The 71,773-nt window shown below is 49.1% G+C and overlaps 4 protein-coding genes across 4 annotated transcripts; 3 read left to right on the top strand and 1 right to left on the bottom strand.

Annotated features, from left to right (window-relative positions):
* Window positions 1-37,399: 37,399 nt before the first annotated feature.
* On the top strand, window positions 37,400-44,962 carry LOC135815094 (uncharacterized). The gene is made up of 4 exons (XM_065328339.1): window positions 37,400-38,597; window positions 40,406-41,044; window positions 41,852-42,481; window positions 44,278-44,962. Exons 1-4 carry the CDS (start codon window positions 37,659-37,661, stop codon window positions 44,422-44,424), a joined length of 2,355 nt encoding a protein of 784 aa, XP_065184411.1. The 5' UTR covers window positions 37,400-37,658; the 3' UTR covers window positions 44,425-44,962.
* Window positions 44,963-46,160: 1,198 nt separating this feature from the next.
* Window positions 46,161-52,886, bottom strand: LOC135815086 (probable tubulin polyglutamylase TTLL2). Its single transcript, XM_065328326.1, has 2 exons — window positions 52,398-52,886; window positions 46,161-48,611 (listed from the first exon to the last, which is right to left on the bottom strand). The coding sequence occupies exons 1-2, from the start codon at window positions 52,409-52,411 to the stop codon at window positions 46,520-46,522; spliced, it is 2,106 nt and encodes a 701-aa protein (XP_065184398.1). The 5' UTR covers window positions 52,412-52,886; the 3' UTR covers window positions 46,161-46,519.
* Window positions 52,887-57,184: 4,298 nt separating this feature from the next.
* Window positions 57,185-63,140, top strand: LOC135815076 (uncharacterized). The gene is made up of 3 exons (XM_065328315.1): window positions 57,185-59,222; window positions 60,301-60,989; window positions 61,637-63,140. The coding sequence occupies exons 1-3, from the start codon at window positions 57,700-57,702 to the stop codon at window positions 62,350-62,352; spliced, it is 2,928 nt and encodes a 975-aa protein (XP_065184387.1). The 5' UTR covers window positions 57,185-57,699; the 3' UTR covers window positions 62,353-63,140.
* A 5,106-nt stretch (window positions 63,141-68,246) lies between these two features.
* On the top strand, window positions 68,247-69,713 carry LOC135817116 (prenylcysteine oxidase 1-like). The gene has a single exon (XM_065330273.1). It carries the CDS (start codon window positions 68,247-68,249, stop codon window positions 69,711-69,713), a length of 1,467 nt encoding a protein of 488 aa, XP_065186345.1.
* The last annotated feature ends 2,060 nt before the right edge of the window (window positions 69,714-71,773 follow it).

The following is a 71,773-nucleotide window of genomic DNA, read 5'->3' as shown; positions in this document are numbered from 1 at the left end:
AGAGCACTGTTTGAAGTGTTTGTCTCACTGTGATTACTCCAGATTATTGAATGGTGTACTTGTATGATCTACTCCATATTTTCCACAATGGTTTTTCCTGATTTAAGGGATCTCTTCTTTTGCTGTTTGAGTGTTTATAGGAAGTGGCTGTCTGGTATAACTGCACCAGATCCTGAGGAAATTCAGTCTGATGCAGGGGGCAGGGTCGTCCAGTGATGCAACACTGCCGTTCTGTGTGCAACGTCACCGCTAATTCCCCCGGCGAAACACACAAAAAGACAAACACGTGACAAGACAAGTATTGACCGCTCTGCTAATAAATGCATGACTGCTCGGACAGTCGATCATCGAAACACAGAGCACCAGCATGATGTTTTCATATTGGGAACCACACAGCAGCTCAACTCTCAAGCCCAAAAATTGAGGAATACAAAACACAGAGCTACGCAACAAGAGATCATCCGGCAACCAAACCAAGCTGGGTCTAATGCACTGAATAGTCCTGAAACACGCAGGCCAGACAAAGCAGTGCAAGCACATAATGTTACAAGGTACAATGTACATGCGTTGCAGAACAAAGTGTAACCAAAGATACACAGGGTTATAGCTGCACACACACACTAGTGCATGTGCTCGCTCAACCCAAGAACACGCATGAAGATAGAAACAATCCGGGGGAAACACGCTTACACCAAAGTAAACATCAATCAACACGTATATAGTGCAGCTCTGAAAAAGTAAAAAATTACATTGACATGTACATTGGTGTGCCGAGTAGTATCATCCTTGATTACTCATCCAACCAAGACTTTATCAGGTCCCAGACGCTGAGATCGCACGCCGAATGTGAAGTACATCTAGCCTTGAACCTGTCGCACAAGGCACACACATAATATGTCACATAATATGTGTGTGCCTTGTGCGACAGGTTCAAGGCTATTATGGCAAAATGACATCCACTCTGATTATTTCCAGAAGCCAATCATGACGGAACACAGAAATGAAACCACGGGATCAACCAAGTTAACACTAAGGAAGTTAGTCAAAATAATCCATGCAGCGTTCTTTTAATTGCAGCGCTGACTACAGTGCGGCGTCGTAGCCATATACCCACTGAGCACAGACCCAGACTCCGTGCCACAGGGGCAAGACATACTCTTTTGGAATAAAGTCATAAAGTACAGCATTCCAATGACATGATGTTGTTGGTCTGTTGTTGTTGTCGCTGTCGCTGTTGTTGTTGCCGTTGCTGTTGTTGTTGTTGTTGGTCATTTTGTAAGAGCTTGGACAGTTCACTTGTCCAGGAAATAAAGCAGACTCTAACTCTCTCTCTCTCTCTCTCTCTCTCTCTCTCTCTCTCTCTCTCTCTCTTTCTCTCTCTATCTATATCTATCTCTCCTCTCTCATCATGCATGCGTCACACTCTCATGGAAATTTTATTTTTATTTTTTACTTTATAAGATTGCATGCTTCACACTCTCATGTAATATTTCTTTCCTTTCTTCGTCTTTTTGTGAGAGCTTGGACAATCCACTTGTCCAGGCAAGAAGGCAGCAATGCCTGTTCATTCTGGCGAAGTAAAATAAAATATACCAACCAACCAACCAACATGACGGACACCTCGTACAAATGCATGGTCTGTTCATCTGGCCGACTCGGCCACGCACGAAAGTGTGTGCATGTACATGTACGTGCGCACACAAGGGTGCACGTGCACACACACACACACACACACACACACACCATGTATTCGGTGCGTATGGCGTACCAGTTGCGGGGCAACGAAGATGGAATCATTATCATGATGTTACATGTACATGTACAGTGTATGTTTGAGTGTAAAGAAAATTTTATTTTATTGCACATTTCTTCGACACAACTTTCTTCACATCTTCGCATTTCTCATGATCGGTCCACCTACACTCCGTATCACTTGAGAACAAATTCTCCCAGGTATACACTAGTCACCATAGCCGCGGGGACATGATGTGATGAGTTTGGGATGGGCCCCAAGCACGATTGCACTCTCCTATCCAGTTACAATATGTCATGTAATTGCCCAGATTATCTGTGAAGACAAAATGCAATGTATAGCGGCAATCGATGGATGAAGAGAGAGTTTGTAAATACACATATATTTCCACTTGTTGATGAGCTTATCTTTTGGAGTTCACATCGTCTACACGATCTGTCATGCTGTCTTGCACCTTGGCTTTGTTGACCATCGATACCCCATCCCAGGAAACATTCCACAGGAGCTACTAATGCAGAGCGTTTTTCATGCTCGATCTCGGCGATCTACCTTGTCACGCCAATAAAATCCTCCGTGACACTGGCTACAGTCACAAGAGACGTCTCAGTAAGGTAATGAGCAGGACAACACCGTCGAGATCTCAGTAAGGTAATGAGCAGGACAACACCGTCGAGATCAAGGACAAAGAGAAAACAAGACACTCACTGAAAACAGCAAAGAAGAAACGAAGACAAGTACAGGATTCCTATATGTTGCCACTGACAATTGGTTCGGTGGCGACGACGCTACTTTTGTTTGTCCCCAGTGGGATCGTTGCTATGCGTATCGAAGGAACTGTGACGTCATCACTTACCAGCCCCATACTCCGGTGCATAGTACTTTTCCCCCCGGGTCCTAGCGCGAGTGTGTGTGTGGGGGGGGGGGATAGTACTATGTGACACCGGCTCGACTTGTACAATATACATAGAGGGGAGCACGAGAACAAAGGTGCGGCAGAAGTCTAAGCAAGAAAGCAATCTGATCACGTGAGTCAAGGTTACATGCACCTGGGCACCCTGCACGAGCAGTCGGGCACACACGAGTATAGCCCGGCATCGGCCAAATCTCAAAATCGAAAGTGGTGATGCACTGAGCTTCCAAGTAAACGCGGTTATACCTCACTCCATATACCCTCACAGTCTTAGGCATGCCCTCCCTTAGTGGTGCACATGTATTTATCTCGATATACACTCGCGGTACCTTGTTATAAAGGTTTTGTCCGACCCGCTCTGGAACACGCCACCTCGGCCTGGTCCTATGCCATCACCAAAGCTGAGCTGGAGCGTTTAAATATTTTACAAGCCAGAGTAGCTAGGAAGTATTTGCTACGTAAAAAAGTCAATGTAGATAGATGCGAAACGAAATCCCAGTAAGTTAAATGCCCTTTGTGACTTAGAGTCCTTGCACTTTCGCAGACAAGTATCAGCTCTTGTTACTCTATTTAAACTTATACATATATCTCCAGAACACCTCCAACATTTTCACCTTTCATTGTCTTCAAGTCCAAGAAGACCAAACAAACTTAGCATCAATTATCACGGTGTGCGTTTTTCGTCCCTTTTTTTCCAACAAAGCTGCAATGCTATGGAATTGCCTACCGCCTTCTCTTACCGCTATAAACTGCCTCCCCGAATTCAAGCATTCTCTCTATCAGCATTTTCGCCGATATATTCATTACACTGACGGTATCCCAACTCCTTAATTACCAGATTTTGTATGCCTCGATCTATTTCCTTAGCCTGTCCTCGATTAACTGCTCCCTCTACATAATGTCATTTCATCCTTCTTGCAGGAGATCCCCTCGACAGGCCCAAAGCCTTTGGGAAATCCTTAAATATAATACAATACAAAAATAATCTATACCTATACCCAGCATGTAGAGAATATACGGGCGTAGTAATTGTTATACCCCATGTACTGATTGAACAACCACTGACATAGGTGTTGCTGTACCTCTCCACTCTACTGTTTGCTACAGGTGTGCAGAGATATTCCTGGTCAATGCGCCAAGAGTCAAGTACCACCGACGGTGCCTCCAAATGTTTCCATCCCCGACCCATATCCCGGCCCGGCCTGGCGGAATTAGCAGCGTTGGTCGGCATTAGGTGTAAGCGGATTATGCCGGCATAATTTTTGGCATAATCAGGTCCTTTTTGAGAAGGAGCATAAAATGGCATCCGAAAAACAAGGCCAGATGCCCAATGGGGCTGTTATACACACCTGCTAATGAAGGCATATTTGAAGGCATATTGTTTGGCATAATCAGGCGCCTTTTGAGAGGGAGTATAAAATGGCATCCGAAAAACAAGGGCAGATTCCCGATGAGGCTGTTGTATACACCGGCTATTGAAGGACTATACAATAGCGCTTCTTGTCGATTTGGAATAATACTTTAGTAGACACTTTAGGACATCTCCCAAACGTTCAGCGTTTACTTGTGAATTTGGTATTCCTTATTGACACAAGGGAATGGTCTCAAACTGCGGAGAGTGCTCAATGCAAGCGAGGCAGAGCTTCATCACACACAAGCGGAAAAGCCGTCAGAGATCAAATTCCATTACACAGTGTTTCACCGTTCAAGCAACGGATCATCAGATGGCTGATCAAACAAAGTATGATACACTGGTTATATACTCAGAAGGTGTGAACTCCGTCATTATGGAGTGTGAATATTATCATTATGTCGGGCCCCGGATGTGACAAGTCCATTTTTCATGATGCATTGTACAGAGTGCCTAGGTGCTAGATGAGGGTGATGATATTGCGGGGTGTGACCAGCCCATTTTTCATGATGCATTGCACAGAGTGCCTAGGGAAAGGTGATAGCGCAGAGTGGTGCCATGCCAGGTAACAGATATAGAGGCGCTACCAAGGCCATAGAATAATCACTGTCCTTATGTGATGGGCACAAAATTTGATAGGACATACTTGCTTTCGTGCCTGCATTTTGACACAATCTCATTTCGCTTGTTCAGCCTAGTGCGGGCGTCGGTTTCGAGGATGTGATACTTCTCGGTAGTGCAGAGGCCACATCTCTTGGACGTGTTATCGAACGAGGTGGCCCTGTCGCGGATCTTCCAGTCAATGACGTACTGTCTGTTGTCCCGCTTCATCGACCAAACATGCTTTGACAACTCGGTGGAATTCTCATAGCGGTCATGCCTGAGCGTAGTCAAATGGTTGGAGTAGCGAGCTTTGAAAGGCGGCGCAGACATGCCGGTATAGACCTTGGCGTTACGAGTGTCGTCCGACACTATGGCCTGGTAGATAACGTTGTCCGCCTGGCAATTTCCTTCGAGTGGACACGAGTTCTTGATCCTGCAGTTGCAGTCCTTGTCCGGTGTTGGTGGGTGCAACACTCTCTTGTTGTGGGCCTTAATGAGTCGGGCCATATTCGGCATGCAGCTATATGCGATCTTCACAGTGTTCCTGTTGAATAATTTGTGCATCTTGCTGCCCTTAGGTAGGGATCTCAGCGCGTGCAGTGCGCAGGGTGTTTGCGCATACATTGCGTCATCGAGTTTTGAGTGCAGCTCGCGGACACAGCAGAAAAATGGCGACGGTCGATTTTCGACACTAGGGGACGCGGTGGACACTAGCGGAATCGTCATCTTCATCGTCGTTCGAACATACTTTGTAATTCCCGCCGAAGGACAGCGTGGCCAAGGCGATATTGCCCCGGTCGATTTTCCTATAATTTTCCATGCGGCAAGAACCCACTTCAGAGAGGATTCAGTCAAAAATTCAGACGTTTTCTCCGGTTAGATTTTCCTGACTTCGATTTTCAGTGCATCAGCCATCGCGAACATCGCCGCCATTATCACTCGGAGAGAAGACATCGCGCTCAGTAGAAGAGGTGTTCACGCTGCGTCCAAGAGTGAAAGATTGAGCTCTTTGACCCTCCATAGTTCCTCTGAGAGAGTGTCTGGGAGATAGGTAGCTTGGAGATGAGCGTAGAACGTGCTTTCCTGGACGCAATATTCAGCCATTTCTACTGTCTTCTTCAACTTGATTTATTTCGAAAAAAATGTTCTTTTCCACGATTTCTGCACTGGACGCGTTTGGGATCGAAAATCTCACCTGCGCAGACTGGCTGCGCAGTTCACGCGCTGAGATCCCTACCTTAGGGAAATGCTTTTGGATGAGGCTTAGGAACCGTGCACCGATGCCTGTGGCCACACTCGCACTATATGGCGGGTTGAACCAGATAACCCTGCGATCACGATTTCTCTTCTTGGGATGACTGCCCGCTGCCGGTGCCGGTTGGTCTTCATCAGGGAACGACAGTTCACTTGCGTGACCGCTTGCGCTTAGGGCATCGGCATAAAGCGGCCGCGCTTGCTCGAAGACCTCCTTGGTGCATGAGATTGATACGAGCCGCTTGTTGACGCCAACAGGTATGCTCTCGATCACGCTAGGCGGGTGGTTGGACTTTGTGTTGACATATAGTGGCGTGTCGTTAGGCTTCCTGTAGGGCTTGTAGATGCCGGTTGCGATGTTCATGGTAATGTCGAGGAAGTTCACGGCTTTCATGTTGGTATCTATTGTTATTCTCAGGCCAAGCTTCCTAAATGCCTCAATAACATCCTTACGGACCCGGTCCGCGCGGTGGCCATTAGCGTTTCGGAGTATGGCCAAGCCATCATCCCTGTAGAGACCCACGTTTTCTTTCCCGAAGATCGGCACTAGCTTACTGAGGATGAAAGCGCCAACCAACTCGCAGGCTTCCGCCCCATCATGCGATCCCATGGTAACATCAAAAATCTCGTCTTTGTCCTTTTTCATCCATGCTCGACCACCCGCGAAAAGCAGTGATTTTCTGGCGTGCATCACGATATCGACGTTGCTCTTTCGGGTGAGAGCATTACTACTTGCATGCTCCAGGGCACTTTTCAGCAGTTCCTCGGAGATGGACGGGTATAATTCTACTATGTCGAACACGACGAACGTACACTCCCTTGGGTTCTGGATACCATTAAACCAATCAATGACGGCGTGCGTGTTCTTCCATAGATTGACGTGGCTCCGCAGAGGCTCAGTGACGGACTCCAAAATTTCCTTGCTCACAACGCCTAGCTGGGGTTTGGCGGGGTGTATGAGGCGGCATGGGAGTTTCTTTTCAAAGTTTTCTTTGTGGTCTTTTAATGTGATGAATGCTTCCGACTTCGCCAAGACGTTTACTCGGTCATCAATCTCCAACCGCTCAACGATAACTTTTGCTTCACTATTGATTTCGTTGTCGGCGCTATCAGTTGCATGCTTATACGTTTTTGTGACATTTTCGGTGAGCAATGCGTTGTACTTGTTGGCAGACATGCGGTACAGGTTTCTCGTTTTATCAGCAGGAACAATAATGTCACTCGAAGTCCTTACCGACCGTAGGTCATCCTTCATGCGCTGCTGGAGGTCGTTGTCGGCATTACGGAAGCTCACGGTCTCGATCATGGTGTACATATCCTCTTCGAAAGCCTTCAACTCCGCGACCTTCTGGGGGCAGTTCTTCGTTCTGAATCCGTATGTGTTCTTTTCTTGGCTGTCCTGGCCATTCAGGAAGAAGATGGCCTTCAACCTCATGCGGCGGATAACGTCCTCGACTTTCTCGATAAGCTTCTTCTTGTACTCCTTTGGCGATGGCAATTACGGAATGTTCTTCAATGAGTATCCCAGGTTCATACGTGACGGTTCATCCATGGTTGCAGATTTCGACGAAAGTGCTCAACTCAATAAGAGGAGCTAATTCACACAAGGGAATGGTCTCAAACTGCGGAGAGTGCTCAATGCAAGCGAGGCAGAGCTTCATCACACACAAGCGGAAAAACCGTCAGAGATCAAATTCCATTACACAGTGTTTCACCGTTCAAGCAACGGATCATCAGATGGATGATCAAACAAAGTATGATACACTGGTTATAGAGCCTAGGTGCTAGATGAGGGTGATGATATTGCGGGGTGTGACCAGCCCATTTTTCATGATGCATTGCACAGAGTGCCTAGGGAAAGGTGATCGCAGAGTGGTGCAGAGAAATCGTGATCGCAGGGTTATCTGGTTCAACCCGCCATATAGTGCGAGTGTGGCCACAGGCATCGGTGCACGGTTCCTAAGCCTCATCCAAAAGCATTTCCCTAAGGGCAGCAAGATGCACAAATTATTCAACAGGAACACTGTGAAGATCGCATATAGCTGCATGCCGAATATGGCCCGACTCATTAAGGCCCACAACAAGAGAGTGTTGCACCCACCAACACCGGACAAGGACTGCAACTGCAGGATCAAGAACTCGTGTCCACTCGAAGGAAAGTGCCAGGCGGACAACGTCATCTACCAGGCCATGGTGTCGGACGACACTCGTAACGCCAAGGTCTATACCGGCATGTCTGCGCCGCCTTTCAAAGCTCGCTACTCCAACCATTTGACTACGCTCAGGCATGACCGCTATGAGAATTCCACCGAGTTGTCAAAGCATGTTTGGTCGATGAAGCGGGACAACAGACAGTACGTCATTGACTGGAAGATCCGCGACAGGGCCACTTCGTTCGATAACACGTCCAAGAGATGTGGCCTCTGCACTACCGAGAAGTATCACATCCCCGAAACCGACGCGCGCACTAGGCTGAACAAGCGAAATGAGATTGTGTCAAAATGCAGGCACGAATGCAAGTATGTCCTATCAAATTTTGTGCCCATCACATAAGGACAGTGATTATTCTATGGCCCTGGTAGTGCCTCTATATCTGTTACCTGGCATGGCACCACTCTGCGCTATCACCTTTCCCTAGGCACTCTGTGCAATGCATCATGAAAAATGGGCTGGTCACACCCCGCAATATCATCATCCTCATCTAGCACCTAGGCACTCTGTACAATGCATCATGAAAAATGGACTTGTCACATCCGGGGCCCGACATAATGACAATTTTCACACTCCATAATGACGGAGTTCACACCTTCTGAGTATATAACCAGTGTATCATACTTTGTTTGATCATCCATCTGATGATCCGTTGCTTGAACGGTGAAACACTGTGTAATGGAATTTGATCTCTGACGGTTTTTCCGCTTGTGTGTATTCCTTATTGATATTATTGTCTTGTACTTCCACAAAGCTCCCAGTCCACATCATGACAATGGTCGGAGTCCTTTTTTCATGACCATTATCTGTTAGTCGGCATACAATCATCCGCTGCAGAATTGTGTCATTTTCAGTTGTCTTCTTGTATTCAGGAAGTGAAAGAAGTACTGTGTTCAATGCTGTTAGTGCCGTGAACTGTTTATTAGTAGTCCTCTCCGTTGTGTACTGGGACGTGACATCGACAGGGGAAAGCTGGATTGCGGAGACGTTAGCTGGCAAGCGAAAATCGTGACGAACCAAGTGCTGAAATCTTGGTTGGGACAAATCAAACGTTCAGCATTTACCTCAACCAAGGACCATGCCGTTTGCTCTTTCCACTTCCTGAAGATGGATGCGCTGCCTGCTGGAGACTCTCCTATCTCTCGTAACATCTTCTGAAGCCAGGTTAGACGACGAGTAGCGGAGATTAGCGAACGAAATAATGTCGTATGTTTTGAAATTTTTGCTGAACATTTCTCAGGAGAGATGGCGAATACCAAGCATCTTCTCCTAGTCTAGAGAAACCATTTCGTAGGCTACATTCCGCCTAGGGAAATGGCTGGGGAGGACACACTTGGAGGAGACCGAAGTAAGTGATCTTGTTTATGTTGTTCTTTGGTATTGCAATCTTATGTTTGACGAACATACAGCATGGTGCATAGTTGGTCGTTGAGTGCCTGCATGTGCATGTATAAGTGTGTGCTGATAAACACTTCCTATGCAAGAATCTGACACTCATGCTCTCTTTCTTTCTTGCAATATGTGCGCGCGCGCGCGTGTGTGTGTGCGTGTGTGTGTGTGTGTGTGTGTGAGAGAGAGAGAGAGAGAGAGAGAGAGAGAGAGTGTGTGTGTGTGTGTGTGCAGGAGCAGCGTGGGGCATGCCAGTGTGATCGCTGTGGCTGTTGCTTTCTTAGCTGTGGCGTTCTTGCCCGTCACAAGTGTGTGGCTCAGCCCCCAACGACAGTGGAGCCGTGTTGTGGTGAATACTGCGTGTCCTGCGACCGCTGCTTCCGTTCAGTCCAGGGCAGGAATAGACACCGCTGCTGAAGCTCTCCTCGGCCGTATGTCAGTCTCGTGGCAGATGACCCGAACTCTCATTTTGTGTGTGTGTGTGTGTGTGTGTGTGTGTGTGTGTGTGTGTGTGTGTGTGTGTGTGTGTGTGTGTGTGTGTGTGGTGTATGTATATGTATGTGTGTTGCTCCCTACGTAGCCGGACAAACTCTTGTTTTTGTGTCCCGGGCGACATGGGGCGGCGTTCTCCCATTCTCTCTCCACTGCCCCTCCGGGCCCACGTGGCTGTGACTCGACAGGGCAGGGCAAGTGTGTGTATGGTGCATGGTGTGTGCTGGCATGTCTGTATAAATATGTTGGACAGGAATTTGTTCACCCACAACGGTGACGGAAAACCATGCTAGGTGTTGCTGGAATGTATGGAGTCTGCGAGCAGTTACAATAACTTACGTCATGTCACAACAAAGAACGGTGCAGTGTTTGACCCTCATGTAAACATGATGGTGATGGTACCTCACCTAAGCTACCCATGAAGCTAGAAAGAACATCAGGTCAACAGAATTGTACCAGAGGAAAGCATCTATTGCCCGAACTTCTTCATATGAAATGAACAATACCCTTCTCCATAGAGACAACATGCAGATGAAGTGTATGGACAAATAATATAATTATAAATAGGCCATTCACTGAGGGCATGGAATGATCTCTACGTGTAGATTGGATAGACACATGCACGTCTGCAAGGAAAGCATTTGTTCATGGGTTAGTTCATGGGCTGTTTGAGTTCACATGGACTAAGTTCATGCCATCTCTCCTGAGCAGCAAAATTTCAAAACATACGACATTATTTCGTTCGCTAATCTCCGCTACTCGTCGTCTCACCTGGCTTCAGAAGATGTTACGAGAGATAGGAGAGTCTCCAGCAGGCAGCGCATCCATCTTCAGGAAGTGGAAAGAGCAAACGGCATGGTCCTTGCAGGCGCGTCGGAACGACTTTGGAAGTGGGGCGGCCATGGAAGGGGGGTCCGGGGGTCGTCCCCCGGGAAAAAATTTCAAAAATTAAAGCCAATTGCAAGCATTTCCGGGCATTTGGTGCCATTTCAGTGTACGGTAACTACAATGAAAGAAAGACTTTTTGATTCTGCAAAAAACCAAGAAGATGCTACGATCGGGGACAAACATTACCCTCCCCCGGGAAAAAAATTCAAAAATTGAAGCCAATTGCAAGCATTCCCAGGCATTGCCATGATTTGGTGCCATTTCAGTGTCCATGGACTTTTGATTCTGCAACAAACCACGATCGGGGACAAGGATTTGCCACGTTTGCGCTGAGATCATCGCGCTTTGTTGCAGTGTGCTACAAAAAAAAAAAAAAAAAAAAAAAAAAAAAACAGCCGAAAATGTGGGGCGGCCATGGCCACCCCGGCCGGTGCGGTTCCGACGCCCTTGCCTTGGTTGAGGTAAATGCTGAACGTTTGATTTGTCCCAACCAAGATTTCAGCACTTGGTTCGTCACGATTTTCGCTTGCCAGCTAACGTCTCCGCACTCCAGCTTTCCCCTGTCGGTGTCACGTCCCAGTACACAACGGAGAGGACTACTAATAAACAGTTCACGGCACTAACAGCATTGAACACAGTACTTCTTTCACTTCCTGAATACAAGAAGACAACTGAATGACACAAGTCTGCAGTGATCGACCTTCTCTCTCACGGAGCTAAGCAGAATGTGCGTCATCACCTGCAGTCGCCATGGAAACGGGATCAGGAAATCGGCGATATGGCAAGTTTCCCTTGCCGTACGCAAGCGAGAGATATACCATCGGAACCGATATCCAATTGTCTTTCATCTGAGCCCTACTTGAAAAATCGATGCACTTCCCCTTTAACTAGTTGCAGCTCTCCACCACTCTGCCGCAGACAGTGCTTTTAGCAAGAACTCCTTCAGACACTCCGTGCATGTAGTAATACTAATAGTGTTATCTTGGATGTGTGTGTGTACCTGTTGTGTACTGCATGGTTTCATTGACACATTACACTGTCTCTTCTCTATAATTTTTATCCTAGAACAAGTCAAATTTGCATGCATCCGCGCAATAAATACATGCAGTCCAGACGACACTTCACATTCGTTGATTGTGTGCATGCATGCGAACTAATACTTGACTCGTTCTAGAACCTTTTTTTGCCTCCAACTTCCGTTGCAATCTTCTCGATATCTCTATTATATTACCTGGTGTATTGTATCCGGTCTCTTCTCTATGTCTGGACATTACCATCCATTATTACACCTCTTTTGTAGTAATTTTCATACAAGTAGTCTGGGTGCCGACAAGCCCTTCAATTGGTCTCCCCGCTTTCATTCCTCTTTCACCGTCTTTCATCCCTCAAGCATTACCTACTCGTAAGTTTTGGATAGTCGCTACGTGGAATCTTAATTCTTTTTCGTCTAGTTTACTGTGAAACTTTGCTCGGTTGATGTTTGTGCTGTTTTAGAAATCTACTTCGAAGTAAACTTAAAATGACTATTGACGAATGCACCTTGTGTCTATTGTTCGGCGATGTAGCATGGTGTTGCTTTCATTACACACAGACCACACAGGATACGGTGGACTGGGCGTGGCTATTGGCCCTCGTCTACTGCACCACTTGCCGCGCGCGAGAGAGAGAGACAGCGAGAGAGAGAGACAGAGATTGAGAGAGAGAGAGAGAGAGAGAGAGAGAGAGAGAGAGAGAGAGAGAGAGAGAGAGAGAGAGAGAGAGAGAGAGAGAGAGAGAGAGAGAGAGAGAGAGAGATGAGAGAGAGAGAGAGAGAGAGAGAGAGAGAGAGAGAGAGAGAGAGAGAGAGAGAGAGAGAGAGAGAGAGAGAGAGAGAGAGAGAGAGAGAGAGAGAGAGAGAGAAGGGGAGAGGGAGAGAACTCCGGTTGTTGGATAGGAGTGTGCCAGGCTATGACTCACTACTAAGTCTAACCAGTAAGAGAATAGTATACGTTCTCATGGGAAGCGATTTCAAATCAGTCTAACTTGTCACCCGTACTGGACACACACTTGGCATGAACAGTGAGAATCTCCAGTCAGGTCGGATCACTTATACGTGCAACATCAGCTGTGCAATTGCCACACCACATGCTCATAATCACCCTGCCTTCCACAACAACACATTCACGGTTCGAGTGAGACTCAGCGGGAGTCTTTCCCAAGAATGACAGTAATCTATGCAGTAGTAGGACACCGATGACAATTGGTACGAAATAACCACCCAGTACAATCTATGCATTAATACATTGGTGAAAACTGTCAGGAAAATTACCACCCTGAATAGATATACTGTAATTATGCAAAAAGCAGGGGTGGAGGGGTACTAGCCTATACATATACCTGTTACTTTGAGTAGTACTGTAGTGCACTCATTGATGTATTACATAACAGATCAAATCACTGGGAAACACACGTATAGGAAGTCAAAACACTGCTTGATCATAATTATAGCCAAGGTAATCTGAAGTGTTCACCACCCGTTCCCCTACACCAGAGTGATTTTGTCACTCGCGTCCCCGAGTGTAGCAATCCAGTACAGGTTACCTGTGACGTTCGGGATGGTTTTTGCGACACCAAATCTCTCATGTCTGCCAGTGAGAGTGTGACGATCATGATCAACAGTGAGGTGAATGACGTCACCAGTTTGCCAGGGCTGACCAAGGGCTGTGCCGGTGTGGTAGTTACTAGCACTATGGCCATACCAACCAAAACACTGTGCCTTGTTTTGTTGGTAGGTGCCCGTCAGGTATGGGTTACTGGATGAACAGGCAGAGAGCCAGATTTTACCACATATGGTATAGTCAATCCTCACCTTCAGTGTACTGCTACCAGTACCAGTGACCATGGGTGTGGTACATGCTGATGTATAACCATAACTAGTACAACTCAGTGAGCGACCATCATTGGTGATACTCAAAGTACTGCTACAGCGATTTCCATCAAAACCTGGAATCGCGGACACCACCAGCTTCTGTGGACTACCTTTCAGGGGGACACAGCCGATCTTTGCTGAGACGCTGTAGCAACCAGCTTGTAACGGAATATGTTCAGCCTGTATACGTCCAGAGACAGGTGTAAGCGGCGTACACACGTTGCTTGTGTCCTCGTCAAGACCGGATACTAATATCTCCAGTCCAATGTTGTCCAGTTGTTCTTGCCCCACGCTGCTTGCGACAATACTGTCCGGTAGCTCTATGGAGATGGTGAAATGATCACTGACACGGGCTTGGCCAGGGCACTTCAATGTACCATCAGCAACATCCAGCACTGCTCCCGTTTTGCTGATGTCATTGAGTAGTGATGTGGTGTCCGTCGTGCCAAACACGATGCCACTTTTGACAATTGGCTCTTTCTCGTCCTCAGCAGTTTTCATGGCCTGCATGATAGACGCATCCACCCAGGACCACACATGGAGAAGCTCAATGTCATCCTCGAACGAGTGCAGAATGTTGGCAGCACTCTCTCCTTTCGACACACACTCCTGAAGTTGGTGTAGTTGCTTCTCGAGAGGTCCCAGCTTCCTCAACCTCAGCTCATCCAGCTCGGTTAGAAGAGAGTCCTCCCGTTTCTTCACAGCCTCCGCCAGGGGCTTGAAGAAATCAGATACCTTCTCCGAAGCGAGCTCTGTTTGACTGTGTACCATTCGAATGTTCTTCTCCACGGTCTCTATGGCACTGCTGACAACACCATCACATTCTGCTGTGCAACTGCTCAGCTTACTGGAAAGTGCATCACGAGTGTTTTGTGCAGCGCTGGCAATATCCATCACCTTGTGTTCAGCATGTCTGTGTGCTCCAGTTTGTACGCACTGTGTACACAATAGCTGATTGCAATCCAAGCAAAACTGTTTCAGCACTTCAGTCGTGTGTAGAGCGCATCTATGCTGAACCACTCTGCCACTGCTGATTGCTGACTCGATCCTGGAGGCAGACAGCCTCTTGATCGTGTGGCCTTTACCTGATCTAGACATAAGATGGGCAGTACCGTGGTGCTCACAGAATTTGCTGTTGCAGTTCTCACAAACCGCTGTAGCTGGCTTCCCATCCCAGCACTCGTCACAGGTTTGAATGACATGATCCCGGCCTGCAGCCGCTCCAGTCAACTCAGTATCGCTTGCTTGAACGACGTTCGGTAGCGATCGCATTGGATCCAGGCTAACAGGCAATTGCGTAGCGGACAAGCATCGCGGACATTTTATGCAGCCATCAGATCCCAAGCTGTTATGCAGGCACGGCACACACAGTGCGTGCAAACACGAAACAAACTTCAGAGCGGTCGTGGACGACCCACAACCACCGCACTGCACCACGGAGGACATTATCTTGCACGCCTGGCGTGAAAGACCTCAATTTTCGGACAGTCTGAATCAAGGAGTCACGCATTGCTTTCACGAATTCCTGGCTGAGAATTAGAAGTGCAGTAAATTTATAAAGGACCAGTAGATCTACGTAGCTGCAACGTACACCCGTACATCTACCACCACTGTTGTTCTTTTACTGACTCCCTGATGTAGATCTACTGTACATGACTATCGTTGCTAAAACAAATCCGGGCCATTATCCGGCCAATGCTGTTATGCTGCACATGGTACTCGTAGTCGACTACAGTGTGCCATGATTATGACTGTTCAGCATTGGCCGGATTTTGTTTTGGCGGGACGAAAGTCTACAGTTGATAGTAGTCTGGTGTAGCGCGCATAACCATGATAACATGCGCATGCGCGCGAAGAACCACAAAGTAAAATCTGATCGCGTGAGTCAAGTTTACATGCGGCCGGGCCGCCTGGCGCCCTGCACGAGCAGTCGAGCACGCGCGCGCGAGTAAGATTCCTACAGCCTTTAGTACAGGCTGCACATGGTCATAGGTGCTTTGTTTGTGTAGTGTGTGCTACATTATACCTGGTAATACAATTGACCACTCTCTTAGTATTGACTCCCATTGATTTTCACTACATGTAGACCTACAAGCAGTCAAATGTCTGCATATTTCACTCCTTAGGGCTATATTGACTGCTTATATTTGACTGCATGCTTATGGGTTGCGCAGTTGAACGGGTGCCTAGTGCAGCATGTTCACTGTATGAGTAGGTGATGGTGCAACGGTTGTGCAATCATAAAACCGGGATTCACGAGGTTATTATTATCGTTCTGGAATTTGAAATACGGACTGTTTGTCGAGATAAATCTAATATTGACTTCGTACTTGGTCAGTATAGTACAGTAGTAGTAATTATTCCCGTAGCTATGCAGAAGACGTTACTTCAGTAACGTCTGGCGCTAGCCAGGGTCCACACAGCTTTAATTTGGTATTTGTGTGTGTGTGTTTGTTTGTTTGTGTCACGCCTGGCGCTATCCCGTATCTGTCCCGTATCTGTCCCGTATCTGTACAAAGGCTCTACAGGATTGTACATAACAGCTGTCCACAATATTTGCGGGCTCCTGTATCTGTCCCGTACCGTACCAATATTCGTCGTATTATGCATACGACTCCCTGATGTAGAGGGGGATTTGGAAAGAAATAGGGAGACGAGGAGGAAATTAAATTAGAATAGACGCCGATTAGGTGATAGGATGCGTCAGCATAAACATACTTTGGAAGAGAGATCCCGTCGTCTCCAAAATAAGCGTGAACGAGCGATTCAGTGCCGGTCACAGGAAACGTCGGAAGAGAGATCCCTTCGACTCCAGAGCGCCCGTGATCGGTAGAGTCCGGCGGTACCAGGCAACGTCAGGACAGACATCCCGTTGAGTCCAGAACGCCCGTGATCGGCAGAGTCTAAGCCGGTCCCAGGAAACGTCAGGACAGACATCCCGTCGAGTCCAGAACGCCCGTGATCGGCAGAGTCAGCGCCGGTCCCAGTAAACGTCAGGACAGACATCCCGTCGACGCACAGAAAAACTAAATCTGCAGCCTCTTTTGCCGTCGAACAGGATACGTATTTATATAGGAGACTGTAAAGTTATGTAATGTCCAAATTTCGACGTGAGCAGCAGGTCACTCGCGTTGATTTTTTCGACGTGCGAGCCAAATAACGCGAGCTGAACTTTCGCGTCGCAGACATCCCGTCGACGCGCAGAAAAACTAAATCTGCAGCCTCTTTTGCCGTCGGACAGGATACGTATTTTAGGAGACTGTAAAGTTATGTAATGTGCTCCAAAGGCAACCATGCATTCGGCGTCGTCATTGGCTCAACAGGTCAATGATTATGTACATGTATTACTACAAAAAGGCCAGAAAATCCGATTCCTGTATTAAAATCAACTAATTTTCGCTGGCGATTTAATTTCGCTGATTTCGCCGCTTGGTACCAACCGGCCAAAGTAAATCGCAGGCCAACGTTTGTCATGATTAGGCCTTGGCGGATAATGCTCGAAAAGGTGGCAGATTCTGCTGTTTTTGCACCGAAATTGGCAGAACCATACAAACCTTATGGCGGGCAATTCCTCGAATTCTGCTCCATTTCTTTATCCACATACCAAACATGCATGAAACTTACCAGAAAAAGTACCGAATTCTGCCAATTTTTCTGCTGGCATTATCCGCCAAGCCCTAGTCATGATGCATGTGAGAGCAAACTACCGATCGATTTCAAATTTGACGTGAAACTGCGCGTCACGTCGGAAATAACGTGCATCTTAACCTCTCTAATCGAGAGGTTTCTATTTCTCATCGGCCAAAATTTGTTGATTTACAATATAAGGAGATAAAAATTAAAGAAGGAGCAAAACAAAAGTAGATGATTATTAGAGAAATAACAATCCGCAATAAATTCTGCAAATACTTTTGCCTAACTCATAATATTCAAACCGATTGAAACGTTTTTGCAATACAGTGATGTGGCCAATCAACGGAAAAAGACAATTCCATCAGTTCTTATAACATGTACGATGAGCTAGGCAAAAACGCATAAAAGCATAGCGTAGGGACCCGAGCTTCCAAGCTCTCTCGTTTAACATCGAACAACTCAACAGTGTTGACACACAAATTCAAAGAGCGCCGATCAGTTTGAGCCGACAAAGTGCCAGGGATAGGCACCGGCGGATTATGCCGGCATAATTATTGGCATAATAACGAAAATGTGTACGAACTTTCGCTCTACGTCACGAAGTGAGAAACTTCGCACGAACTTTCGTAACTTTGGACGCGAAACTTGCAGGGAACGCGAAATAAACTTTCGTAGGAAATTTCGTGAGATTGGGTCATGGCGTACAATTTGGTGGTTGAAACTTTGGAGCATAATTTGGCATCCTTTCGGAGGTAGGAGCATAACCACATGATTTCTTGATTTTGCGAAGGCCTTCGATAAAGTGCCGCATGACGTGCTTCTCCAGCAACTCGGGACTATCTGCGATGCTCCGGCTACGAGTTGGTTTAAGAACTACCTCTATACGCGTACATTCAGCGTCCGCGTCCAACACCATCTGTCCTCCCCACGTCCCGTCAAGTCTGGAGTACCCCAGGGTTCCCACCTCGGGCCATTGCTTTTCCTGGTACATATCAACAGCCTACCCAGTGCCTCGAAACGCAACCAGCACGCTGATGTTTACCTGTTCGCGGATGATACCGCGGTCGGCCAAGCACGAACCAAAGGTACGAGCCCAATGGAGACTGCCCTGCAGGACACATTTGCCTGGGCCGGCCGAGTAGGCGGAACCTTCAACCCATCGAAAACCGTTGTTATCTCATTCGCTGAGGAAGGAGCTGCAGAGACCATCCGCGGTATCCAGTCGTCAACCAGTCACCTGTTTATATTCACACCCAGAAGCCCTGGACCAGGACCAGGTGTGTGTGTGTGCGTGTGTGTGTGTGTGTGTGTGTGCGTGCGTGTGTGTGCATGTGTGCGTGTGTGTGTGTGTGTGTGTGTGTGTGCGTGTGTGTGCATGTGTGCGTGTGTGTGTGTGTGTGTGTGTGTGTGTTTGCCATGTGCCGTCCTTCGTACCATGTATGCTGGCCTTGCCACTACACACCTGTAGTACAGTATAGCTGTATTTTCTGCCACCATGACTGAGCTGGTGTGTTCATTCTCTCTCACCTACCAGAAGTAGTCACTGCTGAATTCTGGAGAAAACCTTTCTGTCAAAACGAATCGGTGTCCGTTTGTTGTCGATTGGTTGTGTTTCTATCAATAATTGCTATCGTGTCCCCGACAAGAATAATTATTGTTCAAGTGTTCAGTAGTAATCCTAGAGTGTGGTGGCGTTCCCACCGCGGATGCGGAAAACTCGGCTTTCAGCCGAGTCTCACGCGAACCGTGAAATTTATTTTTTATTCAGTAGTATTGTAGGGAAAATCTGAAGAGAACCGACTGTCATCACCAGGGCTAACACCAGGGCTAACACCAGGGCTAACACCAGGGATATTTGCTAAGCACACGTACTTCTAGTCAAGTAAAACATTCCCAGTAGTCATTCATCTACTTGTACTCCATGGACTGTACTGCATTTTACCGAGTATACTACAGCTATAGGAAACCGGCGCACCTTTAAAAGAAATCAAGGTTGGTAAATGGGATAAATGTCTGTATTTAGGGACAACACATCTGGGTGCGACTTTAGTTATACTCCAGTGCGGCTTATACTCCGTAAAATACGGTCCTATGAACAACCACTGACACTGACTGTATCGCTGTGCCTCTCAACTGTACTGCTTGCTACAGGTGTGCAGAGATATTTCTGGTCCATGTGCCAAGAGTCAAGTGCCACCAACTATTCCTCCGGAGGTTCCCATCCCCGACCCACTACCCAAGCCCAACGCGCTTGATGCAATAGTGTTGGGCGTCGGACGGGTCACCAAGGCACAGTGCGGACTTCTCCGACTCACACCAGTGTTCTCATCGTTCTCACCGTAATCGCAACGTTCCGCATCTGCAACATATTGGCTTTGGAGAGGAAGCTGAGTTTACTGGATGCCAGCACCATGAAGGCTGGCCGGCGGGCAATTCCATCCCTGACTGAGGGATAGCAACTCCCAGGCATGTTACCTAATGTTATTTGATGACATCACCACTACAATAATGGCGTCTTTTCTCCAGTTTCAGGCGCTTCTTTTGGATGGAGTCAACGTACTCTGCCAGCACGGATAGCTCCAGTCATCTACTTCCATGCTCTGCCGCGTTGAGCAATATTTTAAAAATACTTGGTATAATTATTATTGGCGAAGTCGACCATTGGTCACATCGCATACAATAAATTGCTTTGAATTCTTCTGATCGGTTACGAAAATCTTGATCATCGCTTTATATTTACCCAAACCGTCCATTGCCAGTGTGTACCAGGGAATACTAAAAATATATTATTTTAGTACTCCCCGCTAGGTGTGAACCTTCACCAACGTAGATACCGGAGCTTGCTGCTTCCATGCACCATGCATGGCATCAAGAGAACATAACCCACTGTACTGGGTGTTATGTTCTCTTGATGCCATTAGCACTAGTAGCACTAATCTTCTTTTTTGTTTTGTTCCCACCTTCCAACCCGGCAAATATTTAGATTAGATTTACACACACAACAGAGGCGAAAGGCTGTGTTTGCTGTAACTTAAAGTTTCACGCATCGGAGCGATCATCAGACAGCAGCATTCACTATCGAATTCTCTACGAGCAGGCCTAGATATTTGATGCTAGTGTGGAAGTTAGTGCATATGTGCGAAGTGAAGACGTGGCATTGGGACACTGGTATTGAGTTGTTTTGTGAGAGTTAACGGATAAAGATTAGATTTATTTATTTAAAAAGGCGACGTGGAGACAATATTCTTAATAATGCAATGAATATAACTAAATGCGCACTCACATCACAACCATGGGGACGAATAATGTATTCCAGAACGTTTTGTTGTCACAATTGTCAATGGAATTCGTGACTAAAGAGAATGATGAAACTACAATAGGATTTATACACTTGGAGTGAAACAGCGAGGATACAAGCATAGTAAGACAAATAGCACAAACCTAGGAACAATTTGCACAGGTAATAAACTATAGGTGAGGTGAGAAATGATAGGAAATTCAGCAAGTGCAGTGTGACAATGGACATGCATGTGCAAGTGTGTGTGAGTGTGAATTTACTGGAAGAGCGTAAGTGCGGTGACATTTTCTTTTTGTTTACAAAGACCAACGCATATGGCCGATTGGTTTGCAGGCCTGCCTGCGAATCATGAGGTCCCGAGTTCGAGACCCGCGCTGGTAGCAGGGAGCGTGTAAAGACTTTTTACGTGAGTAAAGACTCTTTATGCGTGGCGAACTGCGCCGACACCCACGGTCAACTGGGTACTCACAGCTCGGAGTGAGGGTAACAAGGATGCAGTTTACAGGGTTATGGGCCGTTACACGCCCGATTGGTTGAGAGACTCAAATAAATATACCCTGACTCACTTGTGAGGTCTGCATTCGCCACTCAGGTGTGCAAGGCATAGGCATAGTGGTGGCCTGCGGAAGCGAAGGCTAGTTTGTGTGTTTCTGAACATTCAAGCGATGCCAACGCGAATCCCGCGAATTATTATTATTATTATTATTATTATTATTAAACTCGGATGTTGAGCCATAAATAAATGTAGAAGAGAAAAGGACATATGGATACGAGTTAAGAGTAACTCTCCATCACTGTAACATGATACTTTATACAGTCAGAAAGTGCAATAACTAGGCACAAAACTGACAGAGTACTGAAACATTCGACGTCCTGACACCTAGCTTCAACACATCTCCGTAGCGCTAACCGACAGCCTTCCAACTTGGAAGGTTCAAGGTTATGGAAGGACCAAAGAGGGGAAGGCAAGCGCAACGAAAACGAGCAAAAGCTACATTCCCAAAGGAACAAAGAATGTCGATTGTTACTGGACGATGACGAGACCAGTACGATATTTGACAAAGCGGTCTAACTACAATTCGAAGCAGCAAAGCAGCACACCACCCAACTTGGGTGGGTCATACATATCAAAGATAAGTAAAGAAAGGGAGGCTTTGCGAAAACGAATTGTACAAGCCGAAAGCCAAACTCCTACAGTACTCCTCATGCATGACATTGTGATGGACTAGTTGACTACAAAACAAGTTGTTTCACACGACGTACGTTTCGCCGTATGGTTCGTGACGGCTCATCAGGTGTGCAATATAAAACTCGGATGTTGAGCCATAAATAAATGTAGAAGAGAAAAGGACATATGGATACGAGTTAAGAGTAACTCTCCATCACTATAACATGATACTTTATACAGTCAGAAAGTGCAATAACTAGGCACAAAACTGACAGAGTACTGAAACATTCGACGTCCTGACACCTAGCTTCAACACATCTCCGTAGCGCTAACCGACAGCCTTCCAACTTGGAAGGTTCAAGGTTATGGAAAGACCAAAGAGGGGAAGGACATTCTTTGTTCCGTTGGGAATGTAGCTTTTGCTCGTTTTCGTTGCGCTTGCCTTCCCCTCTTTGGTCCTTCCATAACCTTGAACCTTCCAAGTTGGAAGGCTGTCGGTTAGCGCTACGGAGATGTGTTGAAGCTAGGTGTCAGGACGTCGAATGTTTCAGTACTCTGTCAGTTTTGTGCCTAGTTATTGCACTTTCTGACTGTATAAAGTATCATGTTACAGTGATGGAGAGTTACTCTTAACTCGTATCCATATGTCCTTTTCTCTTCTACAATTATTATTATTATTATTATTATTATTATTATTATTACAAAGATTTGGATCACGAATGCGAATGTAGACTGCTTCTAGAACTTTGAACTGCTTGAAACTACTTGCAGAACGAAGAACACTGAACCAAGAATCATCATAACTTTCACGACACACGGGGTTAGACAACAAATGCAATTTAATTGCCGATGTATTCTTCTTCTTCTCACCGCCTCCGCCTTCACTGGGTTTCTGACCGCCACCGTCCTTCACACGATCTGCACCATCATCGTCATCGTCCTCTTCATCATCGCTGCCACCTTCACCTGTCGTCAGCTCTCCCAGCAACTGACCACCAGGTTCATCATCGTCACTGCACACGTCGCTTCCACGCTCCTCCTCCAGCTGCCGTCGCGTTCTCTTCCTGACCGGTCTTCCCTTGCCATTGCCGAACACCTGACAGTCGTCAACTCTTCCGCTGGCATCATCCATATCCGGAGAGTTTCGATGCATCTTTCCAGTCACCTCTGCAAACCGAGCTGCCGCCAGCCGTTTGCTCTTTCTCAGCTTTGGTGAGTTGCGTTTGTCTGCGTCCGGCGTACCGGTACTCGCTGATAATGAAGATAAGACACAGTGTTCGTCGTCGTTTACATTAATGTTTGTTCCCGATTTCTGCGTGCTGTGTTGGTTTTTCCGGGACACCGTTTGTGGAGCAGAAGCCTCTGCCGGAACGGACAGTGGAGTCGGGTGCTTACGTGGTCGGCCACGCTTTGGTCGGGAGGACCTAGCCGCCTGTGACAATAGTGAGAGCGGCACGTGTTGTTTGATACGTTCGGACAGATGTTGAAGGGTCCAACCAACATACCGACTACCACATTGTCGGCATTCAAAGTTGTAAATGAAGTGACTCAATTGTAGGGTTGGTAGAACATCCTTCAACATCGTGAACGAACGGATCGTAGTGAACACGGTAACCACATTGGTGGCAAAGTAGGTTTTCTCCACTAGGGATTTCACCACACGGGCCGTGTCCTTCGATTCTTTCCCTTTCCAGGGCAAGCAAAGAAATACGCGGCACGGCAACGGTCCGATAGCTCGTTCCTTAACAACAGGTGTAGTTGTTAGAAGTTTGTCGAGGAGCTGCTGCGGGTAGCCATTCTTCACAAATACGGAGCGTAGAAAATCGAGTTCCTGTGATAGCTTTGTTGGTGAACAAATGCGTTGTGCCCTATTTACAAGGTTACGAACTAAGTTTGACTTGTACTGGGAAGAGCAGAACGAGTCAAACATCATGTACTGCCCGGTGAAAAAACACCAGCCCTGGGAGCTCCCTCGAGCAACATTTGACGGCACACCGGTCAGTGAAGAGAGTCGGCTGAAACTCCTGGGAGTCACCTTTGACGACACCCTGAGCTGCTCCTTCCACCTCCGCTCCCTAGCTTCCCGTGCTAACCAGCGGATTGGCTTTCTGAAGCGAGCGTCTCCCATTCTGGACGCCGAGAGCCGCCAACGCGTCTACAACGGCTTTGTGCGACCCACACTCGAGTATTGCCCCTTAGTGTGGATGGGCTCACCCTCGTCCCATCTTAAGAAGCTGGACCAGATCCAGCGAAGGGCCCTCCACATCATCGGAGCAGGTACTTGGCTCCCTAGCCTGGCACTCCGTTGCCTGGTAGCTGCACTTGCCTATACCTACAAGCTATGCTATCTAGATGCATCCAGCCCTCTGAAGCAGATGCTGCCTAAACCAGCCACTCACCGTGCCCCCGAGACAAGACCTACCCGTCAGTCTCTCCAGCTGCAGGATTCCCATCCATACCAGATGACAACTGGCCTGCCTGCCAACACCCGGAATAGCTGTCTCCAAGGATTCCCTGCTTGCACCGTTGCAACATGGAATGCCCTGCCACCAGACCTGTTCCACCACCCACCCGCCCAGCCCCACATGCAAAGCTTTAAGAAAAAGGTGTACCGTCACCTTCTTGCTCAGGACTGGCTCTCTGCTACTGATGCACTTTGAATCTGCTCGCCAACGCTTTCCCTGTTCTTATGAGTGTTCAGCTGCTTACCTTATAACCCTGCTGCCATCATCACCAATATTCTGATTCTCGTGCACATATCCCAGAACCTGCTATCCTTCGCAGCCCCCATCACCAAGAGCACTGTGCTCTTCTATCTCCCAGCTCTCTCTCTCTCTCTCTTTCTCTCTCTCTCTCTCTCTCTCTCTCTCTCTCTCTCTCTCTCTCTCTCTCTCTCTCTCTCTCTCTCTCTCTCTCTCTCTCTCTCTCTCTCTCTCCTCGCTCGCTCTCTCGCTCTCTCTCTCTCTTTCTCTCTCTCTCTCTCTCTCTCTCTCTCTCTCTCTCTCTCTCTCTCTCTCGCGCTCTCTCTCGCTCTCTCTCGCTCTCTCTCGCTCTCTCTCGCTCTCGCTCTCTCTCGCTCTCTCTCTCTCTCTCTCTCTCTCTCTCTCTCTCTCTCTCTCTCTCTCTCTCTCTCGCTCTCTCTCGCTCTCTCTCGCTCTCTCTCTCTCTCTCTCTCTCTCTCTCTCTCTCTCTCTCTCTCTCTCTCTCTCTCTCTCTCTCTCTCTCTCTCTCTCTCTCTCTCTTTCTTCTCTTCTTCTTCCCCCCCCCCCCTCATCTCCCGATAATTATTAGCCCCCGTTTTCTTTCGACGCGTTTGCTGTGCAGTGAAGCCGAGACCCTAGGTCGGTGGAGCACATCAGACCCCGTCACCACGTCCACGATTCATGCCTGCGATGCTGCACCGCTGCTTTGCATGTCATGATTGGAAGCTGTGGCCTTAGTAAAAAAAAAAAAAAAAAAAAAAAAAGTGGGTTTACGGTATACTGTAGTCAATACACCAGTCTGGGTCTTTTCGACTAACACATCCAGAAACGATAGCTTATCAGACTCTTCATATTCACACGTAAATCTCAGTGCAGGATGGATTGTATTCAGTTTCAGCAGAAAGTCGTCAGCGTCTGCTCTCGAATCAAAGTACGTGAAGGAGTCATCCACAAACCTGACGGGCTCCCGTAAGAAGACCATAGGTCTGTGGGAAACACCCTAGTAAAATAAAAGTTAATAATAATAAAATAATCTTCACTAGTTTGAGGGAAAGAATAAATAATAATAATATTTCGGGTCTTTGCGATGTGAGCGCACCGCTCAGGGGTCGGATTTCAGTTTCCAGCACTGTAGTAGTAGTCATGGTAGTTCAAGTAATAGTAAATTAATTAAAGGGGAAGTGCATCGATTTTTCAAGTAGGGCTCAGATGAAAGACAATTGGATATCGGTTCCGATGGTATTATCTCTCGCGTGCGTACGGCAAGGGAAACTTGCCATATCGCCGATTTCCTGATCCCGTTTCCATGGCGACTACAGGTGATGACGCACATTCTGCTTAGTTCCGTGAGAGAGAAGGTCGATCACTGCAGAATTGTGTCATTTTCAGTTGTCTTCTTGTATTCACGAAGTGAAAGAAGTACTGTGTTCAATGCTGTTAGTGCCGTGAACTGTTTATCAGTAGTCCTCTCCGTTGTGTACTGGGACGTGACACCGACAGGGGAAAGCTGGAGTGCGGAGACGTTAGCTGGCAAGCGAAAATCGTGACGAACCAAGTGCTGAAATCTTGGTTGGGACAAATCAAACGTTCAGCATTTACCTCAACCAAGGACCATGCCGTTTGCTCTTTCCACTTCCTGAAGATGGATGCGCTGCCTGCTGGAGACTCTCCTATCTCTCGTAACATCTTCTGAAGCCAGGTGAGACGACGAGTAGCGGAGATTAGCGAACGAAATAATGTCGTATGTTTTGAAATTTTTGCTGAACATATCTCAGGAGAGATGGTATGTATGAACTTAGTCCATGTGAACTCAATCAGCCCATGAACTAACCCATGAACAAATGCTTTCCTTTCAGACGTGCATGAGTCTATCCAATCTACACGTAGAGATCATTCCATGCCCTCTGTGAATGGCCCATTTATATATTATTTGTCCATACACTTCATCTGCATGTTGTCTCTATGGAAAAGGGTATTGTTCATTTCATATGAAGAAGTTCGGGCAATAGATGCTTTCCTCTGGTACAATTTTGTCGACCTGATGTTCTTTCTAGCTTCATGGGTAGCTTAGGTGAGGTACCATCACCATCATGTTTACATGAGGGTCAAACACTGCACTGTTCTTTTTTGTGACATGACGTAAGTTATTGTAAGTGCTCGCAGACTCCATACGTTCCAGCAACACCTAGCATGGTTTCCCGTGAACGTTGTGGGTGAACAAATTCCTGTCCAACATATTTATGCAGACATGCCAGCACACACCATGCACCATACACCATACACACACTTGCCCTGCCCTGTCGAGTCACTGCCACGTGGGCCCGGAGGGGCAGTGGAGAAAGAATGGGAGAACGCTGCCCCATGGCACCCGGGACACAAAAACAAGAGTTTGTCTATGTAGGGAGCAACACACATACATACATACACCACACACCTTTGACCTTGACCTTTGACGCCGATCGCCGGAGGCGATGATAGCAATGCTACGGCAGAAGCCATAGCAACTTGTGCTGGGATTACACCATTCAACAGCTTGCAAGGCTGAAGAATTGACCGTCACTATTCAGCCTGGTCTACACCATACAGCTATTTGGAGTGACATTTTCTGGCCAGTGAATCCCTATTTTTGGTCTTTTCACACACACACACACACACACACACACACACACACACACACACACACACACACACACACACTACTACTACTACTATAGCATGACTGCCCATTGGGCAATGTCACCCCCGGAGGGGGCCAGAGTTTGGAGTGCACCGTCATTGGCAGGACTTCTGGTGCCTCGTCAAATCTTGCTGTCGTCGGAAACGTTTCGGGCAATGCATGCAGATCAGCGGCAGTGATTCCCTATCGGCTGCAGCAAGACGTTTTCCACGGTTGCAGTTATGGCGGTTAAAACCAGCCCGGGACTTGAAGCAGCGATTGCAGCGTTGACAATGCTGGAAGCAGCAACTAGCGAGAGACGCCGTCAATGCCGTATCTGCATGTTCAGGGAGTGCAGGCTGGCAGCGATGAACTGCAAGCCCACCCTTACTACGGAACCATCGGCAGCAACTGACGCACTGTGCTGAACCACGCTGTTGGTGGACGGGAAGTTGGCGCTCAGCCAAACACTTGTGCCGTGCCTTGTCTTGAGGACGAGAGAAAGCCCGGTTGCAAGATGAGCAGAGTACGGATTTCTCTACTGCCCGAGGAGGCTGAAAAACCAGAACCTGCTCTCGCCAAGCTGACCGGTCTTGTGCGCAATCAAACCAGTTTGGAATGGACTTCGTGTCAGTAGCCACAACGTCTCTCCACCTACGCCTGGGACCGCAGAAGGGGCGCGCAGCCAACAAACGACCAAACAACAGCTGCAATGGGACACGGTCCTCCGACATCCGAGCCACATGACCAAGCCACTCTAAACGACGATGGCGCATCTTAACAGAGAGTGGCACTGGGTCACCCCAGTGACGACGTAACTGCGCAGACGTGATGCGATCGGATTGCTGCTGACTGCGAGGGATGGCTAATATTGTGCGGATGCAGCGATGATGAAAGGCATCCAAACTTCTACTATCAGCTTTCAAGGGCGTCCAGCACTCACGGCCGTACAGCAAAATGGACAAGACACAGGCCACGTATAGCTTTCGCTTACTGACTAATGACAGCGAGCGATCCGACAAGACTGGAAGAAGAGCTCCAAAGGCTTTGGAAGCCTCAGCTATGCGGCGACTGACGTCAGTAGAGGAGCGGGCATCCGGTGTCACGACGGACCCCAGATAAATGAAGGATGGAACGTGCTCCACAGTATCACCGTTGACGTTCATATCGGCTCTATCAGGCATGTTGACTTGGCTACCTGCCACGAGAAATTTCGTTTTAGCAGCGTTGACGCAGAGGCCAACGCTGCTCACACACACACACACACACACACACACACACACACACACACACACACACACACACACACACACGCGCGCGCGCGCGTGCGCACATACTGCAAGAAAGAAAGAGAGCATGAGTGTCAGATTCTTGCATAGGAAGTGTTTATCAGCACACACTTATACATGCACATGCAGGCACTCAACGACCAACTATGCACCATGCCGTATGTTCGTCAAACATAAGATTGCAATACCAAAGAACGCCATAAACAAGATCACTTACTTCGTTCTCCTCCAAGTGTGTCCTCCCCAGCCAGGCCGTCTCCTGCATTTCCCTAGGCGGAATGTAGCCTACGAAATGGTTTCTCTAGACTAGGAGAAGATGCTTGGTATTCGCCATCTCTCCTGAGATATGTTCAGCAAAAATTTCAAAACATACGACATTATTTCGTTCGCTAATCTCCGCTACTCGTCGTCTCACCTGGCTTCAGAAGATGTTACGAGAGATAGGAGAGTCTCCAGCAGGCAGCGCATCCATCTTCAGGAAGTGGAAAGAGCAAACGGCATGGTCCTTGGTTGAGGTAAATGCTGAACGTTTGATTTGTTCCAACCAAGATTTCAGCACTTGGTTCGTCACGATTTTCGCTTGCCAGCTAACGTCTCCGCACTCCAGCTTTCCCCTGTCGGTGTCACGTCCCAGTACACAACGGAGAGGACTACTGATAAACAGTTCACGGCACTAACAGCATTGAACACAGTACTTCTTTCACTTCGTGAATACAAGAAGACAACTGACGAGCTAAGCAGAATGTGCGTCATCACCTGTAGTCGCCATGGAAACGGGATCGGGAAATCGGCGATATGGCAAGTTTCCCTTGCCGTACGCAAGCGAGAGATATACCATCGGAACTTTAAAAAGGACATAAGGATACGAGTTTTAAAAAGAGTAACTCTCCATCACTGTAACTGGATTCTACTGGATTCAGTCACTGTAACTGGATACTAGATACAGAGATGTGTTGAAGCTAGGTGTCAGGACGTCGAATGTCTCAGTACTCTTGTCAGTAAAGCGTGATGGCGGAAGCAAGTGAGTGCATAGCGCGCCTCCAGGGCATGGCCGTGGACCAATGCCCCATATGTCTTCCGGTTTGCTAAGCGGGCTCTTTTGTTGGCGGAAGACGGCATTGTACTACCAGTACTTGATGTGCAGTAGTAGCAGCTTGACACAGGATCGACGGGAAATCTGGTCATTTTGCAAGGTTATGAAGTAATGGCAGCATCTATCCTATGGAATGAGCGGTCGCTGGGTATGGCCGGGTCTTCTTCAAGAGGGAACGAACGACAATCCTCGCTTGTGCGTTCGTTGTATTGAATTTGCAGATGATTCATTTCTACCATTCTCTGTGACCATTTGAGAGGAATGGATGAAGTGTGCAGAAACATCATGACCAAACATTTGTCTTCAGCCGCCAAAACCATTTTGATCTTCTCAGGCGATCCTGGTCGGCATGGTAAGGAGATCTGCATGCAGACCTACGTGTAAGCATAGCTAGGCATCAATGCTTGTGTGCCTCACGAAATGAAAATGGTGCATTATTAGCAGCAAGGACTTTAGCTGCGTGCAAATCAATTAATTATTTGCACGCAAGCAAGCATGAACGGCCGCCATAGCATGCAATGCAGCCGGTCATCCACAACAGCGTGTTGTTGGTGTGTTGACGACGTACAATGTGTGCTGTGATATGGTGCACTGCATGGCTTCCCCAGGCCAGGGACTCCTGACTGTGTAGTCGAGGTGTGAAGTAGCCAGATTGAGTGAAATATTCAAAGTCATTTTGTGGCTTCCTTCCCTTACTACTTGTTCCAGTACAAGTCTAAGCAACATTGGCTGAGCAGTAACACACTTTTATCACTCCCTTAGTATTGACTCACATAGATTTTTGCCATACCTAAGCAGTCAAATATTCCTGCATATTTCACTCCTTAGGGCTATATTGACTGCTTATATTTGACTGCTTAGGGGTTGCGCAGTTGAACGGTGCCTAGTGCAGTCACTGCATGGGTAAGTGGTGGTGCAACGGTTGTGCAATCATAAAACCGGGATTCATGAGGTTATCGTTTTGGAATTTGAAATACGGACTGTTTGTCGTGATAAATCTAATATTGACTTCGTACTTGGTCAGTATAGGAAATAAAAACCTCGTAAAAGACCTCGGCTTCGCCTCGGTCTTTTACTCGGCTTTTATTTCCTATATTGACCTCGTACTCAGTCAATATTAGATACATAGTTATATACATAGCCGATGTGAATCTCCTTCATTCTGGTTAGGTCACCCTTCAGACCTTCACACGGAACTCTCCAGCACTGAGTTTTGTGTACGTGTGCAGCCTGTTTGGTTTGCCATGTCTCTGTGGGAACTCAGAGCGTGCCTGGGGATAGACCGGGGAAGCTGGTCACAACAACAGAGGTTGTTCATCCTGCTCACCCTGCTGTTTTTTCAGGCTTACGAGGGTGGAGTGGTAATTGCTTGCACATAATTGCACAGAGCACTGAGATCAGACCAGAAAGATAAAAAATCATTGTGGGTGCTTGCCTCAGGTCTCAGAGCTGCTGCATTCAGACTCTAAGCACCATGCAGCCTGAGAACTCTGCAACACTCTTCTGTCGCTTGCTTGGCCGTCTCTACCTAACTAAAAAAAGCAAATCGAACAAAAATGTTTGAAAGTACACAATTTTAATTTATATAATACTTCTTAGCCACAGTTATTATGATTTATGTGTGACACAAAGTCGTTTGCATGGACGGAGTGCGTGTGTTAAATGCCACATTCGTCCCGCCTGCCATGTTGCCTGTCAAGCCTGTTCTGAATGACAATGTGCCCGTCTGAATGCGCCCCAAGTAGCTCAAGCAGCGGACTTGTACTGCTTTGAACAGACCTATTATCTGTCCAGTTAGAATTTCTCTTCTCAGTGGACTTGTGCAAGCCTGTGCCGAGCCTTAGCTTGTGTGCTTGGTGTATGCTTTGGAATTTCCAGGACATTCTCCAGGATCGTTTTGGAGAAATGAATCAAAATGTTGAAACACATGACCGTGAATGGCCAGCCGTCAAAATCAATCGAAATCAAGGTGACAACAGCCTGCTATCAAGAGCATGGTGAGTAGATCTACGTGTATGGGGCATGGGTAATGCTTGGTGGCTCGATGACATGGTGCTAAAGGATGGTTGGGGTCTGACAGAACAATGTACAGACAACTGAACTGGCCCAAGAAGGCAGTGCTCATACCAAACTGACTTTCACTGGAGCATGTATGAGCAGCCATATCAATGCTGGTCATGTATCACAGAACATCACGAGTGTGTTGACGATGTACAATGTGTGCTGTGACAGCATGGAGAACTTCCCTGGCTTCCCCAGGGACTAGTCACAGTAGACGTGTGAAGTGGCCAGAAGTGAAGTGTTCAGAGTCTTTGGTGGCTTCCTTCCCTAAGTAATTGTAGTACATCATGTCTAAGCCAGATTGGCCGCACAGTAACACATGACACTCAAGTCACGTTTGCACTGGTCAGCTTTCTACACTCAACTTCCAAGTAGTGGTATGTGCGTGTGCAAACTGTTTGCCATCCACACATATTTAGCATCGCTATGGAAACTCAGCCGTGACTGTGGAGAGAGAGAGGCCCATACTCCAAGTAGTTGTCCAGAGCTCGTTCACCATGCCCAGTTTGCTAGGATTTTTAGCCTAGGGCCGGTGAAGTGGTTGTCGCTTTAACAAGTGAGGTGTTGAGCGTGCTAGCTAAAAGCGGAGAATAAAGGAGCAGAGGCTAGCTTGTGCTTGAATCAGCTCAACAGAGCTGACAAATTCAAACTGCACAGATATTTACGATCCCTGGTTCGTGTCTTTCCCTGGTGGTGAGAGTCCATTGTTTCTTTAGACCTCTTTTCCCTTTTCCATTCCAACTAACGTTAATGAACAGATATTTATTAGACTAAAAGCAGCTGTTTTCTTGCACTACTGCACTACTTGACCTGTGCTCGCATACATAGCACGGAGCAGGCAAGACAAGATGAACTCCCAAATAGTGGTATGTGCGCGTGCAAACTGTTTGCCATCCACACATATTCAACGTCGCTAGGGGAAATCAGCCGTGACTGTGGAGAGAGAGAGAGGCCCATACTCCCAAGTAGTTGTCCAGAGCTCGTTCACCATGCCCAGTTCGCTAGGATTATAAGCCTAGGGCCGGTGAAGTGGTTGTCGCTTTAACAAGTGAGGTATTGAACGTGCTAGATAAAAGCGGAGAATGGAGGAGCAGAGGCTAGCTTGTGCTTGCATCAGTTCAACAGAGCTGACAAATTCCAACTGCACAGATATTTAAGATCCCTGGTTCGTGTCTTTGCCTGGTGGTGACAGTCCATTGTTTATTTAAATTTTTTTCCCCTTTCCATTCCAACTAATGAACAGATATTATTTTATTAGACTAAAAGCAGCTGTTTTCTTGCACTACTGAACTACAGTGAAACCTGGTTAGGAAGAACACTGATAAGACAAATGTTTGCTTAAGAAGAACTAGTATTCGTAACTGTTTTGAGTAAAACCCCGTGTATTCACTGGGTAAAACAGTCATATGGATAAGAAGAACTCCCGTTATTGCGAACAAATATCATCGGTCCCTTGATGTTCGTCCTAAAGAGGTTTGACTGTACTTGACCTGTGCTCGCATACATAGCACGGAGCAGGCAAGACAAGATGAACTCCCAAGTAGTGGTATGTGCACGTGCAAACTGTTTCAAGTGTTTGCCATCCACACATATTCAACGTCGCTATGGGAACTCAGCCGTGACTGTGGAGAGAGAGAGGCCCATACTCCAAGTAGTTGTCCAGACCTCGTTCACCATGCCCAGTTCGCTAGGGCTTGAAAGTGATGACGTCAAAACGGCCAGGGAGTAGTAAGTTGACTTCAGATTTCTATTTTTGGATCCATTAAGGTGTGACTTTGCCATTGCCTAAGTATGTGGGTGCATAGCAACCCACTCATGTCGCATGCAGGTGTGACTTTTATTTCGCCACCAGTTGTAACCCCGCCCCCAGTAGCCAAATCAGTCAGTTTCACTGGCTACATCACCATGCGGTGGGTAAGATCGCTTGAAATGTGCTTGGATCCATACAAAAACTGGATCCAAGTGGATCCAGTTTTTGAATTTTTGAAATTGTTGCTATGCTGTGACGTAGCACTTTCAAGCCTTGCATAGGGCCGGTGAAGTGGTTGTCGCTCTAACAAGTGAGGTGTTGAACGTGCTAGCTAAAAGCGGAGAATGGAGGGGCAGAGGCTAGCTTGTGCTTGCATCAGATTGTTCTGTGATACCTCACCACCTTCTCCCTGGTTGAGCAGGTCAACTTCACTACACTCTTGCGCCGGGAAGCAGGTTGTCGGCCCCTCCGACGACGACGGAGGCTGGCTCGTGGTTTCGGACGGTCCGCTGTAGCCATGCCAGGGCCGGGCGAATTTGCTTGCCCCATATTCTGCATGCTACCTTCATCGGATGAGTCGCTGCCGGTATCACTGCCGCTGTCACTACTATCTGATCCAGCACCAGCAGCAGCTGCATTGGCCGGAGCTGGAGTGCTGTCGCTACCAGCCTGTCCCATGTTCTGTGCCGGCATATTGCCTGCACCACCGCCTGCTTGCATGGCCGCTTCCTCGCTGCTATCGCTGCTGTCGTCGCTGATGCTGCGTGCGGACAGGTGCACCTCGCGACTCGCTTCAAGGAAGTCGCCCAGTACGCCGGCATGGACCACGGCGGCAGTCATGGCCCAAGCGAAGGTGAGCAACACCAATGCCTTCATCTTGTCTTGCCTGCTTCGTGCTATGTATGCGAGCACAGGTCAAGTAGAGCAGTAGTGCAAGAAAACGAATGCTTTTAGTCTAATAAATATCTGTTCGTTAGTTGGAATGGAAAAGGGAAAAAAGGTCTAAAAAAACAATGGACTGTCACCACCAGGCCAAGACACGAAACAGGGATCCTCCATATCTGTGCAGTTGGAATTTGTCAGCTCTGTTGAACATTAGTGTGTTGACGATGTACAATGTGTGCTGTGATAGCATGGAGAACTTCCCTGGCTTCCCCAGGGACTAGTCACAGTAGACGTGTGAAGTTGCCAGAAGTGAAGTGTTCAGAGTCTTTTGGTGGCTTCCTTCCCTAAGTAATTGTACTACATCATGTCTAAGCCAGATTGGCCGCACAGTAACACATGACACTCAAGTCATGTTTGCACTGGTGGCAGCTTTCTACACTCAACTTCCAAATAGTGGTATGTGCGCGTGCAAACTGTTTGCCATCCACACATATTCAACGTCGCTATGGGAACTCAGCCGTGACTGTGATGAGAGAGAGACGCCCATACTCCAAGTAGTTGTCCAGAGCTCGTTCACCATGCCCAGTTCGCTAGGATTTTTAGCCTAGGGCCGGTGAAGTGGTTGTCGCTTTAACAAGTGAGGTGTTGAGCATGCTAGCTAAAAGCGGAGAATAAAGGAGCAGAGGCTACCTTGTGCTTGCATCAGCTCAACAGAGCTGACAAATTCCAACTGCACAGATATTTAAGATCCCTGGTTCGTGTCTTTGCCTGGTTGTGACAGTCCATTGTTTCTTTAGACCTCTTTTCCCTTTTCCATTCCAACTAATGAACAGATATTTATTAGACTAAAAGCAGCTGTTTTCTTGCACTACTGCACTACTTGACCTGTGCTCGCATACATAGCACGGAGCAGGCAAGACAAGATGAACTCCCAAATAGTGGTATGTGCGGGTGCGAACTGTTTGCCATCCACACATATTCAACGTCGCTATGGGAACTCAGCCGTGACTGTGGAGAGGGAGAGGCCCATACTCCAAGTAGTTGTCCAGAGCTCGTTCACCATGCCCAGTTCGCTAGGATTATAAGTCTAGGGCCGGTGAAGTGGTTGTCGCTTTAACAAGTGAGGTATTGAACGTGCTAGATAAAAGCGGAGAATGGAGGAGCAGAGGCTAGCTTGTGCTTGCATCAGTTCAACAGAGCTGACAAATTCCAACTGCACAGATATTTAAGATCCCTGGTTCGTGTCTTTGCCTGGTGGTGACAGTCCATTGTTTATTTAAATTTTTTTCCCCTTTCCATTCCAACTAATGAACAGATATTATTTTATTAGACTAAAAGCAGCTGTTTTCTTGCACTACTGAACTACAGTGAAACCTGGTTAGGAAGAACACTGATAAGACAAATGTTTGCTTAAGAAGAACTAGTATTCGTAACTGTATTGAATAAAACCCCGTGTTTTCACTGGGTAAAACAGTCATATGGATAAGAAGAACTCCCGTTATTGCGAACAAATATCATCGGTCCCTTGATGTTCGTCCTAAAGAGGTTTGACTGTACTTGACCTGTGCTCGCATACATAGCACGGAGCAGGCAAGACAAGATGAACTCCCAAGTAGTGGTATGTGCGCGTGTTTGCCATCCACACATATTCAACGTCGCTATGGGAACTCAGCCGTGACTGTGGAGAGAGAGAGAGAGGCCCATACTCCAAGTAGTTGTCCAGAGCTCGTTCACCATGCCCAGTTCGCTAGGATTATAGCATAGGGCCGGTGAAGTGGTTGTCGCTCTAACAAGTGAGGTGTTGAACGTGCTAGCTAAAAGCGGAGAATTGAGGAGCAGAGGCTAGCTTGTGCTTGCATCAGTTTGTTCTGTGATACATGACCAGCATTGATATGGCTGCTCACCACCTCCTCCTTGGTTGAGCAGGTCAACTTCACTGCACTCTTGCGCCGGGAAGCAGGTTGTCAGCCCCTCCGACGACGACGGAGGCTGGCTCATGGCTTCGGACGGTCCGCTGCTAGCCATGCCAGGGCCGGACGAATTTGCTTGCCCCATATTCTGCATGCTACCTTCATCGGATGAGTCGCTGCCGCTATCACTGTCGCTGTCACTACTATCTGATCCAGCACCAGCAGCAGCTGCATTGGCCGGAGCTGGAGTGCTGTCGCTACCAGCCTGTCCCATGTTCTGTGCCGGCATATTGCCTGCACCGGCGCCACCGCCTGCTTGCATGGCCGCTTCCTCGCTGCTGTCGCTGCTGTCGTCGCTGCTGCTGCGTGCGGACAGGTGCACCTCGCGACTCGCTTCAAGGAAGTCGCCCAGTACGCCGGCATGGACCACGGCGGCAGTCATGGCCCAAGGGAAGGCGAGCACCACTAATGCCTTCATCTTGTCTTGCCTGCTTCGTGCTATGTATGTGAGCAAAGGTCAAGTAGAGCAGTAGTGCAAGAAAACAAATACTTTTAGTCTAATAAACATCTGTTCATTAGTTGGAATGGAAAAGGGAAAAAAGGTCTAAAGAAATAATGGACTCTCACCACCAGGCCAAGACACGAACCAGGGATCTTCCATATCTGCGCAGTTGGAATTTGTCAGCTCTGTTGAACATCAGTGTGTTGACGATGTACAATGTGTGCTGTGATAGCATGGAGAACTTCCCTGGCTTTCCCAGGGAATAGTCACAGTATACGTGTGAAGTGGCCAGAAGTGAAGTGTTCAGAGTCATTTGGTGGCTTCCTTCCCTAAGTAATTGTAGTACATCATGTCTACGCCAGATTGGCCGCACAGTAACACATGACACTCACGTCACGTTTGTACTGGTCAACTTTCTACACTCAACTCCCAAGTAGTGGTATGTGCGCGTGCAAATTGTTTGCCATCCACACATATTCAACATCGCTATGGGAACTCAGCCGTGACTGTGATGAGAGAGAGACGCCCATACTCCAAGTAGTTGTCCAGAGCTCGTTCACCATGCCCAGTTCGCTAGGATTATAGCCTAGGGCCGGTGAAGTGGCTTTAACAAGTGAGGTGTTGAATGTGCTAGCTAAAAGCGGAGAATAAAGGAGCAGAGGCTAGCTTGTGCTTGCATCAGTTCAACAGAGCTGACAAATTCCAACTGCACAGATATTTAAGATCCCTGGTTCGTGTCTTGGCCTGGTGGTGACAGTCCATTGTTTCTTTAGACGTCTTTTCCATTCCAACTAATGAACAGATATTTATTAGACTAAAAGCAGTTGTTTTCTTGCACTACTGCACTACTTAACCTGTGCTCGCATACATAGCACGAAGCGGGCAAGACAAGATGAAGACATTGGTGGTGCTCGTCGTCGCTTGGGCCATGACTGCCGCCGTGGTCCATGCCGGCGTACTGGGCGACTTCCTTGAAGCGAGTCGCGAGGTGCACCTGTCCGTACGCAGCAGCAGCGACGACAGCAGCGATAGCAGCGACAGCAGCGATAGCAGCGACAGCAGCGATAGCAGCGACAGCAGCGAGGAAGCGGCCATGCAAGCAGGTGGTGGCGCCGGTGCAGGCAATATGCCGGCACAGAACATGGGACAGGCTGGCAGCGGCAGCACTCCAGCTCCGGCCAATGCAGCTGCTGCTGGTGCTGGATCTGATAGTAGTGACAGTGGCAGTGATAGCGGCAGCGACTCGTCCGATGAAGGCAGCATGCAGAATATGGGGCAAGCAAATTCGCCCGGCCCTGGCCTGGCTAACAGCGGACCGTCCGAAGCCACGAGCCAGCCCCCGTCGTCGTCGGAGGGTCCAACAACCTGCTTCCCCGCGCAAGAGTGCAGTGAAGTTGACCTGCTCAACCAGGGAGGTGGTGGTGACGCCGGTGGGCTAACACCCTCGGCTCTGTACACCGCCGCGTTCAGCATCTTCAACGAGAACTCGTTTGCGCCCTCCGTCGGTTCTCTGCTGGGTGAGTTCAACGACCGCAGCACCATCCAGTGTGCACGTGACTTCACAGACTTCAACGGCACGACAGTACAAGCAACGCAGGCGGACGGCTCGGGTATGATAGACTTCTTCTTTCCGGCTGCGCAGGCAGCAGGTGAGCCACGCACCCTGAACGACGCAACTGTCGATTTCACCTTGCCCAACCTGGGCTCGTTCGGTGATCTCCGGCTGCGCTTCATGTACGACCCTAGTGGCAATCTGCAGTCCACAGAGCAGTTCTTCCGCCCGCCGAACCAGGGAAATGACCAGTTCTTTCCATTTCCCCTGACTCAGACAGTGAGTACAATATGACTGTGTGTGTGTGTGTGTGTGTGTCTGTCTGTCTGTGTGTGTGTGTGTGTGTGTGTGTGTGTGTGTGTGTGTGTGTGTCTGTGTCTGTCTGTGTGTATGTGTGTGTGTGTGTGCGTGCGTGCGCGCGTGGGTGTGTGCGTGCGCGCGTGTATGTGTGCGTGGGTGTGTGCATGCGTGTGTGTGTGCGTGTTGTGAGGTACAGTACTGTCTTGTGAAAAAAAAGGAAAAACGAGCACGTTCACTTAAATCACTTCTATACGAAGACGAGTGTTGATTCTTTCAAGTTGGTCACGAAGTGCAACAATATGTGTAGAACGAAATGGCCAGCTTATAGGAGATGGGAGTTCAGATTGAGAAGAGGACAGTGTCATCCATTGCGTTGCGCTTGTGTTACCACTGCACAGGTGATCAATCTTCTTCACACGATGCTAGTGCTTGTTTCCGAAAAAAAAACACAGCTAAGGGCGCGCTCACACTGCGACCATGAGCACGCGTCCATGCGCCAGCAAAACGCAGAAACGTGGCAGTCGTGCTCACACTAGGCCTCGTACACGCCTAGACGTGAAGTTGTCACACAAACTTTACGAATTGCAGTTCGTATCCAAAAGAGTTCGTGCGTTACTTAATAAAGTTGTGGCCCGTTTTCATGGTTTTGGATGTAATTTTTCGCATGTTGCATGTTGGTGGAAGTGCCTCGTGGCAGACGTGGCTCGTATTCTTGAAGTCGACGAAAATAATTCATACAATCAGGTAGGTTTGGACTCTTGAGGGGCTGACATCCAAGCGCTTTCGCTTTCCTGACCTCGTGGTCGGAGCAAGTGCCAGTGCAGTGGAAAGTCCGGTAGTGGTTTCTGTTGTCTGTTGCCGAGATGAGAACTGTATTTTCCGATGATATGTAACTGAAATGTCTTGAGGTATGGCATTCCATCATCGCAGAAAGGGAGAGAAAGATGATATCCCAAACCGAAAAGCCAGACCAAGCTGCCATCGAACGAGTACACTGTAGAAATTGATGATCAACTGACAACGAAGCAACTAAAAACAAATTTGACATCGTCCAAAAAGGGAAAAGAATGCATATATGGCGGTGCGTGCGTGCAGGACCGCTACAAAATTAAATGTGCAAATGTCGAGGATGACATCGACAACCGCCGAGTTTCATGAATCAACACACCAGAATTTGAGAAATTGAACATACTTCAGGCCAGGTTGTACACAAATACGCTTCACATCTACGATCATGTTGCCGCCAAGTCGTGGCACCCCCCTCCGGAGGTCGCGGTCACGATTTGAAACGTGGCCGCGACGTTTTGGTCAAGTTCATGCCGTTGCCATGCAACTTGGCCGCATGGCCGCATGGACGCTGGTTTTGGTCGCAGTGTGAGCGCGCCCTTATGAAGAGCTGAGATGCAAAACCCGATAGGCATCAAAATTGAGAAAATCACATTTTTACCTCCGTGTAATCAACAGGTCTAGGGACAACAACATGCAAAATTTCACATCCACACTCGGACTGGAACCATTTCAAAACTGGAATTCGAACACGGATTTAGATACAAATCGCACACAAAATGAGTGCTTTTTGACCATTATCCGAAAAGTGATGAAATTGATTCATCATTTTTGCATTCCAGCCCTTCATATAACGTGTATACTATATTTCAAATGCTGGTCACTTCACTGCACGTATGCATGCATGCAGAGAGACTGCATGAAAATATCACCTGCTGATGTTTCAAGCTGTATTTGTGTGTTGTCCTATGTGTTGTCCTGTGTGTCCACCCTCTCTACAGGTCTGCAGGGAAATTCCCGGAGAATGCTCGGCAACGCCACCGATAACGCCTCCCAACGTTCCCATTCCCGACCCCCTGCCGTCGCCAACGCAGGCGGAGATCGCGACGGCCGTCAACAACGAGGTTGTCGCTGCCCAGTGTGCCAGCAGCGCCGCGGGAGAGGCCACGATCTGCTTCCGCGCGCAAGAGTGCCGCGTAGTCGATGTGCTGGCCGAGTTGGACAAGGGAGGCGATGCCTCGCAGCCGAGCCTGTCCGCTCTCTACGCAAGCGCGCTGAAGCACTTCAACGAAAGTGCATTCCTGTCGACGGTGCGTCAGATGCTTTTTGAGATCAACAACCCAGGTATTGCCGAGTGTGGAGGCAGCTTTACGGAACTGAACGATACGGTGGTGCGGGTAACGCAGTCGAAGGGCGCTGGCGTCGTTGATTTTATATTCCCTCAAGCACAGTCACCCGGACAGCCACGCACCCTGAACAACGCCGAAGTTCACTTCACCCTGCCTAACGTGGGACAATTCGGTAGCCTGCAGCTGCGATACCTCTTTGATTCGCAAGGTGCACTTCAATCCTCTCAGCATCACTTCCGTCCACCGAGACAGTCAAGCAGCGAATTCTTCCCATTTCCTCTGGAGAGAACAGTGAGTGTCACAAATGTATAGTTTAATCAACCTCGGGTAGAACAACTTTGGCTGTAACACCTCGCTAATACTATAGAACGGGTAATTTTAGCGACGTAAAAATCCTAGCGAATTTAGCGATCGACTCATTTTCGCTAAAGTTTCAAGTCGCTAATCCGTTGAGACATTAGTAGTGCACTGGTGATCCGTGAGTAAAATCGCTGCAAATCGCTAAAATAAAACGTCGCTAACCGGTTGACAATGGGAAAACGCTAAAATGAATAGTCGCTAAAATTACCCATTCTACAGTGACTACACTATCTTTCAAGACCCAGTACCTTTTTCTCTGCATACTGGCAGCTTCACAGATACCAACCGCTCCCGAAAAGAAAACACGTTCTCAGGTGCGATCGAGGGTAGCTATTCTCGAAATTGACTGTAGCTGCTTTTTTCCCGTGGCATCTTCACAACATCAACTCGAAATGTACGTGCATGCCCTACAGTATTAATTCAGCGGCGAATGTGATGATTTTGAAGTAAAGAAAGGGCCACGAAGGATGTACCCACTGTGCTGACAATGCTAGAAGGCCCAATATAGGAAAGTAGGCATGCTAAAAGGCATTATACTGTGATTATTCAATTGCATGCATATGCGCCTAGCATCGGATTAACAATAATGCAGTGCTTTTGTCTGCTGTTCTGTTGCGGAGCAACCAGGTTTACGAAGCGCCCGTGGAACTAAGATTTCATTTTGTTGCGCATCACAAATGACAATAACACACAGCGTGTGTCCATTGCATGCGCAATCTTCTGCCCATCTCCTTGTAGGTCTGCGAGGATTTGCCCGGAGATTGTGGAGATACGCCACCCATTATGCCGCCCAACGTGACCTCTCCGGAAGCGTTCGCCAGGCCCCGGCAAGGTGACTTGTACGTGGCGCAGATATTCGCAATGGTCGCCCAGTGCAAGGGCTCTCCACCAACGGTGCCACCCACCACATGCATCCCCGCGCAGAAGTGCAGTATGGTGGACGCGTTGGCCGGAGCATCAAGTGTCGGCAGTCTTGACACATCGGTGCTTTACGGCGCGGCGTTCAGCCTCTTAAACGAGAAGTCAATTCGGCGCTCTATCGAGGTTCTCCTGAGCGAGTTCAATGCCCCCAGTTCTGTCGCGTGCGCACGTACGTTCACGGACTTCAACAACACGGCCCTGCAGGTTACGCAGGCGGCCAGTACTGCCCGGGTGGACTTCTTCTTCCCCGCCGCCCAGGCCACCGGAGAGCTGCGCACGCTCCGCGACGCCGAGGTCCACTTCACCCTGCCGGACATGGGCGCGTTTGGCGACCTGCAGCTGCGTTTCGTGTTCGACTCGACCGGCGCTGCCCAGGCCGCCGAGCGGTTTTTCAGACCGCCAGGCCAATCCGACACTCAATTCTTCCCGTTCCCGTTGAAGAAAGCGGTGAGTGGAATCATGACCGTATACCACACTGGCTATGTGTGTAGGTTTAAAAACGTTTTTTATTGTTTATAATTGAAACCTGGTGTTTAGTACCTTTGAACAGTGGACACTCTCATACTGTAAAAGCAGAAATTCTCGGTGGTGTTTTATTTTCGGTGACTTCGGTGCCGACAAATTTTACCGAAAATGAAACGCACCGAAAATTTCGGTAATACCGATACTGTATGCATGTAGTACTAGTACACTTACCTGGATAATGGGTTTTACCGAAAATTTCCCTCTACCGAACCGCCGATTTTGGAGAATACCGTAAATATTACACAAACCGAAAATTTCTGCTGTTACAGTAACTGTGAGTAGAAGAAATCCACACAGTATGATGTACTCAGCTAAGGTGCTAGGCGTGCTCGAATGCCGTAGAGTCAGAGCATAGCAGACAGTGTGCCGGTGGAGGCATTGAAGGCAGCTCTGCTTGTCATCCTGACTGCAATCATCATACCGGCATGTATGATTTCAAAATTACTGTAAGACCAGTAATGTTAGCGAACATTTCATTCTAGCGATTTAACGGATTTAAACAATTCGTAAAACATGTTAAAGTCGTTATGCACATAACGATAATATGTACATGTACATGTACAGTCCTTTGCCGGTTTTGAGACAGAATTTCTTTAGAATTTCACCTCGATTTAACGAATTTAAACAATTCGTTAACATTTAAAGTCGAAACGATTTGTACATGTACATGTACAGTCCTTTGCCGGTTTTGAGACAGAATTTCATTAGAATTTCACCTCGCTGACCCACAAAAATCCGGAGATCGTGAGCTTTAATTGACGTTAAAATATCTGGTCTTACAGTAACCATTGCGTGCATTACGTAAGTCTGCGACACCGCACATGTGAAGTGGTGCGAACTTGATTTTACAACGCGGCCTGTTCAGCACGCGGTCGGGTACATTGGGTTGTACATGTGCATGCATGTAACTTATTAAATTTTGTGTTATTTTAGTACCATCATTCATACTCTTGCATTTACAAAAATAATATTGCAGGACAGTACTCAATCTGCGGACAGAACTGTTTCGTCCTTTGTGGACTCATCAGCGCAGCATAGAGAAAATGAGGCCGAACCTGATGGCAATGAAAAATAAATTTTCCTAAGATTTAAACCAGGCTCGGACGTACAGACATTTTTAAAATTTCCAAGCATGCCTACAAATCCGCAGAACATGCCAATATCGAATAATATGGAGTAGGCCAACATTTGAATCACGGAATGAAGGCGGTTACATTGATTAGAGGCGGCAGCGGTCGAAGAATGATAGGCCAATTCTCTCCCACAAGTTCATACTCTCTTGCACTCAGATCTATGATGGTACAAGTATTGTGAGCTACTCACTTTGGTGGTGTTTAAAAATAACTTTAAATAAACTTGAAACTCGGATGTTGAGCCATAAATCGAATGTTTCAGTACACTGTCAGTTTTGTGCCTAGTTATTGCACTTTCTGACTGTATATAGTATCATGTTACAGTGATGGATAGTTACTCTTAACTCGTATCCATATGTCCTTTTCTCTTCTACATTTAAATAAACTATAGGAGATTTTAGTAGAAGAAACCTTTGCCGCTAAACCTTGGCATCACCAATTGAGAACTATTCTATACTGTACTGTTCTTTATGCTGGGGATTGCTGCAAAGTACCATATCTTTTGAATGTATTTGGTGAGAATAATAATATTGTTAAATGTTACCGTTTGTTTGTCATGTGTACACGTGTTTTTTGTCTGTGCAGGTCTGTGAAATTGTGCCCGGGGAGTGCGCTGAATCGCCGCCAGAGGAAGCTCCGGTTGTTCCCCTTCCCGACCCGCTGCCGCAGCCAGACCTGCCCGGTCTGCTTGCGGTCGGTATCTTCTCAGCTGCCGCACACTGCCAGGCCTAAACAATGAACATTCAAATCCACTTTTAAAATATTACCACGGCAACGGCAAAAGTATGCCAGTACAGCACCCTCTAGCCCTCTCTCCCCTCCGTCCCTTGGGCTCATGAATATTCTTTCTTTCTATTTCTACATGGTTCTTCAGTCCTGGTTCAGTGGTTTTCACTCCCTCCCCCTTTGATTGGACGCTATTATGCTATGGGACATGGAGTGAATCTATACGAGAAAATAAGATGAATTAGATGATATTGGACTGACCGGAAGAAGAGAAGTGTATTCAAAACTGATTGCTAACAATAGCTTTGTACTCTGCTCCTTGCCTTCCCTCATCTCTCGAATATGCCACGGCACTCACCCGAGACATTGTGCACAGTCAGCTGACAGCTATTCCAGTAGCATATTCCTGACTGCCCGCATTAACTCATCTTTTCATTCAAGGGTGCTGGCCAACAGTCCGTCTATTCTGCTGTCTTCTCCGATCTGTCCACCCCGATCATTCCTCCGCAACACATCCACTCCAATCATTCCTTCTCATACCATCCGCGAAAGAGAGAGAGAGAGAGAGAGAGAGAGAGAGAGAGAGAGGGGGGGGGGGGGGAGACGGACGGAGAGGCTGAGAGAGATGCCAGGTAGATAGTTACGTCCTGGATTACCGAAAACCGACCTCATGGATAACAATAGAGCCGGGGACTACACGACCCTATCACCATGACCACCAACAGTGCTGCCAAACCGTCCGATTTTTGAAGGCTCTTCCGAAAACCGGTCCGAAAAAGGAAACGTCCGAAAAGCAGGCAAAAATGTCAGAGATCATTACGTTCCTATGCAGAAGTCCTGTATTTTCACTTTTCTGAGCAACTGAAGGCATAAAACACTGTACATGTGCTTCTAATAAAAAGGCTAGCAGTAGCGCTTGGTCGTGGAAGAGCAACGCAACATGCCTGGATGGCATGTACACTGTACAGTGTGTGACCACAGTCATGCATTACAAAATTCATTACAACTTCGGGGTGCCATATCGGTTACCATGGCAACGAAGCGATTTTTCATGGTATTCTGGGCGATATTTTGAATACTCTGGAAAAAATTTGCTGAGAAGAAATATTCACACCACGTGGCCTGCCTCGGCGGCGAAGGGTGTCCGATTTGGGGCGAAAATTATTTGGCAGCACTGCACCACGCACGCAACACTTGTGCACTTGAGTGCAGCACTACTGGTGATTGAATTCATGAGGTTGTACATCTGATCTCATGAATCACTTCATGAATCACATGAATTTCTTTTTCTAGTGATTATGGGTATGCACTGCATGTTACCCAGGTTACAGGAATTGAGCACGGCTGGTGCTGCGGACCCTGCACTGGGCAGTGAATGCGGCTCTGCTCTATTCCTGTGAGATTGGATTTACCGTAAATTACCGCTAGAGCACCCCAACTTGATTTTACAGCCATGGAAAGGGAAACCGTATGGCAGAGTGCAACGAAGTGTGTATGGTGTGACAACCTTAGTGTACCGAGGTCACACTGAGTGGGTTTTTGTGTGGAGCCCATGTCCGCTCGAAGGCACGGATTGACTGCAAAACGTGCAGTATGTGTACATGGTTCATGTCTTGTGACCCACAGACAGCAGACCACCTCCTCAATGCGCCCACGAAAGGAAGAGACGGTGGGGCGCTCTCGCGGTACTTTACGGTACATAAAACTGGCGACCACCACAATTACCACCACATCTCCCACTGGGAACTGCCTGCTCTTTCAAGGCCAAAAATACATGCATCCAGTAGACCTTGCTAGTTTGATTTCATATAGTCGACCAGATTTGAAATAACACCACCAGCACCACCAGTATTCGAGTGTAACAAGCGCAATGAAGAGAGCTTACAAGACACGAGTACATGACCGGCAAGAGAAAGTACACGCAGTGTTTGACACGGCAAATCCAACAAATCCGTACAACGTGTGTTCATTGACGAGGATAGCTACAGCCACTGTCATACTTCACGTATGTCCAGACCAAGAGAGCTATACTGTGGCTCGAATCATCTCTAATCATCCCTTATACTTCACATACAATGTACTCACATTGCATCCATGACTTCTATGCAAAATGCGATCTGTTCGTGCCAGTTCCGGCGCTGGTGAAGAAAGGTGGTGGCGCACGGAACGGACCTGGCTTTTCGAACCCAGGCCACTTGCCCAGCATGTTGTTCTCTCCCAGAGTCTGGTGCATCGCGAACGGATAGCCCCCTCTGTTTGGCACGGGCAGTGGCCGTGGTCCCGGGAAGCACGAATGCACCCTTCTCCTGGGCGGAGCAGGCTGTTTAGGACCGGCAGCATGCCTGGTGAATTCCTGCTCTAGTCTGCTGGTGGCACGATGCAGCGAGGCCAGTGCAGACTTCATGCCCGATTCCGTGGTGCTGCGATTGCGCAGCGTGTCTTGGTCGAACGGGTAAATCATCGCAAAGCTGCCATGCTGCAGGGTCGGGTGGTGGGCAGGCTGTCCGCGTGGCTGCCTCGGCATCATGACGGGATTGTCGAATCGAGTTGGCCGAAGGCAGACCTTCGGCGGCGGAGATTGTATCCGGCCGGGTGACACTGGTGCTGTCACGTGTGTTTGCCACTCGGGTAGCCATAGACCTTGATCTTGCGGGTGCTCGATGCTGGGAAGGTGAACGGGGCGCTTGATGGCCTTGGTGGCCTTGTAGGACGAAGACCGTCGGCGCTTGAATCTGTTTGCCTTTCGCCGGCGCGGCGGCAGAGGAGGAGGTTGAGGAGACGACGGTGTTGGCAGCAGCGGCTTCCCGCAGAACTCGTCGCCCGGCTTGAACTCCATCACTCGGATGAAGTCCTCGAGTAGAGGCACTTTCAGCGCGGTGTCGAGAGCACACGTGCGCTGCAGGGAAGGCACCAGGTTGACTTCCAACAGCCACGGCATGAGATGCTCGTCGATGAGGATATCGTAACCGAGCAGCTGCACACTGTTTGGCGCCGACGGTATGAACTTGGCCTGTTCGAGTAGAGTGCACACAACGATGCGGGAGACATGCTGCCACAGCATGCGATCGTCAATACCGTTGGCGAGAAAGTACTTCTGCAGCCGTGACAGCTTCCAGCGACAGTCATCACCCACTATGCTGCTTGGGAGTTGGCTGCCGATTGCTCGCCGGTTGATGGATGTGTTAGTTAAGTGTGCATGCACGCTCATTAGATCGTCCAGGCTGAACTTCTTCGTTGCAAACCGCACCAGACCCTCCTGGTAGATGTAAGCGCGTAGCGGTCGATAAGACGCCACTGCCACGTACAGGCGCAGGTCGAACTTGAAGCCACTGATGAGAAGGGGCCGGCAGACGTACATCTGTGCCACTACGGGGCGCACCAACGCTTGCCGAGATATCTGACTGTAGTTCAGAATAGCTATTCCTTTGCCTTGCGATGAGCTGGCCGGTTTGAGAATCCAAATTTCATCACCTTCCTTGTCCACTCGGTCATCTGCTTGCTCGAATATGCCCAAATTGCTGGCTATGGAGTCGAGGTATACGCCACCGCCAAGTGCAAAGCGCTCGTGGAACTCACGGAAATTATACGTGTCTCGCGGAAGAGCGAATGTTGGCGGAATGAATGAGAACATTATGCCATAGCGGCGTCGACACTCTGTGATGTGCACGCCAAGCTTGTCCTTGTGTGTTATGACATGCATGTCGCCGGGGAACTGGCTGATCCTCTGCCACGGCTTCAGCAGCCTGCGGTCGATGGGTGGATACGATCTGCAGTACAGCAGGTTCCAGTCCTTGCCCGGCTCATCACCATCACGCTTTCCCATCTGACCTGCACCATCCGCGCCTGCAGTAATGCTAACGCGTGCCTGATGCGACGTCAGCGTTCGCTTGCCGAAGCCTACCTTGTCCATGGCGTCCGTGAGTGAGCCGGGTATGTCCTGGCCGGCGCAGGTCAGCTCGCCCTCGACCGGCTGATACTGGCGCAGAATGGCCCGCGCCACGTCCGCCTTGCGCAGCGCCTCGTGCAGCTCCGGCCGCCGGTACACGTTGCTGTCGGGCGCCGGCAGCCAGTAGGTAACGGTGATGCCGTCGTCCATGCCCCATTGGTCCTGGCCATAGCCTGCTGTCTCGTCCACCACCCTGGTCGGCAGCAGCATTGCATCCCGTGCTCTAGTCCCATTTGCTCGCAGGGCCCTGGAGCAGGATTCAACACACCAAAAATGGTTCAGCCAGCATAACCAAACGTGTGTGAGCAGGAAGCAACACACCAAACATGGTTCAGCCAACATAACCAAACGTTTCTTATGCAGCAGGATAGAACACACGAAAAATGGTTCAGCCGACATAACCAATCGTTTCTTATCCAGCAGGATGCAACACACCAAAAATGGTTCAGCTAACGCAACCAAAGGGTTTGATACAAACATCGTGACGATAAAAATATTATAATAATGGACCACGTTGAGGGAAAAACTAGTCTGACCTTTCGAAATAGTGAAAATGTCACAAAATGGGTCCTTGGAATTTTGGCTGCAACTTGCAGCTAAGTTCAGGGCTCACCACGACCATACAAAATTCAAAAAGCGTCGACCACCATTTTGAAAACATGGCGATGCCGCCAAGGCCAGAGTTTGTGCAGTCATAGCGGCTACGCACCCGAGTTCATGCTCATCGATGTACAGCGATGTACAGTCTAGTCGTAAAATACCGGTATTTTACGACTCCCTGGTCTACTCTGTACAGCGAAGGGCCAGTGCCGAAGCGAATCTTGCTGTTTGATGTCGGGAAAGACACGCGGAGAAGACGTCCTTTCTCCAAGCCATCTTGGTCATTTTTCTCAATCCGCTGGTGGGTGTCGACCAAGATATGTCCGTGAGGTACTGGTGAACTTGAGTCCTGGCATCTACAAGAATTTGCCGCGCCTAGCTAACCAATGTTGTCAGTAGAACTCAGCGTTTCCTGATCGCGACTCGGCACACTCTTTTCTGTTTGGCCTCGCAGCTTTCACGCTGCGAGTAGGGAGTTTTCTGGTCACAAATGAATCCCTTAGTCATGACCATGATGAGAGGTGACTGGTTTGATCCCTGACTGGCATGAATCCTTAGCTTGAGTCAACACGAAGGTAAACTCTTCACTTGGAACGCTTGCTGTCTCCTCCGTCCTTTCTTGTTGCACTTGCAGATATGCGCACGGCTGCCAGTTTTTGTTGGTGCGCGCGGCAACGCACGGCCGACCTTGATGTCTTCAAAATAGTAGAACAGCGGTTCTCCTCGGCCGATTCTCACCATCGATAGCTCATTTTCAAGGTCTTGGAATTCTCTATCGGTTTACCGTCCCCGATTTCCAATTTTCTCTTCATTCACTTGTTCGCACGCCTTCGCGTTTGAATGATTTCGCCATCCGATCTCAGCCAAACGAAGGCCAAATCGAAAAATTCGAGACGGTAACCCTCCAAAGACACACCTTCTGAACACGAATCCACAATGGCCTAATGTCTAAAACCAACGAATACAGCCAAGCTCCACTCAGAAAACACCCCACAATTGCAAGAAACAGCCCGTTTTGCCGTGTGCTGATTGGTCAAATCCAAATGACCGCTATTGACGCTTTGTACGGTCGTGGTGAGCCCTGAAGTTACTTAGCATACAAACGCTGCACTCGCAACCAAAAATTCAAGGGACTTAATGTTTTTTGACTTTGTCCCCAACCATGCAAATGTATTTAACAAAGGAGGTTTCAGTCGTGACACAGCATGACATACCGTAGAATCCCGCAGATAAGCCCACCCGCGTATAAGCCCATGCCCGCGCATAAGCCCTGGGAAAGTTCGAACATCACAAGGCTTCGTCGTACAAGCCCATGGGCCTAAATTGTACCATGAGTCCATAAATTATGAACTCTTGGTCCTACCATGTACATGTATGATGATTGTACATGTACGTAGTACGAGTGTTAAGGGTTTTTTTTTTTTTTTTTTGTACATTTCAACACAATCATCGGTTGTTTTTGTTTGCACAGTGGCTTTCAGCAATGTACTTCTCACTTCATTGGCACTTTTCAATAGCACAATTTTGGTGTCGGCGTATAAGCCCATGCCCGCGTGTAAGCCCATGTTCTTGTATAAGCCCACCGAAATGTCCTTGTGAAACAGATAAGCCCATGGGCTTATCCGCGGGATTCTACGGTAATCATTCAACAAAAAAATGAACTCCAAAAAGTCCGAGGGATACTCATAACCAGGGAGTCGTAAAAGCCCGGGAGAGGACACGGATGCGCGCACGCGGACGATGTTTGCCTCGGCCAGAAAGTGAAGCACGCTAGGCCGGCGCGGCCGGATCTGCTCGATCCACGGCGCGGTGCTCGTCTTCAGGGCAGGGAGTCCTAAAATACCAATATTTTACAACTCGTTGTTGACACCATATCCGAAACTGGTGGCGAAGGAAGCATAAACATGATTGTGTGTCTGTCTGTCAGACTCAGTACACATGGTACAGGGGGTGGGGAGGCGTGTGTATGTGCACATGTGCTTGTACTTTTGTGTGTGTTTGTACAGTGTTTGTGTGTGCGCGTGTGTGCGCATTTTGTGCACAATTCCGTTATGAAGTACAAATTATAGGTTTACCTTTTGTACACTCGCCAAGACTTCGGTTAGATTCACTGAGAACCTTTCTGGCCAACCTGGAGGCTGAGCCTTCCATTTCCTAAACGGCTAAAGTCACCGCGTACTCAGTATACGAGTAGAAAAGTGTTGAAATTATCAAGATTTATAAATAACGACCTGCAACCATGTACAATGTAGATAGATAGATAGGGAACACACATTGATTGTTTTTAAAAGAATCCAGGCAATATCATGAATCATGGAACGAGTGCGTAATAATGCTCTATGTTGCGTTTTGACGATGCTGAAGGAAGGGAGCCGTTGCGATTCACTCACAACACACGCACAGAAGTCCACTCGACTGCAATTTCAGTGCAATTTCTGACACAAATTCATAACTCCACGAGTACGAGGAAGCTCAGCGGATCTCCACAAGAACTTTCGCCCATCACCTGCAATGGAATATGGGCTGTATGATACGACCAGCGACTAACACGGGAAGTGGCTTCATTTCCCACAAATCTCGTTTCATTCACAACCATTTGGCTGTAATTTCAGTGCAATTTCTGCCACAAATTCAACTCCACGAGTACGAGGAAGCTCAGCGGATCTCCACAAGAACTTTCGCCCATCAACTGCAATGGAATATGGGCTGTATGATACGACCAGCGGCTAACACGGGAAGTGGCGTCATTTTCCACAAATCTCGTTTCATTCACAACCACTTGACTGCAATTCAGTGCAATTCTGCCACAAATTCAACTCCACGAGTACGAGGAAGCTCAGCGGATCTCAACACGAACGTTCGCCCATCACCTGCAATGGAATATGGGCTGTATGATACGACCAGCGGCCAACACGGGAAGTGGCGTCATTTTCCACAAATCTCATTTCGTTCACCCCAACTCAAATAAAATTGAAGTACAATTAGGGATTTATCTTGCATTTCCATCGCCTCGGAATAATTAACTTCGATAAACTGAGAGAGAATGAGTGAAGCAGCTGGAAGAATTGAGGATGAAAATAGAGATCAGAAGACTCGACGGAGCAATCGTCTCCGTGCTCTAAGAGAAATCGGAGAATGTCCCAATTAGTATTTCAAGAAGACATCACAATTTTCGAAAATAATAATGTCCTTGCCTCGCAACACCGTTCCCTGGCAGCGTTCCCCGGCAGCGCGAGGCAAAGATGTTTTCTGGGAATGTGTGCCGTGTCCTCTCCCGGGCTTTTACGACTCCCTAGGCCCTGCTCATAACTGACTGCCCGAACAGCCGTGTGTGCAGTTTTGCCGCTACACGAGATATCCGATCCAAGCAGCCATTAGATGGAACACAGCCACAGGCTAATACAGTAATAGCAATAATCTTTTCAGTGCTTACTTTGTCAGTGACATGTTGACGGTCGATTTGTCGACTGTTGACCGACAGCGGGTAAACTTAGATTCCGGGTAGCGACTTGCTGTCCTAGCCGATGTTAGCTTCGGAGCTCCGATCCGAGCAAGTAATATTGGCTCTGCTTTCTCCACGTAGGACCACCGTCAATCTAGTCCGCTAGCCGCTATCGAATCGAATTTCCTGCTACGTACTCTATATTACTGCTTTCTTGTCTCAGCAAGAGTGTACAAGCGGCCGGATAACCATGCCGGAGGCGGAGAGAAATCTTTGCGGGCATGCAAGGGATTTTTAGGAAATCGAAATAGTCCATCGGCCAAGTCTCAAAATCGAAAGTGGTGATGCACTGAGCTTCCAACTAAACGCGACCATACCCAGCACGTAGAGAATATATCAGAGAACACTATTCCGTTTGTTGGACGTGCCGAATTCAGTCCAGGGCGTCGATACGAAGCGTTCTTCGTCGCCGAGTTTTTTACTGTGCGCTCCATTTGAGAGTGCGCAGAGTTCTGATCGAGAGTTTTTTGAGCAGATTTTCAAATTTTTGAGGCTGTCAGCTGACAGCTGTCAACCCTAAATCGCACTTAGTATGTGACAGGCAATAGGTTTTGGTGCCTCCGTATGCCTTCTAATAAGTTCTATCTTCCTTCGTTTCAATTCGCTGCTTCGCCCACCACCTCAGGAGGTGACAGCGTACCTGCACTAGTCAGCTCTCGCTAACCCTGTCTCTCTTTCTCCGTCTTAGCGCTCGTCATTCGTGTCCTTCTGCTGGGGCGAGCTTGATACTGTTGTGTCGTAGTTTTTAGGCAATAGTGGCTGTTGTTCGCGTGACGATCAGGATTTATGGAGAAAGACGACGACTCGCCAAGTTCCCATGCAGCCACAGACGGCGTAGCAATTCTTACCGCCAACCCTTCGAGCAACGGAACCGGCCTGAGTTGGAAATCGTGTCTGTGTAATTGTGCCACGATACGGATGAAACACACAGGCTCACATGTGACGAGATGAAGATAATCTCAACAGGCTGACAGAAATCCAACAGGCTCACGGGAACGCTGCAGTTATGGTCGGAGACGCGGAGTTATTTAGTCACTGGTAAATGTTGCATCGAGTGCTGTGTGCTCTAACACAATTGTAAAAATCATGAAAAAGCGAAAATAATGCAATGGTGGGGCTGAGTGGTGTTCTTTGGAGGAGACGTCGCTGTCTCAGTATTCAACGCCGGACCCTGTATTTCAAGTCTGTGGTCATGCTCGATCATAAGTTCCTGTATGGCTCCAGTGCCTTCTCAGCATTGTTGGCGGGTAAGCACCTGGATCGTGTCCAAGTACTGCGGCTCTGGTGGCTTGAGGGATGTACGGGTGCTCGCCGTGCACCCCTGCCGGCAATCTGCTAGTGAAGCTTGGTACCTACTGTGTCTGGGAGATTTTCATCCAGAAGCTGATCTTCCTAGGCTGGAGCTGCTGCTACTCCTGTGCTAGCCCTCAACCACTAGCGCTCCTACTCGGCTCCAGTGTGGGCCATTAACCACCCTGCCCGATTTCGCACTGTTGCTATTCCACACCGTCAGCATTTAACTCTGAGGTCAGACCTTGATCCCTCCCACCATATGCTATCTGTCTGTCTGCCTCTCTTTCACACACAGATGTGCGCGCATACACACACACATGCACACACAGTGACACAAACATACACATAGCCAACTTCTCTGTGTTTGGTGATCATCATCTGTTTTCTGATGTGCAAGATCACCTCTGATGCCGATTACTTCCTTGCTTAGACCCGGTCTGCTATTAGACCAGTCTGCTCTCCCTTCACTCGCTTGTAAATCCTACTTGGAGCAATAAGGTTGTGTCACTGCTCCTACTGATGTCATTGTTGTGAAAGCAATATGATCGCCATTGGTGGTAATTTTCCACCGTGCATGAATCATTAACAATCATCATCTATGTGTCACGGCCTAACCATCCTCGTAACTCCCCTCATCGTGACTAGTGCTGTACCGTTGAAACCTACTTTGCTTCAGTGTATATTCGCTCCAAAGCTCTTGTTTTGTTGCATAGTGATCTGACGCAGTGTGCTATAGCCTATCGGGTAATATGGATAAGATTAGTACAGTCGGCATCGCCTATCGAGTGACCAGGTACATGTATAAGGATACTACATGTATACCGGCTTAACGATATCGGAACACAAATAGCACTATGTGTGCAATATTCCTTTCTAAGCTCACGCTGTGCGGTGCAGATAGGTCATGTGTCGTTGCCAACTTGCCGCATGTGCATGTGCAGCAGGAAGACACCACATGTCGACTACTACTTATACTGTACAGCATTGTGTGCTTACATGCATCTACGGCCTTGTGGATGCAATTGAGTCTCACACACATGTACATGAAATATTGCGTGTAGTGTGGCATCAGTTAACATACAGTGGCTAAATATTTTTCTCGCAATAATGACCGTATTCACCACAAGTGTGTTTATGTCCAGAGCCAACTCAAGTCCTGTATTATTTATGACCATGACAACAAGACTTCCGGGCAGAAATTCTTCTATGACAGGCATGAACACTTGCCTTACAATTGTTCGTGATTGTACGAAGTACATATTCGCTGTTGCATCAATTTTGCACCATTTACATTGTAGTGCCACTAGTGGTATCACCTGCATGCGTATTGAGTCAAACAAGGTTACCTCTGTATAATTATGCTTATCGTGGCTATCAAGAGCTTCGATGCAAATTCCCAGCTGACGAATGGTGTCCAGCTTGTGTTCAGCTCAGCTGGCACTCACAACTCATAATAATTGCGTTCTAGACGCCAGATGAGATGTTTCAGCTACAATGTAGACACAACGTCCGTGTTCAAGAAAGCCGTCACTTCATCTTCTGTCCATCCTCAATAGCACGTTCAAGCAAATACATCTGAAACACAGTAGCGACAATCCGACAGCGGCGACACGCCGTCTTCTCCGAATGAGCTTCTACTGTTCTCATTCAGATTCCCCCAAAAATGTCAAAATAAATAATAGATTTCCACCAAGGTCGCTAGAATCTTGCGAACCGTCAACATGCAGGCATTTCAAGTGTTCGATCGTGCGTAGATTCTGCTCAGCGGCTCAAGAACATTCGCCAAGCGAAAAAAAGTCGATGAGAAAGATGTAATGGTGGACGAAATTACGAAAATCGGAAGAAGGTATTCGACCCAGTTCGACTATCCTGGACTGGATTGGCAACGTCCAACAAACGGATTCGTATTCTATGGGGTCTCATGAGCTAGTGTGCCAAAGGGCGTTTAGTTGGAGCTTCAGTGCATCACCTTCGCCGAAAGAGGCCCTTTCTGAGATTTGGCCGATGGACTAAAATGATTATGTGCGCGTTATCATTAGTGGTGTGCACGGCCGGGTAGTCGGGTAGGTCTACCCTTGCTCCCCGTGAGGACCTCGGCCGTCGGGTACAGAATCGTACCCGAAAACCCGAAGTCGCAGATGACATCATGTAGAAAGAGTAGACAGAGAGAGGTCTACAGTGCACGTGTACAAATAACTCACGCATGTCTACCCAGTGTGTAACATGTAAGTGAAGGGGCTGGTGTGCATTGTGGTCTTACCATGGAAACATAACCCGATCGGGTAGATCTACCCGCGCTACCCGTGGAAAACTACCCGGACCCGATACCCGAAGAAAATGCTACCCGGCTCAGCCCTAGTTATCATGTAGACCTCTCTCTCTCTATCGCTCGACACTTGACTGACTTAGAGAGAGAGCTCTACATGATAAGGCGCATATTTCCTAAAAATCCCTTGCATGCCCGCAAAGATTTCTCTCCGCCTCCGGCATGGTTATCCGGCCGCTTGTACTGGTATGTGTGGTCAACGACGGACTTGTTGGCGGCTGACCTACCCAAGACTGGCGATAGATAGAGCTTTCCATCCGTTCAACGAAGAACCAGTCTTGTCCATCGAGCTGAGCTGCACTGCGGTCTGCAGTGGCGCTACCATGGCTACAGTACTCGTAGAATCTACACCACCCTCCACAACCACATGTCCGCAGATCAACACCGTAAGTATTAGTTCGCGTAACCAAATCAACACCAGTCCTACTCTGGCTACACAGTATACATGGTATAGTACAGCCCCTTTCAACGATGCCTGCTTCTGTGGTGTGTGATCGCAAACAACAACAGTACTCAGCACTGTCTGTAGTGTAGGCTGTAGGGCCCAGTCAGTCATCATGGTCATCCGATCATGTAGCAGGTTTGCTGAAGCCATGATAAGGAATGAAGGCAGCAGAACTGAGCAGATGCGTGCACAACTGCACAATCACCATAATGCATGCTGATGGTCGATGGTCCGTCGACGTCACGTCCACACTCATACTTTGTCTTGTTGCCATTCGTGTGTCTGCTCCGGAACTATGGAAGGCGAGAGAGACTCAAGAGAGGTTATACGTTACCTGTTCGCGGACGAACTACATGGGGAAATGGGTATTCTCCATTGAAAGGCCTGCGTTCATTGGGTTTACCTTGGCTATGCACTATAATGTGAACCGTGATCATGGTGATAGTACTTAGTAGTGATGGTCATTGGTGATGTGTAATGAAGTTCTTCGTTGTCGTGTTTCGCAATAAAAGCGACAAAACGTCAAGTCAAAGCAAGTAATGTCATGTAGTTGCTCAGTCATCGAATCAGTTACACATCTGACAGACTAGACTATTCGTTGATTCTACACAACACTCAACAGTCACTGAGTCAGTACTAGTAGAGCTAGAAGCAGGAGTCAGAGAGCGCCATGGACGACACTTGCGCACTCACGTCACCACAGCCAGGGCGCAATCCATATCCACTGACGGTGACACACTTTGCCTTTGATCTGAGCCTGAGCTTCAGTTTGAAGTCTTTGCCCCTGGCTGGTTCTTCTGTCGCCCATGACTTTTGCCACAATCCTTTTTTCTTTTCTTTCGCAGCAGTTGCTAAAACAAACGACGTTGTTGTACCTGCGAAGTGGAAGGCCGTCGTCTGTTCTTCTTGTCCGCTAAACCATTCATTGGGCACTGACCTGTGAGTAAGGGTCGTGACACGCGCGATCGCCAGCTGGTTGGGCAACTGGCCTCAACGCTCATGTTGGAGAGAGATTTTCCCCTTTCAAGCGTGCTTTCTCGTACTCTAAACTAACTACGTTTTTGGGAAATAGCGAGCTAGGAGCACTTCTGCCACTTCGAATCCGCGATCCAAGATAGACTTGGCCGCGAATCATTCTATTTGTAGCTTTGTGGTAGCGGACAGCAGGGATGCCTGCAGGCGGCAAGAAAGGACGCTATGCAAGAGTTCCAACGGTAGAGTACCCTCCTCAGGCTGGAGAGTTGCACGGACATCGGCTCGATGATGGCGCCGACCTGGAAATGAAAGAACTTCACGTTGATGCAGATGCCGATGACGACCACGCCGAGCCTCCAGTGGCCGGCGACTCGTGGGATCTGCTTCGTAAATCGCGCGACAAGTCCGCAGGAGAGGCTCCAATCTATCCCACGGCGCCGCCAAAGAAAGGAAACTGCAAACTAGCTGCCGCACTGCTCACGGTTATTGTCGCTGGGGCATTCCTGGCCATCCAGATCTGGGCTATTTATCACGAGAAGGCCGATGGTGGAAATACCAAGAACAATGCCACGAGCAGCAGCAGCACAGGTCCTGTAATTAGCCCGACCAGCACAAGTGCGAACGAAGGGCTTAGCCAAAGCCCCTTTCTCCTCAGTGGCCCGTTGAGACAGGGGCTCTCGAAGTCGAAGTGTCAGAGTGCGGAGTACGTGCAACGCGTACAATCCCTGTACAGCGGCAGCAGTAACGGCCGAGACATCAGCTGGTCCACCACGCCGCATCCCGGTCTGCTCTCGGAGAGTGCGGTGCGGCTGATCGATGTCAACCAAGATGGCGTGCTGGACATGATTGTTGGTGTTGGACTCATGGGTAACGATGTACTGATGCCGGAGAGCAATGCGTCGTGTCCAATACTGGGATTGAATCCTTGCGGAGGCGCCGTATTCGCGCTGGACGGCCGAAGCGGGGATACGATTTGGAAGCACGGGATGAAACAGGAGGTTTTCTCCGTCATCTGCGGCCTCCTGGATGGAAACGGCGACGGGCAAATGGATTGCCTGTTGTCCGGGCGCTTCTCGCAGCTGGAGCTGATCGACGCACGCACTGGCAACACGCTGTGGAGCTCCTTCGACTACCTGGGCGCGTTCAAGATCTCCAACCTCTACATGCCGAGCGTGGTGGACGACGTGGATGACGATGGCGTGTCTGACGTGGTGGTGGCGCAAGGCGGGGACTCGCGCGCCTCGCCCTGGGAGGTGTGCCGTCATCCCGGCGACGTCCGCGTCATCTCCGGCGCCACCGGCCGCCCGATCGGCGAGGGCATATCGGTACCGGAGGGTCGCGAGACCTACATGTCACCGGTGGTGTTCACACCGCCCAGCGGCGAGCGCATCGTGCTCTTCGGCAGCGGCGGAGAGTCGATCAACGGCTCTCTGTGGGCAATTCGCCTCAAGGACCTCGTGTCCAGGTCGCGCGGAAAACGCGTGAAGAAGTGGTCGTGGCTGGGCAAGCAGTCGGAGGACGCGGTCAGCCCGGGCGCGGTGCGCGTGATCGAGGGCGTCGGCCGCGGCGTTGCCGTGCCGCCCATCTTTGCCGAGATGACGGGCGACGACCAGCAGGACATCCTGGTGTCGGTGTTCGACGGCACACTCATGCTGATCGATGGCAAGACGGAGAAGGTTGTGTGGAAGCGTACTAGTCCAGGGTATGAGTTCTACAGGTAAGACCTTTGTTTGGTTGTTTTTGATTTACTAGTAGTTTAGTTCGTTGCCTCAACAGTACCATGCACAACTTTAAAGTGGGTCGAACAGGAAACACAATACATGTACAGGTCGTCCCTCGTTAATACATAATCTCTGGGACTTGAGAAATGTTATGTATTAACGGGGTTATGTACTAAACGAAAGTGTACGTAACTTGCTTGTGTACCAGAAATTTTCACTTTTTTCAACTGTTCTGAGTGTTTCTGGCTACCATGGCTAGGGAGTGAGATATTCTTGATTCCCTCGATATAACATAAAAAATTATGTTATAACGGTCACAGTCAGCAAAGATTCTACAGTTTACGTGATACACGTCCAGCCGCGCCTGTACAGTCACTCGGAAAAACAGAGCTTTGTCGGTTTGTGATGTGCGCTCTGATTTCTGAGCAAATTGCGTCCACAATTAGGCCAAAAGACCAACCAATTATGTACTATTAAGGTAGGTGGCATGCGGGTACGGAGAAATGTTATGTACTAACGGGGTTTATGTACTAACCGGACTCGTATTAACGGGGGACGACCTGTGTAACTGAGGGGCATCAGAAAGGGACGTGCTATGCACTTCAAATATAGAGCTGCTCAAAGGAAGCCGGTCGCGTGAGTAAGGTTTGCGCCTTGCACCATTCCGTAGCCCACCTGTTCGCAGGTCTAGGGCTGCGCAACGCCCGGGGCGCACTAGAGCGACTCGACTAGATTTCATTGAGCAGTACTACTGTACTTCCTATGGAAAGTACACTTTGCTGTGAAGGTTGATGCCTTCTGTGACTCAGACCACTGAATGCATCAAAATATGAGTTCTTATTACTGGAGATTGGCAAGATGAATTTCGCATTCGAGTTGGCACTCCAATGATGGATGAACTCAGTGATGAAACTCACATTGTGGTGAGCATTAGCAAGCAGTGTGTAATTGTCACCGGCAATTGCGGTGCTATTGCTGAAATGTGACTCTTCTGTGTGTGTGTGTGTGTGTGTGTGTGTGTGTGTGTGTGTGTGTGTGTGTGTGTGTGTGTGTGTACTTGCTGCATGCACGCAGCTCCCCCACCATTGGCCGCTTCAACAACGACTCGACGCCGGACGTGCTGGTGCAGATGAACCAGGGCCAGTGGTTCACGATGAGCTACAACCATTCAGTCATGCTGATGCTGGACGGGCGCACCGGTGAGGTGCTGTGGCAGATGAGAACGGTGATCGCCGGCACCCGATCGCCGTTGGTGCTTCGGCGCGGCGCCGACGACCCGCGCGGCGACGTCTTCCTCTTCTGGATAGCCGGCAGACGGGTGTGGAAGGGCACGAAGATCATTGCTGACGACTGCGCCGCTTGTCCGAACGACGGCAGTAAGAAGAGGAAAAGGCGAAACGCTGGTGTTGCTGCCGATAGAGGTCGGCGTGGAGCTGTGGACACATCGGCCGGCATGGGACAGTTTGTGGCCGAGCACGAGGAGCATCGGCGCGACAAACGACACGCCGGGCATCAGGACGAGTCGTACGTGCCCCCGGACGGCGTGACGTGCACCGCCGAGCAGAGGCGAGAAGGCCAGCGCATCCGCAACATCTCCTTCGCCACCGTCGCCACCACCGCCAAGGAAAGGGGAGTTGGCTACAGGCAGGCCGGGTGCGACGTGGACGAGAGCGTGTACGACTTTGAGACGTTCGTCGTGGACCATGATCACCGGTGCAGTCCAATCAGACTGGACGACTTCACGCAGAAAAGCATCACTTACGGTTAGTGCGCATGAAACGATCGGGTGCTGACCAAAGGGGAATAGGAATTAGGCCGCTTGGATGGGTCTAGTTGCACGGATTGCTGTAAACAAATTAAACGCTGCTTCGCTCAAGGACTGTGTAAGCACATGCATTACACCACCGTAACCATGGTAAATTGTAGTACTAAATTCCCTTGTGCAAGCTAGTCTTCTATGGTCCCGGATGTGTCGACTCGACAGAGCTGTGTTTTTGAAGACTGAGCTTTCTCCTCATTTACTTTAAAAGTAAATGAAGAGAATTCTTAGTGTAAAATAGAAGATAACACGTGGGAGCGAGTTATGAAGCAACTGTATCTGAGTTAGAATGCTTAGTCCACAATATAGAACTTTTTAGTATGCCGAATGATCGTAGTAATACATGAAACTCAGAGTTGCGACACAGCTTCCAATCTCTCTCTTTTGTAGAATACACTAAAACTCCTCTTTTGTAATGCAGTCCACTGGGGGGGGGGGGGGGGGGGGGGGGGGGTAGCAACCGTTGTGAGTTCCCTGAGAACGGACACGAAAATATACTCCTTTTCTATGCTGGAAGGGGTTGTCAACACATCTCTGTGCACAAAATTAGAGCACCCCGTGTGTGTGCATTTGGCCTTGTTTGACCGGCAGGTGCTGTCAAGAAGATGTACCAGCATGATCCGACCTGGCGGACGTACGTTCAGCTGATGAAGGAGCAGCGCCATAAGCAGCAGCACGAGGATGATCACTCTGCATCGCAGCAACAGGAGAACACTGAATTGCAGTTCGAGCAGGAGAACGCTGAATCACAAGAGAACACTGGGTCGCAGCCTGCACAGGAGAACACTGAGTCGCAGTTAGATCGGGAAGAGTCCGAGTCGCGACCGGCTCGCCATAGTGAGGACGAGCACGTCGAGGAAGAGAACGATATCGAGCATGTGGACATGATAGCGTCTATGGACGCCAGGACGAATTTCGCCACAGTTCCCAGCGATGACCCACGCTTGTGTGCCATGATGCGTCCGCAGCTGATGGGCTCGGCAGCGCTGGGCGATTTGGACCGAGACGGTAGGTATGAAGTACTGATGCCGACAAGCCACCTTGCCATGGTCATCGACAAGCGCGGTAGCTATGTGCGCAACGAGGGCATGACATCATTCCAGGCGCGTTCCCTCTTCCACGGCGGTAAGATGACGATGATGAGTCACTGTGATCCCGGCGGCAAGGGAAGGGAAATCCCCCTCGACGATCCCGCCATGATTCACGTCGACAGTATCAAGCCGGCGTGGGCACAGCCATGGCAGGGTTACCACGGCACATGCGGGACGAGCGACGCTTCTTCCCTGCCCTGCTGTGACTCAGTGTGATTGCGAAGTCGGATCATCACTGACACGCTGCTGCGGTTACTTGCGCATTGCAGTGTCAGAGATCGACGCTTCTTCCCTGCCCTGCTGTGAATCTGTGTGATTGCGAGTCGGATCATCACTGACAAGCTGCAGCGGCTACTTGCGCATTGCCGTGTCAGAGAGCCACGCTTTATATTGTAAAGAGTGCATAACCACCTCTTGATAATGATGACAGCCGGGCAGAGATGCTCTCCGTGACGTTGAGAGCAAGGAACAACGACTGTCTTCCGCTGTGCAGCCGCTGTATGTCACTTGAACATGATGAGAGTGCACACTTCTTGAAAGCGGTGCATAGAGTACATGCCTTCGAATGACACACTTGCTTTTGACTATTGATTATATTCGGTGGATTTTTTCCTACATTTCATGAATTTTATGAAGGTTCAGATTGTGAAATTTTATCCTAAAAATAAAAACTACACAAAAAAAGTGAAAACGGTATCACAGCCAGGTAGAGTGGAAGTAGAGAGCACCAGATTCAAGTCCTGCTTGGAAAGGGAAGGAGTTTTCTAACCATACGTGCTGAGACCCAGAGGTTATTGGAAACTCGTGGCACAACATGGATGCAGTGCGTATGGTGTTCTGTCTTTGACCACTTTGTGGCGGGTCAGATTTATTCGTAGTACACTCAGACCTCGCTTATCCGGTCCTCCTTTATCCGGATCCCTCGCAAATCCGGAAGAAAATCATTGGTTACCGATTTACAGCATAATTATGTCATGCATACATACAGTATGTGCGTTCGGTTATCCGGTTCCCTCGTCTATCCGGATATTTTTGTGGAAAACGGATGTGTGCGGTTATGCGAGGTCTGACTGTGCGTACTTTGAGTGCACTGTCCAAGATACTGCACACGCATTGTGACGTAATGGTTGTAGAGAAAATCATGCTACATACAACAGTCACGTGATTACACATGGTCCAGCGGATGTTCTGATGCACAGTATTTTCATTGTAGCAATACTGTATACACCAGGGAGTCGTAAAATACCGGTATTTTACGACTCCCTGGTGTACACGCTGCCATTTTTGTATTGCCAGCCACATCTCAACAAGTGCCCATAAGGCCATGGTAAAAATTATCTTTGATTCTCAAGTACGCGCGCACCGATTTTTGGCGGCGCACCGATTTTTGGCGGCGCACCGACGATTTTTTTTATTTCTATGCATGCATATGCGCATATGCGCACATGAAAACGGTCAATGCGAAACAAATGGAAAGGCATGAATCAGGGAGTAGTAAAATACCGGTATTTATCTACTCCCTGGCCTGAATAATAAAATAATTATATGAACCTGTGACGTACATACATAGTGTGTGACCCTATCTTCGGAAATAAAAAATTATGGGAAATAAAATAAAAAATCGCTCGCTCGCACCGATTTTCACAGGCTCATGACCTGAGAATCAACTTTATTTTTTACCATGGCCTAAATACGGCGTACACTCCCATCCCGACATAAACACGTCATGGAACACACTGGGGAATTTCCCACGGATGCTGCGTCCCAGTCTCCTCAGACATTCGACATCAGTTGACTGCGTGCCAAGACCGATGATCTGACAAAACATACTGGCAAGGATTACTAGTACTTTCTTTAGGATGTGGGCTACTACCAGGGAGTCGTAAAATACCGGTATTTTACGACTCCCTGACTACTACGGATCGATGGACGCTGGAAACTAAAACCAACATAGGTTACTGGTACATGTGCATGCACCAGCCACGACAAAAAAAAACAGTCGAGCAGCTCAATCCGGTGCTTGGCAACAGGTCCAGCTACGCATACACACACACACACACACCCACACGCGTGCACCCACACACACACGCGGGCACGCACACACACACACACACACACACATATAAAACACACACACAATCAAATGCACACAGTGGTTGCAGAGAGCATTGCAACGAAACTCTGACGTAACAAGTAGCCATAACGAGCAGGTGAAACCATATGAACGACAGAAAGAACTAAAAAAAAGCAAGTAAAAATAACACCAGGTACAGGACAACAACGCACAATAAAGCTGAGATCGGAGCATGCGTAGAGAGGATAAAACACACCCAAACAGGTACCACCAAACAAAAACAGCAATGGAAACATGGACCGGGTTAGAAAATATTTTTTAAAGAAAAAGAAGGCCAGAGAGTGCCGCACACTTACACGTACACAACGGATGAACGTGCTATAACAGCAGTATACTACTACTACTACTTGCATACACTACACAGAATAGACACAGACAGCACTAAAAATAATTAAAAATATAAACAGCCAGCTGTCTGGAAAAAAGGAACTGTTGACAAGTTGAGAGAAAAGCAACAAAAAATGTGTTCTGAACAAAAGGTATACGGCAAGTAGTGAGTATCCTCACCGCAGACAACTACTTCCACGACGACCGCTATCATATCCAGGCAAATAAAATTCCGCACCAGTCATAGTCATTGCTTAGAGGCAGCCTGCTTGAGCTGAGACCAGAAAAGGTACTCGGAGCGCAGGGCCTCCCGCCTAGCCAGCCTATTGGCTCGCCGACATGCTGTTGTGCGCAGCACGCCACTGTCCTTATGCTTGAGACCAAAGGACAAGTAGCGCTGTGCACGGCGAATTTTATAAACCAGGTCACTAGACTCGTCCTCATCCGAGCTGGTCATGAGCTCTTGAGGTATATCAGAACTGTCGGGCACATGCATAGCTGCAGACGACAGCTCCGATTTAATCAGCACATCATTTGAGGACACCTCTGATTTACCCAACACAACGTCCGAGGGCAGATTTGATTTACTCAGCACAGCGTCCAATGGCGCCTTAGATTTATTCAGCACAGCTTCTGAGCGCGGCTTTGATTTATTCAGCACAGCGCCGGAGGACAGAACTCCATTTCGGCTCTGCCGTTTACGCTGCGTGCTATGACGAAGATCTGCATCATGTGATACCGATGACCGAGCTGAGGGCGCAGGTGGAGAACGATTCCCGGCTAACACCACGGCAGGCGGGTTCCGTTCGCTCGTGCCAACTAGGACGGGTTGCGAGCCTCCATCAGGGACTACGCCGGCACCGGCGTACTGCTGTGACTCCAAACTCTGAGCATCAAACGGGTTGGAATCTGGTTCGGCTGAGCCACTCCGGTCGCGAAGACTGGCGGCTGAGTGAGAAGAGGTGCGTTCGGCAGTGGACGCCCCACTGCTGACAAGAACGTCTGCACTGTTGCCGGACGCGTTGTGATCGACAGCGCGCGCAAACGCCGGCACTGCGCTGCCCATCAGGGAGAAGTGCCGTCCGTCGAACGGGTTGCTGCCCAGCACTGCCCGGCTGCCATTGCCATCATCACCATCATCATCACCCTCATCACCAGCCTCACAGCTATCCGGCACAAGGTCAGACTCCACGTCCACATCCATGACTTCTTCTTGGTGCGAGATACTTTCTTCAGCAGGTGCACCACCGCCAGCAGCAGCAGCAGCAGTGGCTGGCACTACGCTGGTGATTTCCAGTGAAGACTGGACTATCTCGGGCGAGTCTGGGACAGTAGCGGACGCACCGGACGAGAAGAGGACGGGCGTACTCCGACTACTAGCTTTGGCGTCGGTCTTCGTACCACTCGCCGGCAAGTCCCTTGCAGAAACCGCCCTACCACTGGACTGTGCCTGTTCAGTGTTCTTCTGGGGTGTAGGGCGCTTAAGTGGGGAGCGGCTATTGTGATGAGGCAGCCTTTTCAATGAGCTCACGGCCGGAGGCGCACTGCTTCTCTCGTCATTGTCGGAGGAGTCTGAATCAATGAGATGACGACGGGCACTAGCCTCAGTGCGCGCTGCCGCGCCAAGCCTCGCCTCACTAGCGCGGACTCTCTCCTGGGTCAGCTCCTTTTCCTCCCGCCGCCGTTTCGCTCTGCGGTACGTCGGGCGCACCGGCAGCTGCGGCAGCTTCTGGCTGGGCGAGTCGAGCAGATTGGATGGGAAGCGTGTGTCGGCGCACTTCGGGACCAGGGGTGAGTCGTGCTCGCTTGCCGTCTGGTATTTGCTACTGCTGGTGGCGTCGCTGGTGTCCGTGTCCTGCACTGCCACGGCGGTGGCAACACACTCCATCATGGTCGGACTGCACTGCAGCTGGGTGCAGAGCGGCACCGACACGCACTGGGCGGCCGTCACCGTCGCCGCCGACGACGCCGCCGACGACGCCGCCGTGGTGATCACCACCGAGCCGCTGCTGGACGTCACGCTGCCGAGGTCCACCAGCTCCTGGTGCTGCTGCGCGCAGCCGTCCACGCTGTCGCCGGGCCGCAGGGGCTGCGACTGCGACGACATCATCAGCGACGCATCGCCCACCGTGCCGAGTGCCGCAGTACTACTACTAACGCCGGCGGTGGTAGCAGTTCTGGATCCAACAGCAGCAGCACTGGGCGGCGTCAGAGAGAACATCTCAACCGGCAGCACGACGATGCGACCTTGTGGCGATCCGCGGGCAGTGTCCTGCCGCGGTGCAAAGTGCCGAGCCGTCGAGGCCGCGTTCTCCGCGCCAGCAGAGACGAGCAGACTGCCCGCATCGACACCCTCGCTATCGTCAGCCATTGCCTGCGAGAGGCTTGGTATGCTGCACGGCACATCCGGCGGCGCGGCGCTGTTCAACATGCTCTCCTCTTGCGGGTGGATGGCGAATGAGGCGGCGCGCAGCACGTTCAAATTCCACTCCGGCTCGGGGTCCGTCTGGGACGGCCCGCGATCAAGATCCACGAGCAAGGCCGTGTTGTCCGAAGCAATCTCATCAACCTGCTGCTGTTGATTGTACTGTCCAAGCAGAATACTTTTACCAGCCTTGCTATCCTCAATGAACTCAGGTCCCCCAATGGGAGTGAGCTTTTCTGACGTGACGATTTCCAACTTGTCAATAACAACGACAAAGCTGCTGTCTCTCGGAGTTGACTGCCTGCAGAATTCGATACGGAACGATTTCAGTCGGATTATGAAGCCCTTCAGCTTCGGCAGTGAGAACGGCTGTGGGACTGCGCATTCTGGATCATCACGTAAGATCTGCTCCGCTTCGGACGTGATTATGCCCAAGATGGTGTATTGTGCGTCATTCAAGTGGCACTGGCAGCCTGCAGGGAGACGAGGGTCTGGCTGTTTCAACGCTTCCAGAAATTGAGCTCGAGGACTGCTCGTTCGTTGTCGCCGGCGATGCCGAGTGGAAGTGTAGTCCTCCTCGAACTGACAGCGCAGCCTGTCCAATATCCACGGGTCAATGGAGATGGCCATTGCAATGCTACAAAACAAAATAGAGCTACAAGTAGCAGGGCTGTCGGCAACATTCAGAAAACAAGCTACAAGTTAGTTGTATGTTGTAGACGCCAAATGCAAATATTTTTATTCTTGCAACTTTTCTTATTTCGACTTCGGGATCATGTTTCAGTATTAGTTCGTTTTCCCGCGGTTTCCCTTTTTTGACGTCACTGTGAACGTAATAATGACGTAACTGATGGTGTGGAAATTTAACTGTGGAGGTCGACGACTCGATCGAGTGTGGATTCAAAATCACCACAATCAATGAACATACATGTACTCAAAATAAAGCCTGAATCTGAATCTTGAACTTTATTTCGGTGCCCCTGGCGTGCCATTGTAAAGCTATAAAATATCTGTTACTTACTTAGCCCAGGTCTTCCCACCGGTCCTATTGTTATTGATCAGTGTTTGATCGAAACATTCGGAGACCATTCATTGCACGTAGCAAGATATGAAATTATAAAAATAATAATACATGTACATTGGTAGAATTTGAAAACCTTTTGGATGACAATGAAGGAAATGCTGATACATGTATTGAGAGATTCAGGATTCTTCTGGGCCGCGATGCTCGCAGTCGCTGCAGTGCATGCAGCAGGTGTACCAGCTGTGGCTAGCTCTTCAGCGGACGTGGTGAAGGTTGGCGTGATCGGTGGTGGCCTGGGCGGATCGTCAGCGGCGTATTTCTTGCGCGACGCGTGGAAAGACCCGAATCGCACACTGGACATCACGTTCGTGACTGACAACACCACTGGGCGCACTCGCTCTGTAGGAGTCGGTGGCCAGATGTTTGAAGAGGGCGGGTCGGTGATCCACCCTAAAAACCTGTACATGAAGGCCTTTGTGGAACGGGTGGCACACACGTCTGAACTGACCGGCGGAGAGGGCAACGGCTTCACGGGCATTATAGAGAAAGAGGGTTTCTTCTTCTTCACGACAGACCACCCTCTAGAGGATAAGCTCCGGCTTGCAATGCGCTATGGTCTATCAATACTCAGGATCGAGGAAATTGTCGACAAGATGCTGAAGCGCTTTGAGAGCATCTACGGCCTGCAGGATTCCGGGAAGGCCTTCAAGACCGTAGCGGACATGCTGAACGCAATGGATCCGAGCGGCGACTTCCTCAACATGACGCGCATGTCCGGCCGAGACTACATGAAAGCGCACCACATCTCGGACGAGGCCATCAGGGAGCTGGTCAGCGTGGCCACGCGTATAAACTACAACCAGGATCCGGACGAGATGACGGCATTCCCGACCTTGGTGTCGCTGGCGGGCTCGCAGGACGGCCTGTTCTCCGTCAAGGGCGGCAACTGCCGGGTCGCCGAGGGTTTGCGGAACATGTCAGGTGCCGGTAGCCCGACCGGCAGCTTCGTGACGTCCATCCAACGCATCGCCAACGGTGCTGCTGGTTCTAAGCCCGTGTACAACGTCACGACGCGGGATCTGGCAACCAACGCGCTGAGCTCCACCATATTCGATGCGTTGGTGCTGGCCACGCCGCTGCAGGATAGTGGTATCACGCTGATCGACTTTCCGCGCGCAGCCCCGCTGCCGGCCTGCTGCATCGAGTACCGCACGGTGTACGTGACGTTCGTGAAGGGCATGCCGCGGCCGGAGTTCGCCCACCTGCCGTCCTCCCTGAACGGCACGCGCTACCCGGACCTGGTGGCCACCCTTCCGAGTACCGACATGCTCTTTACTTGCATTGGCCGCGAGAGCACTGTCAGTGGGGAGCCGGTGCACGGCGACCCGGTCTGGAAGCTGTTCAGTCAGGTGCAGCTGACTGACGCGCACATAAACGAGGTGTTCGAGAAGGTCGACCACGTGTACCATGGTGAATCCGGCGAGGTCAGCCACAAGTGGCTGGCGTACCCGCAGTACGGCGCGGGGCCCGAGGAGTTCCTGCCGTTCCTGCTCGACGACGCGCTGGCGTACACGAGCACGATCGAGTGGGTGGCCAGCGCCATGGAGATGAGCGTCATCTCGGGCCGCAACGCCGCGCTGCTCTTGCACAACGCTCTACACGGGTGATGAGAGCAGTAACTCATCTTAAGCTGTGGTTACGATGAAGTGTCTGACGTACGTTTATACTCACCATGCGAATTAATTTGCCCGGAGTGGAGAACCCCTCCTCCAGTCCAGGGAGATGATCGTAATTTCGGGGCGAAACGCAACGCTGCTCTTGCACAACGCGGCTCTGCACGGGTGACGGTAGTAACTGGGATTATCATGAACTGGCTGATGTACGTTACTATCATTTGCGAACCTGTCGACGGTGGAGAACCGCTCCTCGATATGCTGCTCGCCTCAATGTTATCCCATACTGCGCAGTACATGCATAGGCAATAGAACACAAGCCAGCTGTTGACATACGACTATTACGAGTTCTGTGTCTGCATGTATCTCTTTGAACATGTGCTGGAGATGGCAGACTACTGATCCCCTACACTTTACGGCTGAGTGCCAGTGTAGTGGAGTGTTTACTCTGCACTCTTTCACGAGTGGTGAAAAGACCTAGTCATGTTGTATTTTTCGAACAGTCCATTTTTTGATAGTCCATTTTTTTCAATCTATTGTGGAACAAAGTTTTAGGATGTGATCGTGGTGGTGGTGGTGGTGGTGGTGGTGGTGGTAGCGTAGTTTTGTGGACTTACTTAGTCTGTCCTGTGTTCTTGAAGCACGCGCTTGAGGGATGAAGCCCCCCCCCCCGCGCATGATATTGGTGTTGGAGTTCACTGGGAAATCGTACTTGTAGCATTTAAGGAGTCAACACCGGACCATAGAACCCGAACCGCAAGTGCCTTACTTTTCGTGCACTAGCACAATCTATGTTGCTAAATTCTTGCAAAAAGTGCTCAATATCACGAGGGCAGAGCCAAAAACACAAGTCAGAAATGGAACTAGGCTGAATTAAGCTGTAACTCAGAGTTTTATGGCTACCCACCAATCAATCCCAAGTTAGGAAGTTCTAAATGATCCATGGTCTACATGCAAGTCGCGATAGTGATCGGAGCCTTGACCTGCTGACCCCCAACGCCGCGACGCGTCGACAACACAGACCAGAAGTGAGCATGTGCAAATTGGACCCCGCCCCAAGATCATGCAAGAGCAACCGGAATGGGCAGCCGGCGGGAGCAAAACGAACACCGTTTAGAGGCATCATGTGAGAATCATTATACAGTGGAATCTGTGACTAAAGACCACCCCTTGGGGCCAGAGAAAGCGGTCGTTAGTGGCAGGTGGTCCTTAGAGGTTTGCACCGCACAACCATATAATATGAATGTGAGACCGTCCGTGCCTGACGAAGTTGTCTGTAGTAGCAGGCTGGTCGCTAGTCACGGTGGTCTGTAGTAGCAGGTTGGTCGCTAGTCACGGTGGTCTGTAGTAGCAGGCTGGTCGCTAGTCACGGTGGTCTGTAGTAGCAGGCTGGTCGCTAGTCACGGTGGTCTGTAGTAGCAGGCTGGTCGCTAGTCACGGTGGTCTGTAGTAGCAGGCTGGTCGCTAGTCACGGTGGTCTGTAGTAGCAGGCTGGTCGCTAGTCACGGTGGTCTGTAGTAGCAGGCTGGTCGCTAGTCACGGTGGTCTGTAGTAGCAGGCTGGTCGCTAGTCACGGTGGTCTGTAGTAGCAGGCTGGTCGCTAGTCACGGTGGTCTTTAGTTACAGGTTTTACTGTACTGTACTGTATACATAATGTCAGGGCGTGAGTCAGCGGAATCGCTTATGTTTGGTATTGTATGCAGCGGGTGATTCAGCGGCACGGCACATGGGCCATATATGTATACAGCCTGAGTCACTTGTGCAGCGCTGTGCAGCGACTTTGCCGAAGCATCTCAACTGAAGATGTACTGATTGTAATCGCATAACATCTACAGGGTTACAGTCAACAGTGGCTTCTCCCAAGACGGTACAGGAAAGCCCTGTGACTAACGACCACCCCGGCTTGGGGCCAGAGAAAGCGGTCTTTAGTGGCAGGTGGTTCTTAGTAAGAGGTTTGCACCGCACAACCATAATTATCTGAATGTGAGACCGCCCGTGCCTGGCGAAGTGTTCTGTAGGCTGTAGTACCAGACTGGTCGCTAGTCACGGTGGTC

Source organism: Sycon ciliatum, chromosome 1 (assembly GCF_964019385.1).
Source record: "Sycon ciliatum chromosome 1, ocSycCili1.1, whole genome shotgun sequence".
Lineage (NCBI taxonomy): Eukaryota > Metazoa > Porifera > Calcarea > Leucosolenida > Sycettidae > Sycon > Sycon ciliatum.
The sequence above is the reverse complement of the archived record's forward strand: the minus strand, read 5'-3'. Positions and strand labels throughout refer to the sequence as shown.

Excerpts from the sequence above, each read along its gene's own strand:
- LOC135815094 (XM_065328339.1), top strand. The coding sequence starts at position 37,659 with ATGAAGACATTGGTGGTGCTCGTCGTCGCTTGGGCCATGACTGCCGCC. Across the intron at positions 38,598-40,405 it reads CATTTCCCCTGACTCAGACA|GTCTGCAGGGAAATTCCCGG; the intron begins GTGAGTACAATA and ends CCCTCTCTACAG. Across the intron at positions 42,482-44,277 it reads CGTTCCCGTTGAAGAAAGCG|GTCTGTGAAATTGTGCCCGG; the intron begins GTGAGTGGAATC and ends TTGTCTGTGCAG.
- LOC135815076 (XM_065328315.1), top strand. The coding sequence starts at position 57,700 with ATGCCTGCAGGCGGCAAGAAAGGACGCTATGCAAGAGTTCCAACGGTA. Across the intron at positions 59,223-60,300 it reads CCAGGGTATGAGTTCTACAG|CTCCCCCACCATTGGCCGCT; the intron begins GTAAGACCTTTG and ends GCATGCACGCAG. Across the intron at positions 60,990-61,636 it reads GCAGAAAAGCATCACTTACG|GTGCTGTCAAGAAGATGTAC; the intron begins GTTAGTGCGCAT and ends TTTGACCGGCAG.
- LOC135817116 (XM_065330273.1), top strand. The coding sequence starts at position 68,247 with ATGCTCGCAGTCGCTGCAGTGCATGCAGCAGGTGTACCAGCTGTGGCT.